Below are 71788 nucleotides of genomic sequence, written 5' to 3'. Positions count from 1 at the left end.
GAACAGCTGTTTTTTCATTTACATTTGTTTCCCCAAATTTTAAAAATTCTTCTTTAATTTCCTGGTTGACCCATTCATTCTTTAATACAATGCTTTTTAGCCTCCCTGTATTTGAGTTCTTTCCAACTTTCCTCTTGTGATTGAGTTCTAGTTTCAAAGCATTGTGGTCCAAAAATATGCAGGGAATGATCCCAATATTTTGGTACCAGTTGAGACCTGATTTGTGGCCCAGGATGTGATCTATTCTGGAGAATGTTTCACGTGTACTAGAGAAGAATGTGTATTCTGTTGCTTTGAGATGCAATGCTCTGAATATATCTGTGATGTCCATCTGGTCCAGTGTGTCATTTAAAGCCTTTATTTCCTTGTTGATCTTTTGTTTAGATGATCTGTCCATTTCAGTGAGGGGAATGTTAAAATTCCCCTCTACTATTATTGTATTAATGTGTTTCTTTGATTTTGTTATTAGTTGGCTTATATAATTGGCTGCTCCCATGTTAGGGGCATAGATACTTAAAATTGGTAGATCTTCTTGTTGGACAGACCCTTTAAGTATGATATAGTGTCCTTCCTCCTCTCTTATTATAGTCTTTGGCTTAAAATCTAATTTATATGATATAAGGATTGCCACCCCAGTTTTCTTTTGATGTCCATTAGGATGGCCAATGGTTTTCCACCCCCTCACTTTAACCTGAAGGTGTCTTTGGGTCTAAAATGAGTCTCTTACAGACAGCGTATTGATGGGTCTTGTTTTTTCAATTCAGTCTTATACCCTGTGGTGCCCATTTGTTGGGGCATTTAGCCCACTTAATTCAGGGTAACTATTGAAAGATATGAATTTAGTGCCATATGTTGCCTTTACAGTGACTGTTATTGTATATTGTCCCTGTTCCTTTCTGGTCTATGTTACTCTAAGGCGCTCTCTTTGCTCAGAGGACCCCTTTCAATATTTCCTATAGGGCTTGCACGGTATTATTGAATTATTTTAGTTTTTGTTTGTCCTGGAAGGTTTTTCTCTCCCCTTCTATTTTCATTGACAGTATAGCTGGATATAGTATTCTTGACTGCATATTTTTCTCATTTAGCACCCTGAATATATCATGCCAGTCCTTTCTGGTCTGCCAGGTCTCCATGGGTCAGTCTGCTGCCCAGCTAATATTTCTATCCTTGTATGTTATAGACCTCTTGTCCTGAGCTGCTTTCAGGATTTTCTCTTTGTTTCTGAGACTTCTAAGTTTTACTGTTAGATGTTGGGGTGTTGATGTATTTTTATTGATTTTGAGGGGGGTTCTCTGTGCCTCCTGGATTTTGATGCCTGTTTCCTTCCCCAGATTAGGGAAGTTCTCTCTTAAAATTTGCTGCAATTCTGCCCTTCTCTCTCTTTCTTCTTCTTCTGGGATCCCAATCATTCTAATATTGTTTCATCTTATGGTATCACTTATCTCTCAAATTCTCCCTTCTGATCCAGTAGTTGTTTTTCCTCTCTTTTTCTCACCTTCTTTATTCTCCATCATTTGGTCTTCTATATCACTAATTCTCTCTTCTGCCTCATTTCTCCTAGCAGTTAGAGACTTCATTTTTTATTGCACCTCATTAATAGCATTTTTTTATTTCAACTTGGTTAGATTTTAGTTCTTTTATTTCTCCAGAAAGGGATTCTCTAGTATAATCTATGCTTTTTTCAAGTGCAGCTAGTATCTTTATAATCATTATTCTGAACTCTAGTTCTGACATCTTTCTAATGTCCCTATTGATTAGGTTCCTGGCATTCGGTACTGCCCCTTGTTCTTCTTTTTGAGGTGAGTTTTTCTGTTTTGTCATTTTGTCTAGGGAAGAACAGATGAATGAGAGAACAAAATGCTAAAAGGGTAACAATGACCCCAGAAAAATGTACCCTAAACAAATAAGAGGAGACTCAAAATGGTTGGTGGGGGGAGTAGAAAGGAATTTTTTAAAAAGGTATATGATCAGGCTGGTGAATAGAACAGAACCATACACTGTATTTGGGGTGTATTTTGGTCTGTTAGAAGAAACCGTGTTCCAAAATTTTAAAGAAGGAAAACACACACACACACACACACACACACACACACACACAAGGGTAAATACAGTGAAGGGATGGAATATGACTGTAAAGGTGAAAATTAAAAAATATTTTAAGAAAGGAATTAATAAGATAAGAAGCTGGTGGAAAAAAGAAAGAAAAAAAAAAATGGAGAGAGAATGTGATCAGGCTGGAGACTAGAACAAAGCCATACACTAGATTTAGGGTATATTTTGGTCTGTTAGAATAAACTGTATCCCAAATTTTTAAAGAAAGAAAAACATATATATAAAATAAGGTTAAATACAATGAATATGTATTTATGTAGAATATGTAATATTCTATGTAATATTTATGTAGAATATGTAGAATATGACTATAAAAATTAAAATTCAAAAAGATTTTTAAAAAGGTATTGATGTAAAAAGGTATTGATGTTTGTTGAAAAAGAAAAGAAGAAAAATTTTTAAAAATAGAAAAAGAAATAAAGAAATGAAATAAAGAAATAAAGAAAATTTTGAAAATGAACTTTGAAAGACTAAAGAATCATGGGTAAAATGCCATGAATTCTATGTGCTGTTTTTCCCTAGCACTGGAGTTTTGTAGTTCTCATTGATCGGTGAGCTTGGTCTTGGCTGTATGTTCTTGCTGATCTTCTGCGGGGAGGATCCTGTTGCAATGATTCTCAAATGTCTTTGCTTGAGGCAGAATTGCACCAGCCTTGCCAGGGGCCGGGCTAAGTAATCCGCTCTGGTTCGCTCTCGTGGGCTTTTTTTCCCTGAACGCTTTCCATAGATTTCCAGAGGACGGGAATGAAAATGGCGGCTTCCCAATCTCCGGCCCAGAGGAGCCAAGAGATCAGGGCCCCACTCTTCAGTGCGCCCTCAGAGAAAAGCTCTCAATCACTCCTGTCTCCCTGGTGTCTCCAGCTGCGATCTGAACTCACCCAGCCTGTGACGGAGCATTTCTGTCTCTGGCACACAACCCCATTTGGAGTCTCCAAACCCAGCAGATTCCTGCCATGTGCTCCCGTGTCACACCCCCCCAGGGAAGGAAGAAGGGGGTCTCTTCGGAAGTGCCACTTGTAAGGTCCCTGCTTGAAGAGCAGTGGCCCAGCTGTGCCTTGGATCATGGTTTAAGGTAACCCCGAGCTGAGAGCCCACTCTTCGGCTCTGTCTCTGCCGTGGTTTCCCTGCTCCAATACCTGGGAGCTCTGCCACACTCAGGGACCCCCAGCCTTTCTGTGACCCTGAGTCCTGAGACCACATTGTCCCTGCGAGGGCTTCACCCCTCGCTTAGCCTCTGGAGCGATGTCCCTCAGTGGAGCAGTCTTCTAAAAGTTCTGACTTTGTGCTCCACTGCTCTACTGCTTACAGGAGCTGGCTGGCAGAGGCTCCCTCCTCACATGGTCTATCTTTCCATTTATTGTCTCGGACTCACTTCCCTGCATGTCCCCCTTCCAGAAAGCGGTTGCTTTTCTGTTCATAGAATTGCTGCTACTCTTCTCCTCCATCTCCTGTTGAGTTTGTAGGTGTTCAGAATGGTTTGGTAACTATCTAGCTGAATTCCTGGAACCAGATGAAATTTAGGCTTCCTACTGCTCTGCCATCTTGCTCCTCCTCCTCTAAGCAAACTTTTCAAAGGTACTCAGTTTCCAGTGGGCTCTGCCCACCAGCCTGAACACCAACTTGGTTATGTTGGCAAAGGAGGGCCCCTGCTGGCCAAAGAGCTCAAGCCAGTCATCTGCAAACTGCAGTAATTGGTGATGTTAGAAAACAATAGGTCAGGCAATTAATTTACTCACATCAAGAAATGAAGCTGGGAAGCTACTCATCAGCCAGTTAGTACAGTTTTAAAATCTCCATGTGGCTTTCTGGGGAAGCTCTGATGTGGCTAGTGGTCTTTAGCAGACGAGGATGCCAGCTGGGCAGGCTGTCTCGAAGAGGGATGCTTTCACCTGCTCCTGGTCAGCAACAACAAAAACCCTGCAGATTGCTTAAAGGTTAGATATCCCCATGGATTTGTCTAACCAAGATTTTTAGGACCTGCCTTCAGTACTTGGAGCATGGAGCCAAGGGGAAGGGAAGGAGAGCAGAGATGAATTCGGGACTTACTGCGTGTCACAAACCAGGGTGTTTACAGATAGGCTATTGCAATCGATGTCTAAAGCAACTCTGCATGGGGTTTTTTAATTAATTAGTTTGTTTGTTCTTATATGCCGATGTAAATGAGGCTTGGAGAGGAAAGTTGTCACTTGCCCATGGTCGCTGGATGAACAGCCGTTTGGGTTGGAGGGATGGAGCCCATCGGATGCCCAGTCCCTTCCACCCGAGGTAGGGCAGTGAGATGCCCACAACAGTGCCCGCTCCTCTCGGCACCGAGTTCTGGAGGCTGCTGTCTGGTATGAATCCTGGGCATCACCACATACTAACGGTGTGAATTTAGAAAAGTTAACCAATCACTGTGTGCCTCAGTTCCCCAAACTGTAAAGCGAGGATAATAATAGTACCTATGATAAGGGATGTTGTGTTGATTACATGTAGAACCCATAGAACATTGCCCAATACCTGGAGGCAATCAATAAATGATAGGTACTATCCGTCTCAGACAACATTGACAATACCACCTCCTGAGCCCTAACACAACAACACAGCTGCCAATAGCTTAAACCCGTGTTTCTCAATTGCAGGCAATTTCGTTACCCAAGGGACACTTGGCAAGGTCAAGACGTGTTTGGTTGTCACAACTAGGGGGCCAGAGAAATCACTAAATACCCTATAGGGAACAAGACAGCTGCTTCCACAATAAAGAAGTATGTAGCTCCAAGTGTCCATAGTACGAAGGCTGAGAAACTCTACCCGAAACTGAACAGCAGTGACGTAAGGATATTTTCCCAGATGTGATGAGGCACTACCTTGAAATGGGAAGCCCCCATCCTAGCAGAGGGAGGCCAGACAATAAACAAATAAAGAAAAAAAGAAAGTATTGGTGACAGTAAATGCTGTGAGAATAAAACAGCAGAACCTGATCGGGTCGGGCTGCTTTAGGCCTGACAAGCAGGAAGTCTTCATGGAAGAGGAGGCATTTAAACTGGAACCTGGATGACAAGAAGTGACCAGCCAGTGAAGATCTGAACAGAGAGCATCTAACTGGCAAGGGGATCGTTCTTCCAAAAATGCCAAAGTAGGGACAACCTGAATGTGCCTGAGGAAGAGAAAGAATGGGAAGCCAGCGACTAGTGGGAAGGGCCAGATAAGGAGGGAAGTAAAATTCCTGTAAGGCCACACAGAGTGGCTTCTTTCAGACAATGCTACTTCTTGGTGTTACTCTTCAGAAAAAATATTACCTAAAAATACTTGATGGTAACTAAAATATGTGATTTGTTGTATGGTAAAAACTTTAAGTTGGTTTTAAAGTTTGTGTTTATTTCTTCGTTAGGGAGCAATAATAGGGAGTCTCTTTCCTAGGAATAAATTAATTAACAAGGCCAGTTATTGGAATTAGCTATTCTTTTTTGAGATAAATCATATTTTGCTCTATTTGCACTTTTTTTTTTTGAAGATTTTATTTATTTATTTGACAGAGAGATCACAAGTAGACTGAGGCAGGCAGAGAGAGAGAGGGAGGCAGGCTCCCTGCTGAGCAGAGAGCCCGATGCAGGGCTTGATCCCAGGACCCTGGGACCATGACCTGAGCTGAAGGCAGAGGCTTTAAGCCACTGAGCCACCCAGGCACCCCTCTGTTGGCACTTTTAGTGCCATATTACAGTGCACATTCTGAGAATCAATAAAGCCAGGATAAGGGGTGGGGAGGAGGGCAGAGAGGTGCTCCGCTAAACCTGTAGAGCTTTGCCCATAGTTCCCCATGCTCACAGTCAGAGGCTGAGGAAGGCTCATCACAGGATCTGATTATCTACGTTTTCCATGGTTCCTGATGGATTTCTTCACATAAAGGCAGAAAGTATCACAGGATACTTTAACTAGCTCTCATACAAAATTGAACCAGAGTTGGAATTCATTAAGCAAGTAAATGAAGTAAAATGTTGATAAAATGTCCCATAGCCCGATTGGTTTATAGAATGGGGGAAGGGAAGGACAGTCAAGAGGTTTCTATTTTTGAAGATGGAATAAACTATCCAGAGTCCTCCAGGCAGGAATGTCTGTGTGGCATAAACAACAGGAAGTGAGGCCTCCATACTATTTGGAGCATTCTTTTTTTTTTTTTTTTTTTTTTTAACAGAGAGAGAGATCACAATTAGACAGAGAGGCAGGCAGAGAGATTGGGGGAAGCAGGCTCCCCCGCGGAGCAGAGAGCCTGATGTGGGGCTCGATCCCAGGACCCTGAGATCATGACCTGAGCCGAAGGCAGAGGCTTTAACCCAGTGAGCCACCCAGGCGCCCCACTATTTGGAGTATTCTTAAGCAGCTGTGGGCTCCGAGTTTTCTCTAGGTGCTGTATTACATTCAGGTTTTAAAAAGTAGCTGGTAATATTTAGGACTATTACAAGACCCCAGCTGGAAAGTATGTGGTGGTCTCAGTCAGTGAAGCAGGCAAAGCAAACCTGTCGGCCATCTAACCAGAGTCCACACCGACACATGACTCAAGTAACCCAATTAGGACAAATTATTAGTTGCCTCCTCCTCTTCCTTTAGTCTTAGGACCCCTAGTTTTATTTGGGCAATAAAATGTACCCAGCAAGAAGAGTGTATTTCCCAGTCCTAGCAAAACCGTGTATGACCCTATGTCTAATTCCCAGCCAATGAAATTAAATGGAAGTGTTTTGTGTGATCTTTGAGAAAACATCTCAAATGACAGCTGATGTATATACCCTTTGCTTATTCTTTCCTTCCCCCCATTCTGACACTAGAATATAGATATAATGGCTGGAGCTCTACCAGCCATTTTGTACTATGAGGGCAAGGGTCATACTCTAAGGAAGACAGTGCTCACTTGAAGGAGCCTAGAAGGAGCCTGACTGGAAGGACTCTGTGCAGTTACATACCAGCCCAAAGTACTCGATCTCTGAATTTCTTTTATGTGTGAGAGAAATCAACTACTTCTTTTAAGGCCACGGTCTTAAAAGTTTTTGTTTCATGCAGTCAGAACTAATCCTAAATGATACCCCAATATTTGCATGATCTACCTAAATTGATATTGAAGGGCCAAGATTAAGTACTCTCATAAAGTCTTATTTTATCTAAGTTTCTTAGAATTATTATTTTGGAACAATGAACAACTTATAATAAGATTGACACTGTGTAAGGTCTTAGTTTGAATCCACATGGTGCCCCCATTAATCCAAGGGGTGTTTTAAAGCACTTGGCAGGTCTCATCACAGAAGAGAATGGAATTCAGGTGTTCTATGGCCTCTGTCACTTAACGCTGGTCTAAGGCATCTGCAATCATTGGTATACATTAATAGAGCCCCTCATCTTCAGGCCCCTATAGCGGAGTAGTCAATAATCGTCAGCTAAAAATAAGTCACTAGAAGATCTGGGAAGTCCCTTTTTTTTTTCTTTTTTACTGAGCTTCCTGATCTTTTTGATGCAATAGTATCCTGGCTCCACAATAGCCAATCTTAGTATTAAAATAAGACAGGTAGTTCCTTGCCGCATGTGGTACCAATTATTACTGCTCACCAAATGCTTCTCAATCTCTGCCTTTCAGCCACATGATTAATTGCATTTGATGGAGCTCTGTAGTTGAGTAGGGTCATGTCCTGGCTAATGAGCTGTATCACTTCCAAGTTTAGTATTTAATTGCTCATGCAGAGTTGTAGTTTTCATTTCGCATCATAGCAGGTAGTGGTGGCCCGTCAGCTGTGTCCACGAGGGCAGGTGACACGCTTTCACTGCTGAGCAGAGTCCCCACCCAGGCATATGTATATATATATATACAGTTTTTGTGTATATATACATGTGTATATATACATGCATATATATACATATATATAAATTTTTTTTTTTGCTTCAATCCACCACTATTTGGAGATTGTTATTGCAATCGGCATTATCCTGATATACTACCCCATCCAGAAAAATACCTTCTGAAGATGGGAGTGATCACAGCAGAACTGAATGATACAATCTATGGTTCCAACAGTAAGAGAAGAGATGTGGGTAAGTTCCCCCTGACTTGACTCATGCACTTAACCCTTTTAACATCCATAAATTCTGTTCATGAAGCTTTTTTGTTAAGTGGTTTCCTGCAACACATCTACCTACAAAAATCTGTCAGTAAGCAAAGCAATTCTCCCATTTCTCCGTGACTTCAGACCCTGTCAAATGTTACTGCCCAGCCTAGCCTTCAGATTCCATACACAATTAGCGCCACCGTGTGGTACTTAAGATAAATGACATTCATTATGGGACTATAAAAGCAAGGTCACTTACCCATTGAGAAAGGGTTTGTACATAATAAAAGAAACCACATCCAGGTTGCTGGGACACCAAAAAAAGCAAGAGGGAAAATATTCCGGCCATGTGAGCTAGGAAACTCAATAGAGGCGAGGCTTGCTCATTTATTTATTCGTTCAAGCAATATTTACTAAGTTCTGCCATATGCCAGATATTGTTCTGGGCCCTGGAAATACAGTAGTGAACAAGATAAAGTCCCTCCTTTAGTTGGAGAGATAGACAATGGAATAAATCAACAAAGTAATATATACTACAATAGCAGATAAATCTGGTTTCAAGCACAGAGAGTGATGGGGAGGAGTTGTTTTAAATAAGGTCGACAGAAATAAAGGCAAGAAATCAACATTAACTCACCCAAAGCTACTTTAGAAAAATGACCCAAATCTCAAATATATATATAAATATGAGCATTCTCTTGCAAATATTAAATGCTAAGATGCTTCAAGATGCCCAAAGCTTGGTTTGTAAACACCCTGTCTTAGTGCATTCAGGTTGCTGTAACAAAAATACCATAGACGGGGTGGCTGAAACAACATTTTTTTCTCACAGTTCTGGAGAGCGAGAGGTTTGAGATCAAGATGACAGCAGATTCAGTGTCTGGTACAAACCCTCTCCCTGGATTGTAGGTGTGTCCTCAAATGGCGAAAGGAACTTCTGGGATCTCTTTTTTTGAAGACATTAATCCTACTCGTGAGGATTCCACCATCAGGACTGAATCCTTCCCGAAGTCCTCATCTCCTAATGACATGATACCGGGGGTTAGGATGACAACATATGAATCTGCGGAGGACACATTCCGTCTATAGCAATCACCCTGAAAAGAAATTACGATTCTTTGGACAAAACACTGATTGTTCAGGTCTGAGGCAGGAAATGAACATGAAGATCCTGGGACATGCTGTTATGCCAAAAAAATACAGAACCATATAAGGATTAACTACTATGGTCATAAGAGTCTTCACCTTTCACAGTGAACACATTACAGGGGCTCTCACTGGCCAAACTGTGGCTATTTAAGCATCAGAATACTAACTGTAATTGATATTACATTGGATGACTAAAGTTTATGAGTGGTGATTTCTTAAAGGGAAGGGGCACTGTTATATAGAATGCCCATAGAAGGTGTGTTACAGAATTACAGAATCATTATTTTGTAAACTAAGGTAGAATTCTTGCAAGGATCATCTGGTATATTAATTCCTGTTGCCAATGTAACAAATTACTACAATCTTAGTGGCTTACAACAACACAGATTTACTATTTTACAGTTCTGGAGGTCAGAAGTCTGGCTGCGCTCCTTCTGCAAACTCTAGGGAAAAATCTGTTTCTTGTCTTTTCTACTTTCTACATGCTGTCTGCATTCCTTGGCTCTCGTGGCCTCACATCACTCCCACCTCTGCTTCCATTACTGCATCTCCTTCTGACCCTGACCTATCTGCTTCCCTTTTATAAGGACCCTTGCAATAACATCGAGCTCACCCAGCTAATCCAGGATATTCTCCCCATCACAAGATCCTTAATATATCTGCAAATTCCCATTTTGCCATGTAAGGTAACATATTCTAGGTTTCAGGCATTAGGATATAAACATTTCTGGAGACTATTATAAGCCTACCACTAGGTACAGTGTATGTATGTGTACGTGTAATGTGTGTGTGTGTGTGTATGTATACATATACATATGTATATACTTACATATATTTGTATATATTTATTCTATAATATCAAGTACACAAATCACTTGTAAGATATTCTTGCCAAAAATGTTTAACTTGAATCTAATCAAGCCTCTAGCCCTAACTTTCAGCCAGTTTAGAGAAATGACACCATAATAAAATAATCAAACACATTCAACATATGGGACATACTATATATTTACTAGGCTATATGTTATACCATCCTAGACTCCTCAAAATTGCAAGGTCATAAAAATAAAAGGATATTCTAAAAATTTTTAAAAGAACTTAAGAAACATAATAACTAAATGCAACATGTGAACCTTGATTGGATCTTGGTTAAAAGATAATTGGTGGGTAAAAAAAAAAAAAGGTAATTGGTGGAATTTTAAACTTGTGCTAAATATTAGATGATATTATGGAATTATTGCCAATACTCATATTTACATAGGATAATGTCCTTATTTTTAGAAATGCATGTTGAAATACTTAGGAGTGAAATATACAATGTATGGAACTTACTTTCAAATATTTTAGATAAAAACTGTGCGTGTGTAGACGGGGAGGCGGGTAGAGGGCACGTGGGCGGCTCAGTCGTTACGCCTCTGCCTTCCACTCAGGTCATGATCCCAGGGTCCTGGGATCGAGTCTCGCATCGGGGTCCCTGCTTGGTGGGAGGCCTGCTTCTCCCTCTCCCTCTCTCCCTTGCTTGTGTTCCCTCTCACTGTGTCTCTGTCAAAAAAATAAATAAAATCTTAAGAAAAAAAAGGGGGGAGGTGGCGAGATGAAACAATATGGCAAAACGTACATGATTTTGTTTCTAAGGGGAGAGTATGTAGTCTATATTGTAGTCGCAACAATTAATTTTATGAGTCAATTGGACTATGTCATGATATTCAAATATTTGACCAAACGTTATTCTAGCTGTTTCTATGAAGGTATTTTTAGATGAGATTAACATCTAAATCAGCAGAGTTGAGTAAAGCAGATTATCCTCCATACTATAGGGTGGGCCTCCTTTAGTCAGTTGAAGGCCTTAAAAGAAGACGAGGACACCTCTCCCCTGGAAGAATGAATGTTGTCAGGAGATCACCTTCCGACTTAAACTGCAGCACTGACTCTTCTCTAGGTCTCCTGCCTGCCCCCACCCCCGCCCATCCTACAGATTTTTAACTTGCCTCCCTCCACATCACATAAACAAATTCCCTAATACCTCTCCCTCTCTAGCACATGTATATGTATAATACAGATCACATATATATTAGCACATAAGGATATATTTTATATATTACACCCTATTCATATATATATATATATATTTTTTTATTCCTGGGCTAATTTATAGTTAGTTTGCTTAATTGCTAGCCCCTGAAAAAGCAAAAAAGTGATTAAAAGTAGCAGGATGGGGAACAGCAGGAGGAGATTTAAATAACCCAATTGTACATAAGAAAATGGCTTTGAAAGGGGAACATATATATCTGAAATGCATGGCTTAGGGACATGTAGTCTCTCCTTTACACGTAATTGAAGGCAGATTCAAAATTGTAAAGGAAGTGATGATATATTAGCAACAGACTTTAAGAATAAACTTCAGGAAACTTTTAAACCGAGGAGACACTATACACCAAACACCTGAAAGGGGCTTTGTTCTCTGACAAAGGGCTCATACCCAAAATAGGGGACTTAATCAGAGAAAGTACAAAGAAATGGAAAATTGCCAGTTTGGAGAGTTCCAATATGTAGCGGAACATTTTCAAAGAGCTTTAAAAAGTAAACTAGCTGGAAGTCAAACCAAATTTATGTCCCTTTAGGTAAAATAACTTGCCTCCAACTTGGTGTCTCGGCTATTGTAAATAATGCTACAACGGACATGTTTCGACTTTTCTAGACTTCCACAGAAATGTAATTGTACAGTTAAGTACTCTTTTGTGTCTGGCTTCCTTCACTCATTTGTCTATCCGTTCATCTACCGAACCGTTTGGAAGTCTTTATAGTTTGGAGTCATTAAGAACAAAGTTATGGTCACTCACAAACAACACCTTGTATAGATGTCGGTTTTCACTTCTCTTAAATACCTAGAAACAGAATTGCCGGATCCTAAAAGCATGTGCTTAACTTTATAAGATACTGCCAAAATATCTTCCAAGTTGTTGGTATCATTTTGCATTGTTACTAACAGTATTTGAGAATTCCAGTTGCTTCAGATCTTCGCCAATATTTGGTACTGGCAGTTTTTGTTATCAAAGCCGTTTTGGTGGGTCTGTAGTGGGTTTTGTCTGCATGTAGTTTCATTTTTCCATTGACTAAGGATATAGAGCATCCTTCTATGTGTTTATTGGCAACTTGAGTATCTTTCATGGAGAATCTATTCAAATCTTTTGCCCAATATTTAGTGGGTTAACTTTTCATTGAGCTTCATAAGCATTACTTTTATTTTCCAAATATAGGTCTTTTGTCAAATATTCCAAGTATTTTTTCCAATCTGTGACCCAGCTTTCACTTTCTTACTGCTTTCAAAGAGTGTAAGTTTTAATTTCGATATATTTTAATTTACTTATTTTCTTTCACAATTGATGCTTTGTGTGTCCTAAGAAATCTTTGTCTATTCCAAGATAGCAAAGTTTCTTTCTACAATTTCTAGAATTTTAGCTTTTAAGTCTATGACCCAATTTGGAATCCAAAGTTTGCACTAAAATCATGTATGGTGTGAGGCAAAAGCTGAGGTGACTTCCCATTTGAATGTATAGTTATTCTATTTGTTAAGAAGACTACCTTTCCGTCACTCAATTGCTTTGGCGCCTTTGCCAAAAACCAATTGTCCAATAGGCACAGATCTATTTCTGGACTCTATTCTGTCCATTGGCCCTTAACAATTTTTTTTTTTTTTTTTAAAGACTGAACAGGGAGCCCGATGTGGGACTCGATCCCAGGGCTGTGGGATCATGACCTCAGCTGAAGGCAGACCTTTAACCAACTGAGCCACCCAGGGGTCCCAGCACTTAACATTTCCTATACAACAGGTCTTCTGGGGGCCCCTGGGTGGCTCAGTGGGTTAAAGCCTCTGCCTTCAGCTCAGGTCGTGATCTTAGGGTCCTGGGATCGAGCCCTGCATCAGGCTCCCTGCTTGGCGGGGAGCCTGCTTCCCCCTCTCTCTCTGCCTACTTGTGATCTCTGTCTGTCAAATAAATAAATAAAATCTTTAAAAAAACAAACAAACAAAAAAAAAACAGGTCTTCTGGCAGCAAATTCACTCATCTTTTCCCTGTCTGAAAAAAGCCTTTCTTCACCTTTTCTGAAGGGTATTTTTGCTGAATATAGAATTCTAGGGTAATATGCTTTTTCTTTAAAGATATTCTAACAAGGTCTCTCACTTGCACTTGGAGAAAAGAAATATAGTCCTTCTCTGTACAGAATGTGTTTTTTTTCTCCTCTAGCTGCTTTACAATTTTCTCTGGTTTTCAACAATTTGATCATGGTATACCTTTAATGAGGTTTTCTTTATGTTACCCTGCTTATTGAATTTCTTGATCTGTGAGTTTATAGTTTTCATCAATTAGGAAAAATTTCAGACATTATTTCTTATATTGTCTTTGCCTCCCTTACCCAAACTTCTAGGAATCCAAATACAAGTATGTTAGAGGATTTGATATTATCCCATAGGTGGCTAAGGCACTACTCTATTTTTTTCTTTTGGTGCTATAGTAAGCTTCAAGTTCACTGATCTTTTTGCTTCTGCTGTGACCAACCTAGTACAATTCCATCTAGTCCTTCTCATCTAGCTAGTGACCAGAAGTAATCAAATAGCAGCAATGATTTTTAAAAATAAATCTTAGACATACTTGAACTACTGGTTTAAACGTATTAATGACAAATATTTAAGGACTATTAATTTAGAAATGTTTTTTCAAGACTTTCTTTATGCCTATAAAATTAGTTTGTGTACAAGTAACATTAGAAATGATATGGAATATGACACCAACAATGGGCTGTTATACATTTTTTACTTTGATCTCTTTTATAGAACGTGGCATCTGTGGAAAATGCTCTATTGTATCATGCCGATATACTACAAGAAATATTTCAAAATAATACAAAAGTGAGCCACAGTCTTGACTAAGTGAAGATCAACTCGTCCAAAATTTCTTTCCTTAATTTTTCATAGTAATTGCCAGAAGTCCAGTAAGCTGGTTTTTCCAAGAAAGATCATTCTAGTAACTTTGAGTGTTCAATCCGTGCAATGGTCCAGTCAGGCTTTACTCCTTGTGTAAACTCCCTCTGAAATCTAGGGGAAAAAATTACAAATAATATTAATCTTAACATTAGTCCAAGTATTTCTTGGGTAACTATATAATTTGCAAGTGTACATTAGAGACAGTTTTTAGCAATAGCTAATGGTTAATCATAAATAAACATCAAAACAAAACAAGTTTAATTTACCAATTCAATCACACACACAAAAAATCCTCACAAAATTACCATATTCTCCACTAAAATGAGTTTTTTCTTTTCTTTTTTTTGGGGGGGGTAGGCTCCACACCCAGTACAGAGCCCAGTGTAGGGTTTGAACTCACGACTCTGAGATCAAGAACTGAGCTGAGATCAAGAATCGACCACAATTAACTGAGCCACCCAGGCGCCCCTAAAATGAGTATCTTAATCAACTAATAGACAGTCCAAGAACTGCCAACTTTAGCAGAAGGATGTAATTATCCTTATATAATTATTATTATATAGTAATAATAATAGCAATTATTATTATTAATATCATTATTCTGCTGTTAAATAATAGCTATCACAAATGCCTAATATGAAGAAAAATAAATTGGACCACCGTAATGCAAAGGGTACTTTAGTGGAATTTGGTTTATATACATTAGATCAGTCTTGGAAATAACAGTGTTTATGAACTGTCTGTGGTCTTAATAGGGAAAATCAGAAGAAGCAGAGGTATTGGTTATATTGTTCTTTAATTATATATGATGTCTTTAAAAGGAGATGATTCAGATTTTGTATAGTAATAAATAAAACAAAATTCAAAAAGAAAAAAAGCAGTCCTTTCAAGAAAAGTGAAAAAGTCAGACTACCTTTTACCTTAGTGAAACAGAATATATTTTCTTTCTTAGGTCATTTTTGGGATTTGTTATTTTAAATCAAGTTTACATAGTTTTGGCAACATGATAGTATCTTCTTTTAAATGAATATTAAATTGTGTTTCCATGGACTTGCTTGACCTGGTTCACTGTTCCAAATTTTATTAGCAGAAAAATACATGATAGTGTCTCTTTTAAGTAAGTTGCTAACCTACTATACAGTACCTCTTTATACGTAGGAACACTTCAATTTTATACGTGAACCCCTACCAGAGTACCTGGTAAACAGGAAATGATTAATAAATGTCTAGAGAGTAGATGGTCCATGTGCCAACTGTGGCAGATTGTATTTTCCAAGGATGGTTATAACCATATGCCCCATCACACATGTTCTTCTGCAATGTGACTCTGCTTTGCCCCATAAAGAGGTGGAGTCTCTCCTGCCCTTTCAAATGTGCAGGTCCTAGGACTGCTTTGACAGGCAGACTAGGGTGAAAATGTTCCCATCCTGGGCACAGTCTTTTACCTGGTCTAGCCAATGACCACATCAAACATGTGAATAGCCTGAGATCGCCACAAACCCAAGCCACGAAGAAAGGCCTTGGAGAATGAGACGTTATGTGGAAAAGTCAAGGAGCACCAAGGGAATCCACGTGTGAGTGACAAAGCCACTATGGAAATGAATCCTCCAGCCCCCGCCACAAAGAAAGACCCAGAGCTGAGCCTTCCCAAAACTCCTAAGCAGGAAAACAGCAGACAAAATATACAGCTGCTTGAAGTGACCGAGTTTGGGAGTGGTTTATAACACAGCAATAGACAGCTCAAACATCCTTTAATTAAATTCAGCAATATTACCTCTTTCTAACTTCTCAACACTTCTGTTTCATGTCCAGTATGTCTTTATGACTTTCTCTCTTCTTAAATAACTTGTCAAATGTCAATCCTTTTCTTCCTAAAGCTCCCTTTAGATTTCATACCTTCATACTTCCTTCATACTACCTTCCATTTTCTAGAGAAAGGAAACAATGAAATGAGATTAGACTTACTCATAGCTTGCACTAAGAAGCTGTTTAGTTTCCACGTTCTGATCCCCCAACTTAACCTGGAACACACTGGCTCCACTTAAAGTTTCACTGGGGATGTTGGCACTGGTTAGATACCAAAAGCACATCAGGATGTTAACAAACTTCCTTCCTTAGAGAAAAAACACACACATACACACATACAAATACAAATCACAAAAATCTATCATCCATATATCCAAAATGAAATTAGAAGTTGGCAATAGCTACACAGTTGTTACAAATCACATTTCATACTTAGTCTAGTCTGATAGTAACATAGTTGACTTTCTATTTTTAAAACATTCTCTTAACGTTGATGATGTATTTGCCTTCTTCTCTGCATCTCAGAAATAACAGTTGGGATTTCCTGAGCATGTACTATGTACCCTAATTCACTTTACTATGTGCCTAATGACTACAATAATGTAGTATGCTAAAATCAGGTTGTGACCATGATGCTGAGATGCAATTTGAAATATTAGGGGAGAAGAAAATATTTATCACTAAACATATCTATAGAAATGTTTTAAATTAACATGTGTATGAAAAATGTTCAACCATTAAAGAGTCCTATATCAGAACTGCCTTGCAAAGTATGTAAGCAAAAGCTAGATTTCCTCTGTGCCTGGCACATAATACATTCATTTATGAGCAAATATTTTAGAAGAAATAAATGAAGTCAATACATTTTTTAGGAATGCTACAGGGAAAATGGATGCATTGGCCAAGGAGAAGAACGAAATAACTACTAAAGTTCCTTTTAACCTTTTCATTGTCTCCAAACAAATCCAATGTGGGAGTTCCACAGCCAGTCTTACTTTCAAAAAAGTCATTAACTGGTATTATCAACTTTTTCTTTTACTCCTTCTATTTAACATATATTCAAAATATATTTAACATATATTTAAAAGGTAATGCTGAATTGTTTCCTTCAAGTTAGGAAATCTGAAACCCCAAGTATTTTCTATTTGAGACATGACAGCAGCCTTAAACAATTTTCATCAACTTAGGTGATGATACCATCTCTCCCGAATGAATAGTAGTAGAGGAAGGTCCTAGATAGAAGGGTTTAAGTTATTACCATATCTTAACTTTCCCAGAGCTGGTCTTGAAAGAATGAATATATTATTTTTCCTGAAGTCTGCTTGAACCAACAAAATCCCCACTATTTCATGATTACCCACGAGATTAGCTTTCCTGGGCCATTATTTATCATAAATTTAAACTGACTACTCTCTAGCATTACCTTTCTCGTCGTAGTAAATGGAGATGTCTCCTGTTGATGTGTATACAATTTCATCTATGTCAGCAGCAAGGGCATTTTTATGGTTGTCAGGTAGTGAACTGACCTTTTCCTTCAATACATGGAGCACCTAAGTATGGAAAAAGCAAATCATAGTTTGCCCGCTGAATTTTCAAAAGCCTTTCAAAAAGCAGATGAGTTCCTTATGGAGTGAATTTTTCTATGCCTATTTTTAAATTTACTACTGTATTTCCTCATATTCAAAAGCAAGGTTGAAAGGCATCAAATTGTTCAATAGGTAATTCCTAACAGAACATTCAGTATAAAGACAACTGAAAAACATCACATTTACTTACTTATTCCTTAAATAGCACATCATTCTATGCGTTTATATGACCCAAAGCACCGAAAAATAAAGATACAGGGATTCTACTTCGGCTGATGGCACACATACTACTTTTAAGCATAAATAAAGGTAACACATGTATTATTCTATTGCAGGAGAATAATACATTTATTTTTAAAGGAAAATTAAAAGTATACTTCACCTCTTTGGCCACAAGTTCTTCCAACAGATCAAATTTACACTGTGACAGTAACTTGGACACATGAGCAAAAGCCTTAAAAAAAAAAAGTGGGGAGAGGTTGATAATCGTTATTTCAAAACACCATGCAAAATACCATACAATGTACAATGCTCATACTTAAATAGCTTAGTATCACAAAGACTGTTTTATGATAAAGGTGACAAACAATGTTAAATATTATGATATCATTATCAGGCGTGAGTCCTTCAAAGTTGGTTGGCTTTTCTCTTCTCATAGGACCTTCCCACATATACAGTAGTGAGCTCACTACCAATTACGTCTCCACTCTTAGGACCAGGGGAAAGACAGTGTGTGCGTACACATGAGATCTCAACACAAATCCTCCCATAGCTTTCCTTTATAAAATAATAATGAAGTAATCACTGTTATTACTGTAATGACTATGACGTGACAACCTCCCCCCCCTTAACTATGAACACAAAGAATTTGAGAAGCAGGGCAATCTAGATTGTACTGGGAGTCTGGAGATTTGGGTTGCAATCTGACCCTCATTAAGATTGGTAAGGCAGGCCACCTGGGTGGCTCAGTGGGTTAAGCCTCTGCTTTAGGCTCAGGTCATGATCTCAGAGTCCTGGGATGAAGGTCTGACTAGGGCTCTCTGCTCGGCGGGGAGCCTGCTTCCGCCTCTCTCTCTGCCTGCCTCTTGGCCTAGTTGCGACCTCTCTAGGTCTAATAAATAAAATCTTAAAAAAAAAAAAAAAAAAAAAGATTGGTAAGGTAGGTTTGGGAAAGTGGGAGGAAAGATAACGAACGAGTTTACAGTCTAAGTGGATGCCAACTCTGAAGTACGAGATGCCACTGTAAAGTAGGGGGAATCAACCGCACTCCTCCATATTCTCAGCAGTGAGACTGAAACGGTTATAAGACTCCACCTGTCTTCAAGGAGCTTTCAGGTTGCTTGAGAAGGGAGACAAGTAAACTGACAAGTTCAAGAACTATGACAGGGGTAGGAACAGAATGACCTGAGCAGAAAAGCCACTTGAGCCAATGTGGAAGGACCAGGGAGGGCCTCTGAAAGGAACATCCAAGATGAAATCTGCAGAACTAGCAGGACAAGCAGGTGTGTGGGATATGTTATGGGATTAACAGTTTTCCCCAAACTCCTATGCAGCAGTCCGAACTCCATCTCAGAAGAGGTCTATATTTGGAGACAGGGTCTTTGAAAAGATGATTAAGATGAGGGTGGGCCTTAATCCAATCTGACTTTATAAGAAGAAATTCTGACACCCACACAGAGGGGGGAAAAAAACCACATGAGGACACAGAAGACAGCCATTTACCTGCAAGGCAGGCAGAGGCCTCAGAAGAAACCAAACCTGCCAATACCTGGGTCTTGGACTTCTTTCCTCCAAAATGGTGAGAAAATAAAGTTCTGTTGTTTAAGTAAGCCAGATTGTGGTATTTTGTTATACCAGCCCTGGCAAACCAGACAATGAGAGAGCTGAATTTTGAGAAAATGCATATATCCAAACAGATTCAAGGACCCCTTGCCCTGAGGGTTCAGAGACACTATACATATATTAATAAGCCTTCATGTGAGGAAGATGGTGGTATTTAGGTAAGAAGAAACGAAGACCAGAGTGATCACGGGGAAACCCAACCATTATATTCTCATTTGTGGCCAAGGTGTGATATTTGTGGGGCCAAAGATCCCACCTGAGCAAATTATCTGATAAGATAATAATGAACCATTAGGAGGCTGCTCTGAGAAGGCTTTGATAATACAGGATTGTCTAACCCAAAGAGGCTTCTAGGAAATAGCCCTCTAAAACAGGCAAGCACCATACAGGAAAATAAACACGGTATGATTAATGTGGTTTGATAACAGGGAAGATCATATGCACACATCAGTAGTACTATACTGTGACAGAAGAAAATAGAAGTTTGTTCTTTGTTCTGAGTTCTGGCACAGAGCTCCTAAAACAAGCCCCTTTCAACCCTAGCTGAGTTTAGGCTAATGAGGTGCCTGCTGTCACGGAAGCTCCACACCCTTCCCACATCCCTCGCCCTATGCAACTCTTCTATTTGGCTGTTCCTGAACTGTATCCTTTTGAAAAAAAACTGGAAATACCAAGTAAGGTGCACTGGCCAGTCCAATGGAGCCCTGACTTGTGATTAGCGCCTGAAATGGAGGCAGCCATCTGGGACTGAGCCCTAACTTGTGGGCATTAATTCCAGGGAGTGAGCCTCAGAACTGCTGTAGAATTATGCCCTGATGAGGCAGGCCTTGATGACACAGGAGTGTCTAACCTGGAGAGACTTCTAGGAAATAGCCCTCTTTTTCATAGAAAAGGCTAAAAACTTAACAAACAAGATATATAAGAAAACATACAGTATATGACTAACATGGTTTAATGGCAGTATTAGGGAAGATATCATATTATATACACATATTTTTTTTTAAGATTTTATTTATTTGACAGAGATCACAAGTAAGCAGAGAGGCAGGCAGAGAGAGAAAGGAGGAAGCAGGCTCCCTGCTGAGCAGAGCGCCCAATGTGGGGCTCGATCCCAGGACGCTAGGATCGTGACCTGAGCCAAAGGCAGAGGCTTTAACCCAGTGAGCCACCCAGTGAGTACACCCCGTTATGTGTACACATTAATGAAAAGCAGGGTCTATGTCGCTAATAAAGCTTAGCATTGGACCACCTATTCCCTTGGCTCATGTAATGAATCAAAACTTGACTAGATTGTACATAACCATCTCAATTTCTAGTGACTGCTTGTAGACTGGGTCACAGCCCAGTGCTTAAAATGCATCCTAGAGCCACTGTTTTATCATTGGCAAAGAAGAGTTAGACTAGAATCATGAACCTTAAAATGCCTTTTTGTTTTCATGTTCTCTGATTAAAAAAAAAAAAAAACCTGAATGAAAATGATCTAATGATCACTTGATTTCATAAACCAAGGTAAGATTTGATTGCTGGGAGGTTAGCTTAAGGAGAAAGGGCAAGTGGAGCCCATGAGAGGAGATGAACTAGCTAATGTTTTTGCACCAAATTATTCCCAAGCCCTAGAATTATGTATGTATGTATGTAACCCATGTTAAAAAAAAAAAAAAAGATACAGTTGCACTAAGAGATCTAGGAGGGAGGGTTTTTTTGCCATGTCGTTTTAAATCTTAGGTGTTGAAGAAGTGATATGCTTGATACAAAAGGAATGTTAAGTAACCAGTGGTTTAAGGGAATTGATTTGCCATGGATGACCCAATATTGCTTTTGAAAATAACAGTGGTTGAATGCATAAAAACTGACTTAGATGAGGCAAAAATTGTTTACAGACTGGCTGATTAGGGGGGTGGAGATACTTCATAGCAAGGAGGGCTAAAATAGCTAACAGGGGAAACAGGATGAGAGAGTGGCTAAAATGTGTTCCATGCATCCTCCCCAGAGTCTGGGGAGAGGATTTCATTCCTTACTGATATCAATGAGCTGGTACCGTTATACAATGTTATGAGGCAGACAAACTCACATATCATCAGTGAGCACTGCAGAGGAGAGTAAAATCATGCCACTTGACCTCTGCATGAACAAAAGATTTTGAGAACTGATATGAGCAGAGGTTTACCTCTTATAATGCTGTAAGTCCAGCATGGCGTTTGCTTTTTAATTTTTTTACAAACACATAAAGCAGGCAAGAGTTGACTCAGGGAAGCAGGAACCAGGAGTTAATATCAACACGGATTATGTAAAGTTGGAAATGATTTATGATTGATGGGTAACACAAATAAATATAAATGGCTATAGTTTACAGAAATAATCTGAAATAAATTAGGAACAAATGTATCAGTATTGGGAAATGATCCCACTAATTGCATAAGTGTAAGGTATATGGCAGTAGGAACTGGGAAACAAGCCATGACTTCTATTTATCACCGGTTCTGAAACGCTTGGGAATGACAAACTCTCAAAGGGATTCAAAAGAAATTTATAGATGCACTTTCATTCTAGAAAAATGCATGTGCACACAAAATCCATGAGCAATCTTAGGGCCCAAAGTGACCATTGTGTGACAAGGGTCAGACAGAATATTACCAGTCACTAGGAAAGAAACAGGACAGGGCTTAAACTCGGTGCGCAGGGCGCTGTGCGCTCATCAGCGACCAGGTTGCCTCAGAAAATTCTTGGAAAGGGTAAAATTGCTTCGCTCTAGGTTACTCTTTAAAGAGGATGATAGGGAGGGGTTGCAGGGTAGGGAGCGGGGCAAGGAAGCTCCACCAAACAGCTAGCCGGAAGTTTCGTTTTTCTACCAAAATTACATTATTGCAATAGGAAATTATCTGGTTTACTCTTCGAGACAATCTTATCTACTCATTCATTCATTCAACAATTTGTGTAGTGTCTACTGTGTGCCAGGCACTGTCTTAATTCTGCAGAGAATCACATTCAGAAAAGACAAAGCCATGAAGCTTTCAAGTGGCAGAAAATGGTTGGAGTCGAATCCATTTCTATCCGATTCAGAACCTGCGGAGCGGAAAAAGAAACTGGGGGGCTTGACCCCGGTGTCTCGTCCGAACCCCTCCCCGTCGGCGACCATGCAAACAGGCTGAAGCTTAATACAAGTCCGGAGGCAGCCAAGGGGCTCGGTGCCTGGGTCACTACCCACGTGGGAAGACCCGGGACCCAGGGAGGAAAACTCTTCGCTCAAGACCTCCTGCGTGGTAACAGCCGAATGCCCGAGAGGCTAACGGGTCAACCCCAAGTCAAGAAACAAACCTGCTTCGCTCCCTCAGAGAATTCTGCGATGCTGAACTCTTGGTCGAAATAGGCCCAGATTAGGAAGGCGTAAATTCGAGTCCGAACCCAGTTGATGGGGTTGGAGAAGCCCAGAATGATCATCTTGGTTTTCTGGCGCGGCTGGGGCTGCTCCTCCGCGCTGTAGCGGCGCCGAGGGTAGGCAGGGAAGACCGAGAGGGCGGCGCGGGGTCCCGGAGGGCTGAGCAGGGGCCGCGGAGGGCCGCGAGCGAGCAGCGCCGACGCCCAAGTGACGCGAGGAAATGGGGCCGCTCCGGAGCCGAGGCGGCGGCGGCAGAAGCAGCAGAGTCCGGCCAACTGCGGCCTCACCTCGGCTACACCGGGAATCAGGGGTCGAGCGGCCCCGCCGGACAGAGGCGGAGAGAGCAGAAAGCGGGGCAAAAGACGCACGGCCAGCGCCATTTTTATGACTTTTCACCCTAGGCCTCGTCTGTGCTGTGTCGAATGAAAGCCGGCGGGAAACCAGCAGCGCAGCATCCGGGGAGAGAGACCGGTGAGTAAAGCTGCCAGAGGTGCTACTGCCACCTCTGGTGAGTCGGCCCCGTGCCGCCCCCGAGCACGCCGCTCACGCAGAGGCCCTTTAGCCCCCAGTCTCGCTCCCCGACCCGCCACGCTCGCGCGTCCGCCGCTGCCGCGGGCCTTTTCTCCCCGGCTCGTGTTTCCGGGCGGACGGTATTCTGAGCGACGCGTCAGGCCCGGGCTTCCTGGACTTGGAAGAGGACTGGCGTGAGCCACCATGGCCTGGCAGAGTGTCCCGGTGCCTCGGCTTGAGGGCGTTTCGCAGGAACAGTTCGTGCAGCACCTCTACCCACAGGTGAGCCCCTTCTCTACCACCTGGGCGGCTCCAGATTGGTTTCTTGAGACCCAGGGTATGGGGAGGAGGCAGCGGGCGGCTGAGGAAGGTTGGTTGGCTCTGTGGCGAGGGGAGAGGACGCATGGGGGTGAGGAATGGCTCATCTGCGGAGTTCTCCAGAGGGAACAGCTCCGCGTTTGTGGGGAGCCGGGTGACAGCGGAGAGCCGAGTGCGAGAAGCGGCTTGCTCACTGCCAAGAGTGGCCTCTCTGGGACTCTGGGACGCTCTTTCCGTTACCGTGGCAACGAAGGGAGCTCCCCACCCCCACCCCATCTCGTTTCGGGTTTCCTGAAGTTTAGGGGAGGTTTCACCGCCCCGCCTGTTAGTCCCTTCGAGTTGTTGGATTCAGAAGAGCAATTTTTCACTGCCCTGAGCCCAAGGGGGAGCCGTGGGAATCCCTCAGGAAGCTTCCGCCGGTCTCGGATTCTCACTAACCTGGGTTCTAGTTCCGGCGCTGGAAGCTCTCGTGTGTGCAGTTCGAACCTTTGTTCTTTTAGAGAAAACTCAAGAGGAAAATATTAACGAGAAGTCTTTTTTTTTTTTTTAAAGATTTTATTTATTTATTTGACAGAGAGAGATCACAGGTAGGTAGAGAGACTGGCAGAGAGAGAGAGAGAGCGGGAAGCAGGCTCCCTGCTGAGCAGAAAGCCCCATGTGGGACTCGATCCCAGGACCCTGAGATCATGACCTGAGCCGAAGGCAGCGGCTTAACCCACTGAGCCACCCAGGCGCCCCAACGAGAAGTCTTTCTACTTGCACTGCTTTGTAAGGGAACCCATACGAGAGAAACTGAGACTAAATATCCCAGCAGGTATTTAAAGAAAAAATAATCCACAAGGATCCAGTTGGTACGCTTACGGTTGAACTCTCCTCTCTCCCTGCCGTTTTACTTGATTTACAAGTAAGAGTACAGTTCTCAGTATTAAGGAAGCAGGGATGACGTTTTTTCTTTTAGGAGTTGGCAACCTACAGAGAGGATCTAAGCCTTCATTTATTTGTGGGTCTAATGCTGGATGGTGTGTTGTTGCATCAGGAAGTTTCACAAACTGGAAAATTGCAGACAGCACTCTTGTCACAATGTAGTAAACTTAGAAATGAATGAAATGGTAAAACAAGATCTTTCTACTTGGAAACACTAAAGAAAATCTGCAAGAGGACATAGTCTTCATATTTTTAACACGTTTTAATAATTAACAGTGTGATAGTACGCGCATGAGTAGATCAGAGAAATAAAAGTCTGGAGATCTACATATATCCAGAAATAAAGTTCCATTTATATGGAGATTGAAGTATGTGATGAACGTGAGATGTTCAGAATCACTGGAGCAGAGGAATTTTTAAATGAATGATACTGGGGCAACTGGATTGTCATTGAAAAAATGATAAAATTAGATTTATATCTGACACCACATGCAAGAGTAATCTCTAAATGGATCAGAGATATAAATATAAAAAAATGAAACTAAACAGTACTAAAAGAAAACACGGGTAAATTCTTCTATATTGTGGGCCTGTGAAAGGGCTTTCTAACTATGAAAATTCAGATGTAGTAAAAGATTAACATTTGAATACATAAAATACAAGCTGGGAAAAAATATTGACAACATGTTTCATAAAAGGGCCATAAAAGCCCGTGTACTTAAGAACTTCTAAAAAATACAGGGTGGGGTGTGAAAGGCCAAAAATCTGATAAAATGTGAGCAGTTGACCAAAAAAAAAAAAAAAAAAAAAAATCAAATGGCCTATAAACATGAAAAGATGTTCAACTTTCCTAATAAGAGAACTTCAGGCCACACTGATGTGCCTTTTCTTATCCATCACTGGCAAAAAAAATCAAAAGGCTGATTTTTAGTAATACTACTCTTGGTGAGGCTGTGAAGGAACTGGCACTCTCACACTTTATGCCAAGTGGTACAACCCTTGTGGAGGGGAATTTGGTATATCTAATGAAATTGTATATATGTTTATGATCCAGCCATCCTTTTAGGAGTTTACTGTGATGATTATTGCAAATAACCTAAAATAAAAACTATGCGTAGGAGAGTGATTGATTAAATTACTCATTTACACATGGTATACAAAGCAGTAAAAAAGAATGAGGGAGATTAGCTGTACTGATAGCAGTGATTTTCAGGATATGTTTTTAAATTAAAAAATAAAATTGCAAAAGAAAATATGTAACATGCCACCTTTTTGTGAAACAAGGGGAAACAATACACTATGTATGTTTTTGGTCCCTTTGAAAAAAAACAAAAAACAAAAAAACAGGAATGATAAGCCAGAAATGAGACTGGTTAACTACAGAGGATGAGTGAATATGGGGTGGAAGAATGTGGCTGTGGTGACCCTTTGGTATAGTTTCAACTTTTGGGATCCCATTAATGTTTTACCTTCTAAAGTAATAGTAATAATAAAATTAGCAAGGGTAAGGATGATTAAAAACCCAAAACTCGGAGGAAGATAAGTAACCCAAGTCACTTTTACATATTAAACAAACACTGAGCTCTAGTTAATAGACTTACTTTTTATAGTGGTATGACTTAGCAATTATAAAAGTACTTACTGTGAATTTATGCAATTTAATTAATTAAAGATGAATCATTGATAGGAATGAGATTTCTCATTGTTAAGAGAAAGGAGCTACAAATATATAAATAAAAATTAAGATGAGTCTTGTGATATAAGATCGGAATTGAGGTATCCATATTAGAGGTATTATGGTTCATTCATACATATATCCATTGTGTGTGTGTGTGTGTTTATAGTATATATGTATGCTTGGAGAGAGATAAATAGATACGGTAGCTATACGATACATATAAATACATAGGTGGGGTGAGGGGCCGTGCTCATGCATACACACGCATATTTGGGAAAAGGGGGAATGAGTATACATTCTTGCACATATTTCCTAGCTCTGTCCACTGAGAAGGCCTGGTAGTAATGACCTTAATAGCAATGAACACCTCTGACATGCAGATCATGGTTTCTAAGTAGCATTCCCTTTAAAAGAAACCAGAGCTGCTTGAAGAAATGACTGTAGGGCTGGGAGTGAGAGTATAAAAGGATTCTGGATTGTGGTGTTTTTTTGCTATAAAATAAGGAAGTGTTAAGGTAAAAAGTCACAAGAGCCAGCTTGATTTGGATCCTCCTGGCCAAACATAAGATAATTCGAGCATCAAAATTAATATCAGTAGATTATAACCAAGTGAATAAAATTAATAGGTGGAGATAAATTAGTTCATTTTGACATTAGCCAATTATGTAGAAGATGATGGAGTTTTTAAAAATCATAATTTTTGCCTTCATCATAACAATATTTAATTCAGGAACAAATTACCAGTTGATCAAAATTAACATCATAAATAATAGGGCAAAATATCTTGTGCTACCTGATGTGTTACACTGAGATGGATACAACATTGCTTCTTTGGTACATTCCTTCTAAAAATGCATCACCCAGAGGCATCTGGGTGGCTCAGTGGTTAAGCATCTGCCTTCAGCTCAGGTCATGATCCCAGGACCCTGGGATCGAGCCCTGCATCACGCTCCCTGCTTGGCAGGAAGCCTCCTTCTCTCTCTCCCACTCCCCCTGCTTGTATTTTCTCTCTCGCTGTCTCTCTCTCTGTCGAATAAATAAATAAAATCTTTGGGGAAAGTAAATAAATAAATAAAAATAAAAATGCATAACCTGAATCCAATCATGAAAAAACATCAGATAAACCGAAATTGAAGGACATCCTACAAAATAACTGGTCTATATTTTTCAAAAACATCAAGATCATGGAAGAAAAAAGCTGAGGAACTGTTCAGATTAAGAGACATGGCAACTAAATGCAATGTGGTATCTCAGAAATAGGGGGGAACACACACTATAAGGGATAATATTAGGATAGTTAGGAAAATTTGGATATGGACTGTGAAGTTGTAGTATTACATCAGTGCTAAATGTAATTTTGACAATTACTCTGGCTATATAAGAAAATGTCTTTTGTTTTTTTTTTTCAGGAAATATACTTAAGTTTTTAGAGATAAAGGAGTATATCTGCAACTTAGAAGTAGTTAAGAAAAAATTTAATTATTTTTAGTACTATGTTCCTCTCTATGCACACATAGTGAGAGTGAGAGCAAATTATAAAGTAAATGGGGCAAATGTTAAATTAACAGTTGGTGAACCAGAGTAAAGGGTATATGGGGGTTCTTTGTTCTTGCAACTTTCCACAGCTTTGAAATAGTATCAAAATAAAAAATTACAAACAGTATTTGACTATAAAATACAAATTTTAATCATCATTCATATTTTATCATAAATAACACTTGTGAAAATGCCTTTTTTTTTTTTTTTAAGGTTGACTGATTTGAGAGAGACAGTGTGAGGCTGGGGAGAGCAGAGGGAGAAAGAGAATCTTGAGCAGACTCCCCCTTGAGCACTTGAGCCCAGACGTTGGCCTCAGTCCCATGATCCATGAGATCATGACCTGAGCTGAAACCACTAGTCGGATGTTCAACCCACTGAGACACACAGCTACCCTGAAAATGCTTTAAATAATGTTCAGATTTCTGGTTCTCAGCTACTGTTGGTACTGCTGTTTCATTTAGTTTGTTTTCCTAATGTTAAAGTTTCATTCCAAGTATATTACATTGCTGTTCTCCTGCTCTATGGCATGCATTGTCAAAAGGTGTGAGTTTGAGCATCTTAGGATCAAGAATAATTTCTTAATTGTTTTTGTCCTATGGCCAAATAATATAATTAATATATAATATAATATAAATAATAATATAAATATAATTTCCGATATATTGTTCATTTTCCCTAATTTTTTGTTGTATGCTGTTCCCCACTTATAGAGAAAACCCCTGGTGTTGGAAGGAATTGACTTGGGGGCATGTACAAGCAAATGGACAGTGGATTACCTGAGCCAGGTTGGAGGGAGAAAAGAAGTAAAGATTCATGTCGCTGCGGTTGCCCAGATGGACTTCATTAGTAAGAACTTTGTGTATAGGTATTTTCTTCTGAGGTTTACTCTGGGACTACAAGTAACTTATTTTGAACCTTGCAGATATTTCTGTGTTATTTTACATAGACTATATGGCATTTCCCCTTTTGGCTACTTGGATATCGTCACAGAATAGCTTTGTAATTTTAAAGAACAGCTTTTAAAAGACACGAATTCTGAGTTCACACAGTTATAGAAAGACATTTTCAAAGACCATGTTTTTCAAATAGGGTATATGGCTTAGAGCTTCTGGAGTTATGGAAGGAACCAGATTTCTATAACTGGAGTTAGAGTGCCTCTAACATTGGGTGTGCTATCCTCACTCATGCTTCATTAAGAGATCCGACCTCATTAGTAATTGTTATAGAGTAATGAACTCTAAAGTTTTCCCTCATAACCTATTCTGATTTTTAATGCTCTTATATTTAGAAGATTTTCTAATTCATAATTGTGACAGATACATAAGCCATGTTTTCTTTTTCTGCCCTCTTCAGAAATAAAGGATAGGTAGTTGCTATGTTTGATATAGTTTTTCATCAACTTCAAAGCTTTGAAAAAAAAAAAAAATCACACTAAATTTTCTCTTTTGACAAAATAACCTTTAATACTTTTGATTTCCCTTGTGGTTGTCATTTTATGCTTTGGGATGGCTTAAAAGTAAAAAAGATAGTTGAACACTGCTGACTGTCCAAACTTGAAAGTTTTAAATGTTGTAATCTTATAAATACGTTATTTATTCCCATGTTTCAATAAAAATGCTAAAAAACAAATTATATTCTGAGCATGTGCAGTTTCCAGCAAATTCAGTCTATTGAAAAACCATGTAGTTCACAAAGAGTGATTTTTAAAGAAAGGTGGTTCTCACTGTTCGTTCCAGAGTTTAGAGATGAGTTAAACAGAGCTTCTAATGTCCAGAGCCATTCCTTTCTCATTAGAGTTTTCCAGGCTCATATAGCAGCTTGCCAAAGTATTTCTTAGTTTTTGATCCTTTGAATATTCACCATTATAGTTTTGGTTTTTAATAGGCCGTGAATTGAATTTAATTGCCTAAGTTTTTCTGAGTGTAAGAACTTTTCATTTTTTATTAAATCAAAAAGGTGGAAGAAAGTGCTGGAATGGTGAACATTTTTAAGCCAGCAGTTAATGATGTTTATTTTCCAGAGAGTCCAAAGCCGTAACAAATGGGTATTGAAACTTCATCTTGAATTGCTTTGCTGTTTTGTCATGTTCCATAAACCTTTCAAAACTTGTTTTTGTATCACATATATTATGTAATAGTTCCTATCCCAGCTTTCTTCAAGCCTTTCACTGGAGCTACTGAAGAGTTGCAAGATTATTTTCTTAGTGCAAGAAGAAAATAAATTTAGTCATTGTTGGCAATTACGAGGGAGTAGCAAAGAAGGGAGGCATCTAGGTCAGAGAGTCTAGAAGGAAGACATCCTACACACATGAATCATTGTTACCACTTCAGTGCCAGGTTGCATTTCTGCTTACTTAAATATTTGAAGAGCAGTACATTTCCAGGTCTTAGCTTTTACTTCTTTCTTCTTGGTGGCTCTCAGAATCAGGGTACTATGCGTGAGAGTATTGTGCGGTAGGAATACTGTTGGTATTCTTATGGTCATAGATCTAAAGAAATAAATCAGTTTGACTCTTACAGCTTTAATTGCTTCTGCCTGTCACATCATCTAATCCCTTTCATCATCCTGCTCTTATTATTTATTATACTTTTATTAATCCTGATCTTGATTTTGCAAAGCAGCCTTTGCAGATGAGAAACAGGACAGTGCGAGATTTTTTTTTTCTTAATGTTGGTAACTACTTTTGTCCTGCTGAAGGGTACATTACCATTGTTATTAACCCCACCACCTGTCCTTTACTGAGCGCTTACTGTATATCAAGTACTGTGCCATGCATCCTACATCATATATTAGTCATTTAATTTAGAAAGTCTGTGAGGTAGTTTTTTGTTTGTTTGTTTTGTTTTCAGTAATTATACAATCGAGAAAATGGAGGCTTAAAAACATTAAGTAACTTACCCAAGACCATACAGCTTAAAATAATGGAACCAAATTTGTACGCAAATTAGCCTGACTCCACAGAACCCATGATCCTAACCCCTCTTTGATACTACCTCCCTTACTGGTCTGTTTACCAGTCCAGACAGATGGAACTTAAATGGCAAATGTCCTTCTTTTTGAAACATGCATGGGATAGATTAAATCCTTGAGTCTAAGGAATTCCTAATTCCTACCTCATTTCCTCTTCTCTTAGCTTTGCTTCTACAGCTCTGACAACCGCCATTACCCAAGGGAAAAAACTGCTGAGAGCACCCAAGTTCTGCTCCTCTGGGTTGAGTTACTCTGTCTGCCCTGTTCTTAGAAAGGTCTTGAAACACTTCAGAGTTTTCAAGTAGCATCTAGTACAAAGATAAGCCGAGGCAACTGCACCAAATAAGGGATAGCTCGGGACCCGAGAGGCTTCCGTATTTCCCCAGACTCTCCAGAGTTGCTTTCGTAGGAATGAAGGGTTTGTGATGAGGTAAGAAGTGGAAAACATTGCACAGGAGGGTGCCAAATAAATTTGTTGATATAATTAACTAGAAACTGTAGCAGCAAATTGGTCTTTAGGTGGCAGACTCCTTTCTTCTCTCCTGCAGTGCTCACTCTTACACATAATCAGCAGTGTCCTCAAGTTCACATTGACATTCATGCCCACAGGACCCACTAGTCCATAATCTGGCATCAGATTCTCTTAGCTTTACACAGGAGTCCCCATTCTAGCAGTGTAGTATCAGTGGGAGTTCTCACACCAGTCCAGGAGCCATTTTTTTGGTTCACCAAGTGACAGCTTAATTACAAGGGAACATGACTATAAAGATAGGTATAGAAACACCTTGGCTAAATTAAGCCACCTAGTCCATAGAAACCAATGACATGAAATGGCCCATGAAATTTAGCTTCTAGGTTCCTCCAAGGGAGAAACTCAATGATAAGAGTTACACCACACAGGGAAGCCGTATCTTTCCCTTCTTAACAAATATTTATAATCCACACATCGACCTTTCAGTCTAGACATAGTTCATCAATCAGGGGTCATTTTTTACAACAAACAATGTTAACTGATATCACAGGTGACACTACATTTATCTTAACCCAGCAGGTTTCTACAAAAGCATTGCTAGGAAAAGGTAAGCCCAAGGTCATCTTACAGAGGAGAAAGGGTTTTTGCTAACACTTTCTCCCCACTTCCTCAGTACAGAGTTCTAGTGGAAAGATATTTGGTGGTAAGAGTGAAAAGACTAACAGAAAAAAAGAGAAAAGACTTCTACTCTTAATCGGAGGTTTGGAGGCCGGAGTGCAGTGAGCATTAGGGGGAGAGGCTTTTGACCCAGATGCTTTTTAGGAGGTCATTGTCTTGATGTTACTGTTACCAACTTCATGTCAGGGTCAGTACTTTTGCTTCTGGGATGGTAAAGGGACAGGATGGGAACCAGAAAAACGGTAGCCCTCCAGGCTCAAGAGTGACATAAAAGGAAACGAACTGCTTATGTGATGTTCAGCCCTGTTTGCCACAAGGGAAAGAGGTAGCCATTTGAACAGAAATAATGAAGAAGAATAAAACTTGGTCACTTCCCTGACTTCTCCTTGAGGTGTTCCTAAGACTTCAAATGACAGATGGTGAAGGAGAGTGAGAGCAGTGCTGTGAGCTTCTGTTTCCACCGGTCGTGCCAAAAGGCGGGAAGATAAGTGAGTGAGGACTTGATTTCTCTGGACCATTTGCCTGGGGTCTCTTCCAAAGGGGCACTTGGTAGTTTGTCCCATTCCACAGTCCCAAGACTTGTTTTGCCATGACACTTGAAGTAGCACATTTGAAAGTTTGTGTATATCCAGAGGTAACCGGATACCACAGAAATATTTTTCTAACAGTAACTTGGAATAGGAGAGTATTGACCTAAGAAGGATTCATCTGTGGCATAGATTTAAAAGTTCTTAATTTTTGAAATTGTAATTTTAGACAATCTAGGTCAAATAGAAAGGACCTAAATGAATTTTGAAAATTTAGAATTCCACATAATAGGTTATGATAAAATTGAAATTTCAGACAATGTAGGTCAAATAAAAAGGACCTAAATGAATTTGAAAATTTAGAATTCCACATAATAGGTTATGATAAAATTACAGCTGTTATAAAACAGCAAAGCATATACAACTGCAACAAGCCTGTATGTATAGTGATAAGGGTATTTATTAGTTGATTTATTGAGTCCAAGGCTTCTTTGTCTTTATTTCAGAACTTTACCTTTTGATAAGTTGGTTCAGAGGGCAGCTGAAGAAAAGCATGAAGAATTCTTTATTTCAGAGGTAACTGATTTGAACCTATTTTCTTTAGAAAACATTAATATGTATATATTAGGTGGATTTTCTTATACAAGAATATTAGATATAAAAGAGCTGTAGCCTTCTCTGAGAGCTATTTTTAAGGTTTGGTTTTGTATGCCAGTAGATCTAGGCTTGCTATTTATTAGATCTCAAACCTTGGCCAAATTATTTTTCTGTGCCTCAGTATACTCACCTATAAAATGGGAACAGTTAAAGTACCTATTTAATAAGGTTTCTGTGACAGTTAACTAAATAAAATCTGTAGAGTACTTAGCACAATGCCTGACATGTAGGAGCTACTCCCTAAATGTTAGCGATTAATCATACTTTCTTTGAATATGCTTTGTTCTGGGGCGCCTGGGTTGCGCAGTCAGTTAAGCGGCTGCCTTCGGCTCAGGTCACGATCCTGGGGTCCTGGGATTGAGACTTGCATTGAACTCCCTATTCAGCAAGGAGCCTGCTTCTTCCTCTACCTCTGCCTGTTTCTCCCGCTGCTTGTGCACTCTCGCCATAAAAAAAAAAAAAAAAAAAGGAAAAAAATGCTTTGGTCTGATGTGCAAAGTTCAAATGCCAGAGGAGAACTTTATTTTCATATCTTACTGACCATTAGACTACTTTTATATTTTATTATTGTTAGTATCAATGTGACTTCTGTTGTATTTGCTATAATATTTGTTCAGGATTAAATGCAGAAAAATTCTGTTTATTTACATTATAATCCAGTTTTAAATAATTCAGTTTTAAATAATTCAGTTTAAATAGCTTGAGATAAAACATTGAGGCCTATATATATATACATTTTAAAAACTCACTGTTACCTCGAAATAAAAATGAACTGCTCTTCAAGCTTTGAATAAAGCTGTTTGCACTTGAGCCCGCTGGGCTGGTGGCCAGTTGGGTAGTGACAGGTACCACCCGCTCACAGTCGTCTCAGCAGGTCGTGGTTACACTAGATGACCACGAAGGTGTGATTCTGCGCTATGATTAGATTGTCTCCTGAAACGGATTCCAGTAACTCTGTGAGTTTCTATTTGACTCACAGAGTTACTGGAATCAGTTAATCAGATACCTGAACAGTGTATATTCTTTTATATACTTTCCATAATCTTTAGACATAAATCCTTTATCTTGTCTCTTGTTTCTTTTACTTCACGTGACATCTCATGGCTCTTTAAATCTGTGCTGCTCGTTACATTACCCTTGGACAGGAAAGTTCCAAAGGGCAGCTGACTATATGTGTATATTTACATCTTAAATGGTGGAAGTATGTCAATAAGATGAACACAGACGGTCAGTTCAGTCTTCCAGGAAGCAGGTGTTAGGATGGAATTAGGAGTGCTGGTAGGTTTGTTGGAGAATAATACCTCTGAAAGGAAGGGGGGATTGGGTAGGGGGAGGCCGTCAGACGGTGACAGATCTCTATCTGATGGACTCTGCCAGCTCACGCTGGAACTCCTAAGCAAAGGCTGCCTGGTAGAGGAGTCTCGTGTGGGTGGCGGTGTCTAAGCCTTTCACGTCTTGCTCAGTCATCGGTTGGGGCTGCCCCAAGAAGCACCTTGAAAAGCTCTTGAAAGACTGAGGTGGACCTGGAAGAATTAATAGCGTGGCCAGAAGATAATCACCCTCTTTGCAGCTAGTGATGAATTCTTTCTTGGAGGGGTTCTGAGCAGTGCACCTCATGAGTCTTTTCTGGTTTTTTTGTGATTTTTTTCCCCCAATCCTGAAACGTTAGAACTGGTAGAAAACTTTTAGAATTTTGAAGAACATACTTTGAAACCTATTTAGCCAATGAATTTATAGAAATTATCTGGTACTGCTTAAAAATAGAAAAGCACTGGATCTGAGAATAGAGTTAAATTTTTGGTCATAGATTTATAATATGTTGTTAAGGTAAATAACACGGATTTTTGAATGTTGTGTTACAGTGGTCAGTGAAGGTATAAAAGAGGCAGAATTCTTGAGTTGGATTGCCCTTGTGCTTGACCCAGCAGCGCAGTTCTCCTGTTTCTTCGAGGAAATGCAAACAACAGTAGTGCTTTACAATTCTAACAGTTCCCTCTTAGAGCTACTCAGTGAAGGTCAATGGGCAGTTTTTTCAAGTATCAACATAAATGTACTACTCTGAAATGACTTTTTTTTTTTTGAAATGACATATTTCTAATTCATACATGAGCAGACTGTAAAGGATTTGGCTTGAGATTTTATATGTCTGTGGTGGGCTTAACTTGGTAAAATGCAGTGTTCCAGACTTTTAAAAAAATGTATTACTGAAAGTATAATCATCTTATTTATCGTCTATTCTACATTTGCCTTATATTAACAAGTTTGTTATTGACCTCAACAATACCTTGAGATCATGTATGTTTTACAAATGAGAATTCTTTTAAGACTTGCTGTTAAGAGTCTAAATAATTTAAAGTACAAATGAAGCTTGTGTTTTAGATATAGTAGGTGTGTGTTGCCTTTCATATTTATGTAATATTTTAGGGATCCAGTCATTATTACATGTAGCCTATGAAGGCATTTCTTCATATGGCCACCAGAGAGCATTAGTAGAAAGGGTAAGAAGACGGAACTGTTTCAGAAACAACTGGGTTAGATTTTAAAACTCATTTCCTTCTGTCTTTACTTTCTGTTATTTTGACATGAATACTTATGTTACTTTTCTTTCGGGTGTTTAAGGATGAGAAGTATTACCTACGGTCGCTTGGGGAAGACCCTAGAAAGGTAAGAATTCTGAATGTAAAACAAAGGCTTAAAACCTAATGGATGTGTATATTTAAACTGGCACTGTGGTTTTTATACTTATTGCCTGACATATGACCTGTTTCTTCTTTTTCCCATTCTTTTCTCAATGATTTCTGCCCATGAATAAGAAGTAAAATTATTAGCAGGTGTCTGAGTAGCTCAGTCAGCTGAGTGGCCAACTCTTTGATTTTGACTCAGGGTATGATCTCAGGGTCCTGGGATCAAGCCCTGAGTCAGGCTCTGCACTCTGCAGTGAGTCTGCTTGAGATTTTCACTCTCTCTGCCCTTCCTCTGCCCCTCCCCTGCTTGTATGCGTGTGTGCTCGCTCTCTCTCTAAAATAAGTAAATGAATCTTTAAAAGAAGAAAAGAAGTAAAATTATTAAAAGTTGATTAGTTTTTAAGTAGGACCATAGTATTTTAGTGTTTAAAGTCATCTCCTCTAGTCTCAATACAATTAAAAAATTCTTTCTACTGTATTTTACAGATAGCCGTTCAGCGAATAAAATATAATCTAAACTAATTATTAAATTACTGAATAATTAATTTACTAATACAAGCTTTGACATGTATTCAGAGTCAAATTAATATGGTGCAGTGTTAGGGCATGGTCCCTAAAATGATTAAGTAAGATTCTGTTCTTTCCTTTTTCTGTCTCCATTCTGTCTCTTTAACTTCTTTTAGCCTCTTCCCTTGGTAAAACCCACAGGTTTAACATACTTGATAACATTCAGATTGTTGACTGCTAAGTTTTAAATCCTTGTTATTGGAGTAGATGGCAAGTGTATGATTGTTGTCTAAATAGGAAGAACCGATTAATGAAGCATGTTAAGCTTACCCGTCTTGATGGCGTTGAGTCTGCAGTCTGCTACATAGTCTGTTATTCCTTCATTTGAAAGCTCATGTGTTGACTGTGGTCCCTTACTAGTATTTTACAGCAGTGAACAGAGTTTTACCCCATTCCTCCTTAATACCATGGGATCTGATGGCAGTCTGAGATAAAACAAGCATTACATAAATACTGCATCTATTATTAACATTAAAATTGCAATTATTGTTAAAATTCTTACCATGTTTCTCTCAATGCAGGATGTTGCAGATATCAGAAAGCAGTTTCCTTTGCTGGAAGGAGATATTAAGTTTCCAAAATTTTTCAAGGAGGAGCAGTTCTTCTCCAGTGTTTTTCGAATTAGCTCACCAGGATTACAACTTTGGACCCACTATGATGTATGCTACATAAATGAGAAATCTGAAGCTACAGTAGATATTTAGTCTTTAGAGACATAGCATTTACAGTTTCAACTTTCTGTAGATTACCCTAAAGATCTTGGAGACATAATTTGCTGAAACATGAGATTTGAAAACGGGGGCTCTGCAAGTTGGTGATATGGGAATAAATTATTTAATGTCGTAGCCTAGTTAGTGTCTCACACTTGCATTGATCTGTGATAGTGTTCTTGATTTGTTATATTTTGTGCGTGTGTGTGTCTGTTAAGTTTTATGAAGCAGATTTTGAGTATCTGAAAAATGGCCATCAGATGAGGGGGAAAGTTGTACAAGTGGAAAAAGCAGTAAGGTTGTGACAATGAGGATGTGGAAATGATATACTTAACTAGATGGAACTATTATTCAAGAGAAAGCAGAAGTTTGTGGAGAGCCATTTCCAGGTATAAGAATTTGGGGATTTCTGATGGCCTTAGATTATACATCCCTTGAGAATGTGAAATGTACACTGTATCTGTTGAGCAGGAAGATGTATAGAATATTGCCCCTGATCATTTACTCTGTGGTATTATAATTTTACTTGCTTAAATATATGCATATAAATATTTTAAACACATTAAAAGTATAATATTGTGTATGGTTTGGTATTGGGTAGAGAAATATAGGAAGCTAAAGCAATACCTAATAGGTTTCTAAAGATAATTTTTTAAAAAAACTCTAAATCAAGCTATATTAAGTTTTATGTTATAATTCAGCAGAGGACCCCTTGGGAGGATTTTAACATCATAACTAATTAAATGAGATAAACATAAATTCTTAGCTTATTTTTTAAAGGTTTTACATAAATGATATAGATAAAAAATGATGTGGTAACTTAAATAAATTTTTAATTGTATTGTGTGACTTAAATTTTAACTAGTATCACTTTTATCTAGATTTATAATAGAATTCTATACAGCTTTTCATACATTAAAAATAAGTCAAAGGAATGCTTGTTATGTAGTTAAGGTTTACATAAGAAAAGGGTTAGTAATGAAAAAATGCTTAGGTAGAAATGATATGTAAATAATTATGAATATATCTTGCTTAGTATGTATTTTAATTCCTTGGCTGAGAATTACATATCTCTGCCTTTTAACATTTTCTACAAAGTGCAGAAATAGTTAAGATTACTCCATTAATAAGTACATCAAGAAAATAATCCTGTAGAAATAATTTAGAAATGAAGATGCCTGCAAATAAATTATGGTTGCCCATATATACTTAAAGAGTTTTAACTTAATTAGTGGTTGGTTACAGCAGTTACCTTGTGTTGTTTTCTCAAGGTCTAACTACCTTGGGAAAAGGTAGTTATTCCCCAGGTGCTTTCAGTCTGTTGCCTGATATTGGCTATATAGCATTCCTTGACAGATAAGTATGAACTAACCAAGGAGAGCCTCCCTGTCAGAGTGGTGGCGCAGGGGCAAATAGTGCTCAGATTTCCTCATGGCTTGCCAGGCTTTTCCATTTTAAGGCAGTGCTGCAGGAAACATCTTTAATAAAGGTACAGCTGTATTTACAGTACAAATGTTTGCATTGTTAGAATATTAGTGTAACTGTTTTAGATAATGTGAGTCAAGTCTTTAGGATTTATATTTAACTGTTTGGAATATACCATTGGTTTTGTTTATTTAAATTTTAGATATTGCTTCTCCGTAAGTTCTTATTATCCTTCAGGTCATGGATAACTTCTTAATACAAGTGACAGGAAAAAAGCGTGTTGTGCTCTTCAGTCCTCGAGATGCCCAGTATTTATATTTATCAGGTACTTTTCTTTTAAGTTTGTATTTCTAAAGTCTAGTCTGTTCAGTTACACTTTTTGGGAAACCTTTATTTTCATAGAAAAACATCTAAGGGCTTCTTTCTAAATGAAGTATTTGTGTCCTCCATGTGTACATATGTAATGATAGGCTATATGAACAATGAAATTTTCAGGTTTTCTTAATTATAGTACATGAATGTCAATAGTCATAAAGGATGGATCATTGAAAATCATCTTAGGTTTCAGGAGAATAGTAACCGTTCTTACATTGTGGATACAATAAATAATTGTACAGAAAAGAATACATTTTCAAGTCTATATTTGTGGTTACCTTTTAAGAAATGCTAACTTTGCTTACTCTGTATTAATCTCTTTTGGAACTTTAAGGTACTAAATCAGAAGTGCTGGATATAGATAACCCAGACTTAACTAAATATCCACTGTTTTCCAAGGCTAGAAGGTATGAATGTACCCTGAAAGCTGGAGATGTATTATTCATTCCTGGTAAGATTCTAGACCTCATTCATTTCCTTTTTATAAAATCTGTGTTCTGTCACTCATCCATTACATGATTTTTTTGAGTACAGAAGTGTATGTTACATGTATTCTATCCTATACAAGTTGATTTTTATATACAGCTGTGTATGTGTGTTTAAAGTATACTTGAGCAAATTCAATTCTTTTTTTTTTTTTTTTAAGATTTTATTTATTTATTTGACAGAGTTCACAAGCAGGCAGAGAGGCAGGGGGGTGCTGGGGAAAGTGGGCTCCCCACTGAACAGAGAGCCCGATGCTGGGCTCGATCCCAGGACCTGAGATCATGAACTGAGCCGAAGGCAGAGGCTTAACCCACTGAGCCACCCAGGTGCCCTGTTTAAGCAAATTCTTATAAAATTAACAATCTTGCTTTTCAAAAGCAATCTATAATATAACATTGTACTCTTAAATTATGTTGTTAAGTGACATCAAACAAGGTATTTTATAACTGGGAAAAGATTATACCTTGTTGTTCTTTTTAATCATTTCTAAAATATTTGCATATTGGGATGCCTGGGTTGTACAGTGGGCTAAGCGTCCAATTCTAGTTTGGCTCAGGTCCTGATCTCAGGGTTGTGAGATTAAAGCCTCACATTGGGCTCTGCACTCAGCACAGAGTCTGCTTAAGACTTTCCCCTCCCCTCTCTCTGTCTCTCTAAAATAAATAAGTAAATCTTTAAAAAAAAAAAAAATTGCATGTTTTAGAACTAAGTCACTTAAGTATTTGCCAAGAAATGGTAAGTGTATTTCAAAGCCAAAACAGATTAGAGATTTTATTAAATATCTAAATTGTTATAATCCCAACACTTATGATGTCTTATGTGTGCATTATTTTCTAGGGTCTGAATTAGTATCACTTAATTTCTTTGTATAATAACTAGGTATTCGTTTTTAGTAATTAGTGATGTAGTGAACATCTATAATTACCTTAAGATTATAAAGTGATTACCTTAAGATTATAAAAACCATAATTAAGATTAAAGGAATGTGTTAACAAATTCTGTTTGTATAGTCACATTTCTCATATTTAAGTTAATATAGTTTTAATCATTAATACCTCACTTGGGTGGCTCAGATGGTATAAGCGTCTGCCTTCAGCTCAGGTCATGATCTTAAGAGTCCTGGGATCGAGCCCCCTGCCTGGCTTCTAGCTCAGCGGGGAGTCTGCCTCTCCTCCCCTCTGCCTCTCCCCCTTGTTTGTGCTCTCTCTTTCAAATAAATAAATAAAATTTAGGGAAAAAAATACACCTCTTTTTCAGTGACAGAATTAAGAAAAAAAAAGTATTAATAAAAATATGATGATCCCATTTGGGGCTATATTATAAATTGCTTGAGGATAAGGAACTATATTTTAGCAATCTTTGTATTCTCCAAGGGGCCTGTTACAGTGTCTTTAACATAATTGATTGTCTATAAAAATTTGATACAGTAGTTTCTTATTCTGATGTTTTTTGTAAACAGTCAACACACTAGTCTTTAAATCCATTAGTATTGCTTAAATTTTTTGGTTTCATATCTTCAGAGAATGGTTAAGAGCTATGCAGTTTCTCTTATTCTGTATAAAACTTAAAAAAAAAAGCCAGAAATACTTAACATTTGCATATATTTTGAAATAAAAGCAAAACCCCCATCTTTGCATTTAAATTTAACAGAATGGTTAGCTTTTTTCATGTTATATTGAATGAGGAAAAAGATTCTGAAAGAAAGAATAGTTAAGATTAAATCCATGTTTGAAACTAGTTTTGCAAATCAAAATATTTTAAGCTTTTGTTTTTCCTAGAGCACTCTTAGAATGAGTTTGTTTCTAAAATTTAGCATCTTGTAAATCTTACTTTTTCCCATTCATAAGATTAAACAGTTTTTGACGTGACTAGTATTTTTTTTTTAAGATTTTATTTATTTATTTGAGAGAGAGTACTGAGGCTTGAGGGCAGAGGGAGAGGGAGAAGCAGACTCCCCACTGAGCAGGGAGTCCCAGTTAGGGCTTCATCCCAGGACCCTGAGATTATGACTTGAGCAGAAGGCAGACCAGATGCTTAACTGACTGAGCCACCTAGGAGCCCCATTTACATTCCTAGTATTTCGTCTTGGTTATATTGTGATGTTGCTTTCATATTCCTATAGCACCTATTGTCTGAAAACATTTAGACTCCATTGAAAACAAAGAAATAAACGTTCTAGAGGAAGTGAAATATTAGTTAGCTATATCATATGGTAGTTTATTCATCTTCTCCACCACCAAAATATTTGCTTTAGTTTTATATACTTACTATACAGGAGCTGAAAGAAATATGATATTTATAATTGCATTCCAAATAGAAGTATAAAACTAAGGAGGCTACAATGAGTGCAAAATTAAGCAAGTTAGAAAACCAGTGCAGCTTGAATGGGACATCTGAGAACAAAAGTATTGTGCTGAGACAGAAAAGGTCAAAGATACTCCTCAAATAATTGAAATGTTCTGTGTACAAAAAGTAAACATTTTTAATGTGGTTGTATGACTCAGGAAGTGTAAACAAGTAACACAAAACATAGCCACAAATTACAGAACTCCAAAACAAATATAACTTTATTATGTCTTTCAGTTAAAAGGAAAAATTGCTGTTTCCAAAGGTTTTAAAAGTAGGGTTGTGTTATTGACACTTTAAATTGGTTGGCAATTCATAAAAGTTAAAATGATTCTGTTAAAAGCTGGGAGTGTGCTAACGAAGGGATCTAGTTACAAGAATTTTGCATTGGCTATATGCAATTTGTGATATTTCGCTGACATTTTGGTTTTTTTTTTTTTTTTTTTACTCTAGGTTTTATTTTTAACTTTTTTTTTTTCTTTAAACTTTCTCCAGCTTTATGGTTCCATAACGTGATTTCTGAAGAGTTTGGAGTGGGAGTGAATATCTTTTGGAAGCACCTTCCATCTGAATGCTATGACAAAACAGATACCTATGGAAACAAAGATCCTACAGCAGCATCAAGAGCTGCACAAATTTTGGACAGAGCTTTAAAAACACTGGCTGAATTACCAGAGGAATACAGGGACTTCTATGCACGGCGAATGGTCTTACACATTCAAGAAAAAGCCTATAGCCGAAACTTTGAGTAAATAATGAAGTGGATGCAATGAATATAAACTTTTAAATACAGTTCAGCTCAAATACTGGAAAAATATCACCATATAAATTGTTTTTTAGAAGATTCATTCCTTGTTAAAATAGGAAGGAAAAGCCTGAGATTTGTAGATTAAATATGAATTGGTGTTTATATGGTTTCTTTTTAATACAGATTGTTATGGTTCAAAGCCTGCTATCCTTGGTGGGACCACTCGAGCTTTCAGATGCAAATAACTGAAAATTCAACTGAAAATGACTTAATAAAATGTATTGAATCATTATACAGATGTCTGCTAATAGAATGGGGCTTTAGTATTTTTGATCCAGTGATTCAGAGGTATCACCAAGAGCCCCTAGTTTTTTTTCTCCCATTTTCAACTGCAGCACTGGCATCATCCTAAGGCTGGCTACCCTTGTGGTCATGGGATGATCGCCAGTAGCAGTTTGAGCCACGTGCATCTTCATTTACATGCAGTAGAGGAGTCAGGCTGGATTCCAAGGGCCTTCTTTTAATATGCAAAAGCTTTCCCAGGATTTGCCACCAAATCCTTGGGTCTCATTTAAAGATTTAAAGTAGCTTAGACATCTCCATCCCTCAGCCAGTCACTGGGAAAGGGTATGGAATAACCCTTAGTTCAGCTGGCTCTCTAGGAGCTTAGAATGCTCTTCCTCTGAGGCACATGGGGTGTGTGTGTATATATATATATATATATATATATATATATGGGGACAGCATGGATAATTTTTTAAATTTTTTAAATCAGGATTCAGTTAGGGAAAAAGGTGAGCAACCATTACCTACTACGTTTGTCTTTTAAATTTTTTATTTTTTTAAAGATTTTATTTGATGGAGAGAGAGAAAGTACAAGCAGGGGGAACAGCAGGGAGAGGGAGAAGCAGGCTCCCTGCTGAGCAGAGAGCCTGGCATGTGTCTCCATCCCAGGACCCTGGAATCATGACCTGAACTGAAGCAGACGTCTGTATAACTGACTGAGCCACCCAGGCACCCCCTTTTGAGCTTTTTAAAACACAGATGTCTAGGCCCCAACTCTGTAGATTTTGATTTAGTATGTTTGGGGTTTGGTAGAGTATCTGTATTTGGTAAACCTCATAGGTTTTGATGTATAATCAGGATTAGAACGATTGGATCAGATGATAGTGATTTGGATTATTAGTTTTGTGATTCTTCCAAAACATGTTTAATCTGATCCTGGTTTTTCTTGGCACTCAATGTCAGGCCTGCCTCTTTTTTCAGTTTTTCAATGTCAGAAATATTCAAATCTGTCTTAATTTTAATTTATACCTATAGCTAAACTTCAACCCAGTTCGTTTTCCCCACTAGATGCTTTTCCACCTATCCCTTTTTTAGAAAAATTATTTTTTTAAGAAGAAATACAGGAGAGATCCCAGTAATGTTGTCATTATTGAAGACAATGAGCCATTGTATGTGTTTCTGTGCCATTCTTTGTTTTGCACCTAGTAATTCTATTACAATGTCATTGAAGAAAGACTAGAAATATTTACTGAATGCAAATGTGCTCATCTAAAGTTTTCAGTGCATCAAGTTGGTGCATTTTAATTATGAAGAAAATAATTTGTTAAAATAATTCATCCATTCATATCCTATGTTTGGAGTTGGATTAATTTCAAGTATTAAAAACAATATAATAAATAAGAAAGGAAAAATACATTAAAAAGTTATTCTGAACTTCCTAGGTGTCTTTAGGAAGAGAGATTAAAGTTAGGTCAAAAAATGAAAAGATAGTTTAGAAAAGGAATTGTTACATTCGATTTAATTATTAGTTTAGTTTAGTTTTTTTTTTTTTCATTTTTGGTTACTTCTTAGTTAAGTAAAGAAAATTCTTTAATGATTCTTTTTCCTTTGGGAAGAAAAAAAAGATAAAACCTCTGTTAGCTTGAACAGTACTTACAGTCAGCTTTTAAATAAACCCTCCTTGGTTTTCTTTTTTTAAAAACCAGTAAAAGAATCAGTACAAAGTACATATCCAGAGTCATGTAGAAACTTGGAAGTAAAACTGAGATAATCTTCCATGCATATTCATTTTAATTCAGTTTATTTGGGAAGCAAACTGGAAGACCTTAGGTGAGTTAAATAACTTAATCTTTATGAAGCTTATTTTCCTCATCTTTAAACTTGTACTTTTTGGGGTTGCTGCAAAAATACAAAGAGATCATTCAGGGCAAGGACAGTTGATGGCTGATGCTAGCTTTCAGATGAGATGGCTCTTGTTGCAATATTAAATTATATCTAGAACACTAATAGCGAAGACTTTGGGAAGCCTTAAAATTATTTCCTTGATCATAATCTTTAGAGAGTTTAAATGCAAAATACTTTTATCTTTTTTGCTGACCTTATTGAGACAAAATGAGATGTTTTTAATGTATAAAATATTAAACAGTATATGTCAGCTGCAACTTCTTAGGAATTCCAAATCTTAGAACTTCATTGCTGAAAGGGATCTTAGAAATCATTTTCTCAATCTAGACTGCTTAAGTGATTGTGCAGGTTTACACAGCTGGGTAACAGAACTGGAATTAACAGTTGTGACCAGATCATTCTCCACACTTTCTCCCTTAGGTGCAGTTCATCTCTCTGTTGTTCTTTGGCTACAGTTTGGGGGCTTGACCTGATTTACAAAGGAATCCTTTTCCTCTACCAGCAAAGCAACTCACTGGGATACAAAAGGGATACAAAATAAGATTAATGAGCTAGTAGACAGCAAAGGGTAATATAAAAATGGAATACTATGCAAAGAATGAGACAGGTATTGTAGTACTAGCAAGAAATTTTTCCAAGGTAATTAAATGAGAAAAAGGTTGGAAACTGGGTATAGCATCCTGCCATTTGTGTAAAACAAAGGCATTCTGTAAGTAAACATTTGTATATGTATACGTTTACCTATGCTGGGATACACGAGAAACCAATGAGAGTGATCGCCTATGAGAAGTTAGTAGACAAGTTAGGTGGGCAGACTAGAATCTGCAGCTGTTATTATTTGACCTTTTTTGGGGGTCCCTCTATTCATTCTTTCAAGGTAACTTTAAAATACATGTGTAGACTATAAAAGTTTTTCATGAACATTAAGTGTTCGTCTTGGCACCTAATTACACTGAAATTCTATTTATTCTGTAATTAGTTTAAAATTTGTCACTCAAAGTATTTTTTAAAAGGGAAATAAAGTCAACAAGGCTTATTTTGTATCTTTCCATCCTCTTGAACAGCAGCTATGTGAACATTTGGAAAGAACCTTAGTAGGGAGGCTTTTCTCTCACCTATCTAAAGTTGCCAACAGACATCTAAGAAGTTGACAAAAAAAAAAAAAGGAACCCGCAGAAAGCTGGAATGCAGGTCTGGATGGAGTTGGAACTATGCTGCTGTGACTCCTTCCTCCAGTGCTAAAATGCAGTGAGGAGGAACTAACGTAGATTGGCAGTCACCCACATATCCCTCAGACCACCTTAAAGTCTTACTTCAAGCATGTAGTCCATGACTATTTGGGTGTTTTAAATACACCTAAGTTGTATTCTTTTTTTTTTAATTCCATTAAATGGGATACTAAAATGACCATCCTTAAGTGACCGCACATCTCTCCCACTAAGAGCTGCTGGGTCTCTGCCTTTGAAAAGACCAACCTGAATTTACAGATAAGGTCTATTCATCTATATATATCTTATCCTCTAAAACATGTTTCTCTTAAAAGCCTTTAATGAAGTCTAACAGAATAGTTCTTTTAAGAATACTATCTTTTGTTTCATATTTTCACTTTTAAGCCTAAGTCTATTATACATTTCTATACTCAAATGCTTGGGACTGTTTTGTCTGTGTCTAGATCTTTCTTACCTTTGGTAGGTGCTTAGATATTAGATGAATGAAATGAAAAACAGACCACACCATATTCTAACTAAGTCTCTTAATGACAGCAAAAGGAATACAGATACCTGAAATGTTAGCACATAAAAGGAAAAACCTTATTTTTGAGCAATTTTTTTTTCTCCCAAGAAATTTAAAAGAAGAAATGGAAATAAAGTGAATTTTTGTGGGACAATTTAAAGGTGAGAAGAAATGTATTTTTACAAGGAAAGGTTCAAAGTTGCTCATATGAAAAAACATGGAGGGTTAATGAAAACACACAAACCTAAACTGGCAAAGTGGAAAGAAATAGCTTCCTTCCAAGTAACAATCTGAAGTTTTAACAAATCTGGTAACATAAAGCACATCCAAACAGACTTCTTGGATTAAATTTAATACAATTGTACATTCATGCTGTGGCGGTAACAACTTTCACATTATCTGTAGGACTTCTCAGTTGACTCTCTTGACACAAACACAAAGGCACAGTCCAAAAGGATACACTAACATTTACAATAGTTTTAAACAAATGTAGAGAAGACAAATTTGAAGTCTTAAACTATTTGAAGATGGATCAACTGGAATATATTTTCATTCAAGAAAAGACTTATACTTTCAACACTCTCACTTTGCCGCAGTGGCGGTTCCAGGTGTCCAGTGAGTTATTCTTCATATCCATTGAACAGACAAATGTAAGTAAGCAGTCACATGACAAGATAGCTAAAGAACACAGATTTTTAAATACCTCAGATTTTTTCAGTGAACTCTTCTGCAAAAAGAAGAGTTCTACTTCTTCCATTTTAGTTAATCCTATAAAAATAAGTGCCTTTCCTGCCCTCCCCCCATTAGTGCATTTGCTACCTTAGCTATTTAACATTAGATTCACGTGAATTTAACCAAGGATTATTAAACACTGAAAGAAGCCAACCAGGCATGGTACTTTAGGTTTAGGTAATAAAATGCTAGCATCAGGATTTGTCTCCTTGTTGGGAATTTTTGGTCTCAAAAGAAACAGGTATTTAAAGAAAATGAAGCAATATAAACTAACTTGTCCTTAAAAAATTTGAGAGATACTATTCTGTACTTTATAGAATTAAGGGTTGTTATTTTTAAGCATTTGGTGAGTAAGAATTCTTATAAGTCTGAATATTTGGAATGTATTATAGAGTCATTAAAATATAATTCTGGGAAGAAACCAAGAGATTAACATTTTAATTCTATATTTTATAAATTTAGGTCCTCTGGGTTATTAAGATATTAAGCTTCAGTGTCTTTTTTTTTTTTTTTTTCAGTCTGAAAGCAGCAATGTTACTTCCCTGCTTAATTATTTCATGACCTGCAAAAGCTAATTATTATTAATAAAGGGTTCACCTTTTATTGTAATCACACAGCTATCAATGTTGGTTGACATTCATTAGATCTTGGTTTCTCAAAATATATTTATCTAGGTCAAGAAAAACAAGCAGAAGGAAACCTCACCCAAATTATGTAGCAGTGTTAAGCAAATTCAGTTTTTGAGCCAAAATTAAATCATTTGTGTCTTCAAACTTTCCCTGTAACTTTTCTTATAGCAATATAATTTTGCATTTTGGCCAAAGAGAGCTGCTTTCTTTTGGCAGATAAAATCATGCTTCTGGAGAAACACTGACTTAGATCTATAGAATCTGTCTCCTTTTCAATAGAGCAGTAACAAATAAAGTGTTACACATTTATTTCACCTAAGCTGATCTCTTTCAAAAGTCCAGTATGATAAAAATCTGTAGGGTATTTTTACCCAATATACCTAATTACATTCAGTTTAAAACAATTTTTCAAAAGAACTGGTTTTTGGCCAAGAGTCAAAAACCAAAAAGTTGTCAAAAATTAAGCCATAGTCCTCAAGTGTAATGATTTTAAAAACCAACTATACACTACTGCATGTTCTTGGAAATTTGGAAACAAATATATTTTGACTCCTAAGAAAAAAACTTGGTGGCACATTAAAGAATGACTAGGAGTTTATAAAACATAAGAGGCAGGGGTACAGTTAATTCTACAATTATGGAAAACATCAGTGTGCCTTTGCTTTATTTGACGAGAAATGGAGTTTTGAGTGCCAAATAACTAATTACTGTTAGTGTCACCAAAATTAGTTCCAAACAGTACTCAGAAAATAAACTACTTCCAACAATAACAATTTTCATTACCTTTTCTAAGGACTATATCGTAATTTTCATTCTTTAGGATGATCCTCCTTGACCATCTTTTACTTTGCAAATGAACTAATTCTAACCCATTCTGAAGTAAAAACTGTTCACATTCACAAGCAAGGAATACTATTGCACATTACACTCATTTTAGGAATGTGTGCTTCCTCCCCCCACCCCCACCCCCAAAAACTGACAGTGCATCTATGAATTATATCTCATTATCTGAATTTAATAGCCCTCAAAGTGCTTTTGCTCTTCCACTGAACACGTACATTAATATTCTTGCAGTCTCAAAATACTTCGTGAACCCTGAAGTGATTCTCTATGGAAGGAGCTTCCTTTGCAAAATGAATTTGGCTAGTCACCTGCATACCAAAATCTCCAAGAATCTGAACAAATTTCTTGTGCTCCTTTCCAATCCAAGATCTCATTGGATCACATACTTGGTAAGGTGTTACATGGGTATGAACAATAATCCCTGTTTGTGCAAATTCTTTCAAGACTTCTGGATAAGTAACCCAAGTATTGCTTCCTCCAGAATGACCGCCATCCAGCCAGTACATTGTTCTTATGCTTTTGATAAAAGCATCTATGTTCTTGTCTTTCTTGGCTTCTTTTAATTCAAAAAGCAATTGATTCAAAACAACACAACCTTTACTGAATCCAATCAAAGTAAAAGAAGCACCATTTAGTGATGGTGGGTAAAAACTCACGGTGGACTCATCAGATTTCTCACAGGTCCTCTCTTTTTCTCCCTGGCAACCATTAGTAGTGTGAGAAGAACTGGATCTGCAGTTAGATGCTCTGGAGTCCTTATTCAAATCTTTCACATTCTTCCTTGATAACAAACTGTTCTGACTTAAATTAAAAGCATTAACTAATAACATATAAAGGTGCTTAAAAGCTCCAAAGTCAGTATTGTGTTCTGGAGCACCAAACATATTACTTTTCACAAAATTGTCATAGCAGCTGAATTTGTGCAAATGCATTCGGGAACACTTTATCACCCAAATATAACTATTAGGGAACCGGTGGGCTAAAATGGTGGCAACATTTTCTAGACTCCAGTTTTCCCACTGATAATTCTCAGGATGACGGGTCATAATTTCATGGTAATTCTGAAAGGTAAGAAAGATGAAACAAGCATTAAATACACATTTATATAAAATTATTTCCACAGTATAGTTTCCTATTTTTATTGCAGAGGAGATTGGGATGTTATATGACTAATGGTTAATGTACTAGAAATGGAAACTATAAATCCATCATTACTTTCTGATAATAAGACTCTAAACAAATAATCTCTTAGTTTAAACCTAAAATCCTTATAACCTCTCAAAAGACAGGTTATAAGATACAGCCAAACAGTAGAAATTTAAAAATAAAACTTACTTTAAAAGGATTACATTTTAAAATAAATTTTATTTAGTATACATAAAATCTCCTATTCTTAACACATTAACTGAAAATAAAAATTGGGTTTTTTTTGTTTTTTTTTTTTTTTTTTTTGAGAAGGAGCGAGAGAGAATGTAAGAGCAGAGGGGGAGAGAAGCAGGCTCCCCAATGAGCAGGAAGCCTGACGTGGGGCTTGATCCCAGAACCCTGGTTTATTAAACAGAGTTTCGACCAATCCAGAACTTTAAAATGCCATGAAGAACATGGCTTTGAACTGTGCAAATCACTTACAAGTGAGTTTTTTCCTATAAGTAATCATACTGTAAATGTATTTTCTCTTATGATTTTCTTAATAACATTTTTTTAAGATTTTATTTTTAAACAATCTTTGCACCTGGGGTGGGGTTTGAATCCACAACCCTGAGATCAAGAGTCCCATGCTCCACCAAACTAAGCCAGCCAGGTGCCTGTATAATAATATTTTAAGAAAAATGTTACTTTAAGAATAAAGCATATGATGCACAGAACATACAAAAGATATGTTAATTGACTGTTTACATTATCAGAAAGGCTTCCAGTAAACAACAGGCCATCAGGTAGTTAAGATTTGGGGGAATCAAAGTTACATGTAGATTTTCATCTGTGTGGGAGTTAGTGTCCCCAAACCCTAAATTGTTCAAGGGTCAAAAGTGTGCAAAACTGCAATGAACATTCTAGAAAAATCTTTTTATACATCTATGATTACATCAATAAAAATAAATTATTGGATATGGGGCGCCTGGGTGGCTCAGTCAGTTAAGTTGGGTGCCAGTAATCATCTCAGGGTCATGAGATCAAGCCGTGCATGGGCTCTGTGGTGGGCGGGCAGCCTGCCTGAGATTCTCTCCCTCTGGCCCTTCCCCAGCTATCTCTCTGTAAATAAATGACATCTTTTAAAAATAAATAAATAAAAATAAATTCCTGGAAATGGAAAAACTGGGTCAAAGAATACTCATAATTTAAGATTAGTTCTACAGACTACAATGCTGTCTTCTAGAGAGGTTACGTATAATTCTTAGATCTTCATTCAATTTCTTATGCAAAGGATAGCTTATTCTAATTTGGACTTACTGAAGATTTGAATGACATTGTAATTTGTTTATATATTTATTAGCCATCTGGGTTTCTATTTGTGTCTGTTCATAACTTTGGACCTTTTTTATTTGGATCTTGTTTATTTAGGAGCATTCTATATATATTAATAACTTTTTGTATAGGTTCTAGGAAATGCATATAAATTTTTTTCCTTTCTATTTATATTCACAGCAGCTATTTTTAAAAGGGGGAAAATCTTTCAAATTTATTCTATGAGATTTACTGGATACCTACTGATTGGGTATGGATTAGAACAGACTACATCCCTGCCCCCGCAGAGCTTACATTCTAGTACAGAGATACAAAGTAAACATTCTAGCTTACATTCTAGTACAGAGATACAAAGTAAACATTCTAGCTTACATTCTAGTACAGAGATACAAAGTAAACATTCTAGCTTACATTCTAGTACAGAGATACAAAGTAAACATTCTAGCTTACATTCTAGTACAGAGATACAAAGTAAACATTCTAGCTTACATTCTAGTACAGAGATACAAAGTAAACAGAGCAACTCTGTCCAACAGAAATATAACATGGTCCACATAAAATTTTCTAGTAGCTACATTTTACAAAGTAAGAAGTTAACAGGTGAAACTACTTTGAATAATGTTATTGAGCCCAATATATCAAAATATTATAATTTAAACGTAACCAATGTAAAGAAACCAATGAGAGATTATCATATTTCTTTTTCTAAGTCTTTGAAATCCTGTGTGTGTTTACACTTAAAGGACATCTCAATTTGAATGGTAAATTTTCATTGGAACTACTGGATCTGAATTTAGATTTCATAAAATTTACAGCTGAAAAAGTAGATTCACACATTCAAGTTGTTCAAATATACTTAAAAGTTTTTTAGGAACTGAACTATCAGTTTTTAGACTTAAATTTAAAGTTAAATATAATTAAAAACTGAACTCCTTGATTAGACTAACATTTCAAGTGATCGATAGCCACAAGTCGCTAACAGGCAGCATAAAATATTAAGATGGTGGCTAATGCAATGGAGACATTTTAACAATGCTTATTCTTCCAATCCATGAGCATGGAATGCTTTTCCATCTTTTTGTGTCTTCTTCAATTTCTTTCACGAATGTTCTGTAGTTCCTTGAGTACAGATCTTTTACCTCTTTGGTTAGGTTTATTACCGGGTATCTTATGGTTCTTGGTGCTATAGTAAATGGAATCGATTCTCTAATTTCCCTTTCTATATTTTCACAGTTAGTGTAAAAGAAAGCAACTGATTTCTATACACTGATTTTATATTCTGCCACATTACTGAATTGCTATATGAGTTCCAGTAGTTTGGGGGTGGAGTCTTTTGGGTTTTCCATATAAAATATCATGTCATCTGCCAAGAGAGAGTTTGTTAAAATGTCTATATTGCCTAGAGCAATCTATACTTTCAATGCCACCCCTGTCAAAATTCCACCGGCATTTTTCTAAGAGCTGGAACAAACAATCCTAAAATTTGTATAGAACCAGATGAGACCCCGAATTGCTAAGGAAATGTTGAAAAAGAAAAACAAAACTGGGGTCATCACATTGCCTGATTTCAAGCTTTACTACAAAGCTGTGATCACCAAGACAGCCAGTAGAACAGAGTAGAGAGCCCAGATATGGACCCTCAACTCTATGGTCAATTAATCTTCAACAAAGCAGGAAAAAATATACAGTGGAAAAAAAGACAGTCTCTTCAATAAGTGGTGCTGGGAAAACTGGACAACTAGGAGAATGAAACTCGACCCATTCTCTTACACCATACACAAAGATAAACTTGAAATGGATAAAAGACCTCAACATGAGGCATGAATCAATCAAAGTCCTAGAGGAGAACATAGGCAGTAACCTCTTCCACATCAGCCACAGCAACTTCTTTCAAGACATGTCTCCAGGGCGCCTGGGTGGCTCAGAGGGTTAAGCCTCTGCCTTCGGCTCAGGTCATGATCTCAGGGTCCTGGGATCGAGTCCCGCATCGGGCTCTCTGCTCAGTAGGGAGTCTGCTTCCTCCTCTCTCTCTCTCTCTGCCTGCCTCTCTGCCTACTTGTGCTCTCTGTCTGTCAAATAAATAAATAAAATCTTTAAAAAAAAAAAAAAAAAGACATGTCTCCAAAAGCAAAGGAAACAAAAGAGAAAATGAACTTTTGGGACTTCATCAAGACCAAAAGCTTCTGCATAGCAAAGGAAACAGTCAACGAGGAAGCAACCCACGGAATGGGAGCAGATATTGGCAAATAACGCTACAGACAAAGGGCTGATATCCAAGATCTATAAAGAACTCCTCAGACTCAATACACACAAGATATAATCACGTCAAAAAATGGGCAGAAGACAATGAACAGACACTTCTCCAAAAAAGACATACAAATGGCTAACCGACACGTGAAAAAATGTTCATCATCATTAGCAATCAGGGAGATTCAAATCAAAACCACATCGAGGGCACCTGGGTGGCTCAGTGGGTTAAGCCTCTGCCTTCAGCTCAGGTCATGGTCTTAGGGTTCTGGGATCGAGGCCTGCATCCGGCTCTCTGCTCAGCCGGGAGCCTGCTTACCCACCCCCCACCCCTCAACCTGCCTCTCTGCTTACTTGTGATCTCTCTGTCAAATAAATAAAATCTTAAAAAAAAAAAAACTGAGATACCACCTCACACCAGTTAGAAGAGCCAAAATTAACAAGACAGTAAACAACACGTGTTAGAGAAGATGTAGAGAAAGGGGAACCTTCTTACACTGTTGGTGGGAATGCAAGTTGGTGCAGCCACTCTGGAAAACAGTGTGGAGATTCCTTAAGAAATTAAAAATAGAGCTACCCTATGACCCTGCAATTGCACTACTGGGTATTTACCCCAAAGATACAGATGTAGTGAAAGGAAGGGCCATCTGTACCCCAATTTTCATTAGCAGCAATGGCCACAGTCACCAAACTGTGGAAAGAGCCAAGATGCTCTTCAATAGACAAATAGATAAGGAAGATGTGGTCCATATATACAATGGAGTATTATGCTTCCATCAGAAAGGATGAATACCCAACTTTTGTATCAACATGGATGGGACTGGAGGAGATTATGCTGAGTGAAATAAGTCAATTAGAGAGTCAATTATCATATGGTTTCACTTACTTGTGGAGCATAAGGAATAACCTGGAATAACCTCGAGAGGAGATGGAGAGGAGAAGTGAGTTAGGGGAAATCAGAGGGGGAGAAAAACCATGAGAGACTGTGGACTCTGAGAAACAAACAGGGTTTTGTGGTAGGGGAAGCGTGAGCCTGGTGGTGGGTATTAAGGAGGGCCCGTATTGCATAGAGCAACAGATGTGGTGCATAAACAATGAATCTTGGAACACTGAAAAAAAATAAAATAAAAGTAAATAAATGAATGCAATGGAGTATAATTTTTTTTTTAAGCAGGGCAAAAGAGATACAAGGTTTTAGAAAGGACAGAAGATTATATGAAACCCAGGGTGGTCTCCAATAATACCATAGTTGAGAAGTACCTGAAGGAACCAAGCAAGTCAGTCATGCTATTTCAGGCATAAGGAACCGCAAGGCCCTGAAGCAGAAGCATGTCTGGGACAGCCAAGATACAGCAGTGAGACTGGAGTAGCTCCTGTAGTAGGAACAAAAAGAAAGTGGGGGCACCCGGGTGGCTCAGTCTGTTAGGCATCCCTGCAGCTCAGGTCATGGAGCCTGGGCATCAGGCTCTCTGTTCAGCGGGGAGCTTGTTTTTCCCTCTCCCTCTGCCTGCCCCCATTGCTTGGCCTGTGCACTCTTTCTCTCTCTGTATGTCAAATAAAGAAAATCTTAAAAAAAAATAAATAAATAATCGCCAAGGCCAGAGAGATTGTTGGGGAGAGGGGGAGGTGTGAGGACTTTGGCCTTTGCTCAGAGCACAGGGCTGATGTAATTTGTTTTGAAAGATTACTCTTGCTCCTATGTTGAAGGGTCAGGAGCTGAAACAGAAGACCAGTAGAAGGTTCCTGAAGTATAATCCTGACGAGAAAAGGCGGCTTGAACAAGAGTGGTAGTAGAAATTCAAGTGGTAAGAAGTGGTAAGACTCTGATTATATTTTGAAAGTAGAGTCAACAGCATTTGCTGATTGACTGGATATAGGGTATGAGAGAAAGAGAAACAGAGTTGTGATTTTCCTTTATTTCTAACAGCCATATACTATCTCTGTTGAACAATTTTACATGTACTTCTCTTTTGACCTAGTGATTCCACTTCTAGGAATTTATCTCAGTGATATACTTGCATATATGCATAAATAAATAAGCGTGTATAAGGTTATTTCTGTTTCAGAAGAATGAATCAAGACTATGAGTACTCATATGCATTATAAAAATAAGGGCTAAAAAAAACCTTGTATGCTATGTGTTTTTTAAGAAAAAAGAAAAAAAAAAGTTTGCAGGGCACCGAGGTGGATCAATCAGTTGAGGGTCCGTGTCTTGATTCCACTCAGGTCATGATTTCAGGTCCTGAGATCAGCTCCAAGTCAGACTCCACCTTTTCTGTACTACGTCCCCTGAGTGCGCATGCGTGTACATGCAAGCTTGCGCGTGCACTCTCACTCTCTCAAATAAAGAAATAAATCTTAAAAAAAAAAAAAGTGTGCATCAGCACAGAATGTCTGTGGAAGAACACATAAATCAGCAACAGCGGTAGCGTTGGGAAAGAGAAATGGGAACCGGAGAGACCGGAATGAAAAGGTTATACTTTTCAACGTATAACCTTAAATAAACTTGATTTTTAATAATACACATATTTTTCTATTAAAAATCTTAAAACTAATGAAAGTAATACTAACTACAGAAATTTAGTTTATATACAAAGGTATAAGGAAGACAGAAAAGTCATCCATAAAACCACCAATTAGAAATAATCATTATTAAAATGAGTCTAGCATTCCAGTTTTCTTCAGTATACATACACACATTTGTAAATATGTATTTAAGACAGCATTCTTACTTCTCCCTAGTAATATATTACAGGCTTGGTTCCAAATCAATAAATACAGATATGCATAATTTTTAGACTTCCCATCAAAAAGATTAATTTCAATTTCCATTCTCACTGGAAGTATAAAAGAATTTATACTTTTATAAAAAGTATTACCCACATTACCCACACTAGCTATTAGCATTAATTTTTTAAAAACCTTCACTACTGTGATAAAATACTTTACTTTTGATTTAATTTGCATGTTTTGATTCCTAAGCTGGTTGTTTATTGACAATTTTCTTTTTTTTTCTTTTGTTAATCCTCTGTTCATGTCCTTTAAAATTCTCCCAGTTGGATGTTCAAGTCCTTCTTAACAGTTCATAATCTCATTAATATTAACAGTTTGTCATATATATTTAAAAAATACTTACTCCCAGAAGGCTATCATTTAACTTTTTATGGATTCTGCTACTGCCCTTTGCACATTTATATTTGTGATATAAAATTAAAACAGGAACTTAGATCTCAAAGCACTCATCTAAATCCTTCGTATAGCTAAGGAAACTGAGGTGCTAGAAACTAAATAGTTATTTCTATTATAGTTATTTATATTTCTATTATAGTTATTTAGTTAATGAGCCAAAATGAACTCAAGAGTCTACAATTCTCAGCTTAGCCTCTACCACATAGGAGGTAATCTAAAAACTTGATCTTTTCTTTGATTAGTTCCAGGTTACATGATCAGAAGGGAAAAATGTTTAATTTATACTAAGGAACTGTGTGCACTGAAATATAAAAATAGTCACTGATCCCAGATCCCAAAACAGTGGATAAATACTCCCATATTCTAAAAAGAAACACAGGACACCCCCTAGGACTCGCTAACAGCTGGCCAAAACTGTTTCTGGAACTCTGGCTATTACCCAGGGCCACTCTAGAGAAGAGGGTAAGGCGATAGAAAGAGAGTATTTCCGTTTGAGAATTTTCATCCCAGTTGGGAATGTAATGTAGTGCGGAATGCTTGGGGGGGGGGGGGTATGATGCTTCTCATCACCAGTGAAGCAAGTGGCAAAAGAATCTCTTGGAGAGCTTAAGGTGCTCATTTCACAGGAAGATGCTTACTGACCTGCAAAAACTTACAGGCCCACCCCATACTGCTTCTAAAGTAAGGGTATAAAAGATTCTTAGCAAAACTTGATGTGCATGTGTCTCCAACGGTTTGGAAACATTTGTGATTAAGTTTCAAGCTAGGCGTTATAGTCTTATAGCAGAGCAAGGATAACTATATTGGATATGAGCTGTACTTCCATCGAAAAAAGGAGGGAGGGGGAGCCTCTGCTGAGCATAAAGTAGACATCCCAAGTAGGCAAGCTAGAAGGACTAAAACAGGATCCAGCCTAAGAAGGCTGCCTGATATGAGCACAGAAAGCCCCAGGGCACAAGATCAAGTGTGAAATAATAGAATACATATATTTTTATCTGCTCCTGTTCCTGGCAGAGAGCTCCTAAAACCCTTGGAATTTCCTGGGTGACAGGAACAACTTTCTTCTAATGAAATAACTCTTGGTGGGCTCCTGGATGGGAACTGGTCAACCAGAGAGACCAAGACATGATTAGAAGTTTGAAACTTTCTGTCCCACTCTCCATTCCCCAAAGAGGGGCTGGAAATGGATGTTAATGATTGGCAGTGACTATGCAATGAGGCCTCCATTAAAAATCCCCAAAGTATGGGTTCTACTAACTTCTAGGTTGGCGAACACACAGAGGTGCTAGGAGAGTGGTGTTCGGAGAGCAAGCTTTGGAAGGTCCACACCCATTCCCACATACCGTATGTATCTCTTCCATCTAGGTGTTCATCTGTATTCGTTATCACATCCTTTCATAGTGAGTAAAACAGTAAGCACACCGTTCCCTAAGTTCTATGAGTCACTCTTGCAGATTAACTGAACCCAAGGAGGGTATCATGGCCATCCCAATTTATAACCAGTCAGCAGCAGCACAGGTGACAACCTGGGACTTGCAAATGGCATCTGAAATGGGGGACAGTCTTATGGGACTGAGCCCTTAACTTATGAACTGTGACAATAACCGCGGGTAGATACTGTCAGATTAAGTACTAGGATACCCAGCTGGAGTCACAGAGCATCACCTGGTATGGTGGGAAAACCCACCTTAATATGTGGGAAAACCCACATATTAAGTTTCAGGAGTGTTTGAGTGTGGCAGTAGTGTGAGTAGTAAAGGCATGACACAGGAGAAAAAAGAGTCCAGGACATACACTTAGGGCACAATCATCTATATATCCTAGCCTTTAGGAAAACAAAAATTTTTTAAAGGTAAAATTGGAAAATGACTCAAATGTTCACCAAGTGCTAAATGAGTAAACAAATTGTATATCCATACATAGAAAACTACTTAGCAATAAAAAGGAACATACCATTGATACAGGCAAGAGTAAGAATGAATTTCAAAGCATTATATTCTAGGGAAAGAAGCCGGACACAAGACCACATACTATGATTCCAAATTCATGAAAATCTGGAAAAGGTAAAACAATAGTGAAAAAAAGGTCACTGGTTGCCTGGGGCTGAGAAAAGAGACAAAAGTGGGGCATGAGGGTCCCTTTTAGGGTGATGGAGATGTTTTAAGACTGTGGCATTGGTTACATAATTATAACATCTGTCAAAATTCATCAAAGTGTAAGCTTATACTTTAAAAAAGAGAGAGAAGTCTAATTTTATATCCTGAGGCTTTTAAAAGCAAGATAACTCAAGAAAATTGGAAGGCGCCTATTTAAAAAAATCCTGACTCCCCCCTCCAAAATCATTACTGATGGATTAAAAAAATCAAAGTACCTTAAGAAATATGAATTACTATGTTCTCAGCTTGCCTATTAACTCAAATGAAAAAACCTAACAAGTACAGAATAAAAAAGGGCACATAACAAGAAAAAAATGATTGCAAAAGGAACATCAAGAAAGCAATGGTAAGGGGCGCCTGGGTGGCTCAGTGGGTTAAAGCCTCGGCCTTTGGCTCAGGTCGTGATCCCAGAGTCCTGGGATGGAGCCCCACATCGGGCTCTCTCTGCTCAGCGGGAAGCCTGCTTCCCCACTCTCTCTCTGCCTGTCTCTCTGCCTACTTGTCATCTCTGTCTGCCAAATAAATAAATAAAATCTTAAAAAAAAAAAAAAAAGAAAGCAATGGTAATTAAAATTTAAAAGTACAGACAACTAGATCTGATACCAAATAATAAATTGGTGTTAACATGAGGTAAATTTTCTAATGGTACCTTACAAAGTTCTATTGGCCCACTTCTGTTCAGTATTTCTCCAAATAAGAATAAAGATACACAAAGTATGCTTATTTACTCTATATATGATATAACCAGAACAATGGTTCTATAAAAGATTCGATACACTGATAAGACGAGCTGTATTTAACAGTAAATTCCACAAGGATGAACATGAAGATGATAAGAATCAAGTACGAAGATACAGATGAGGAAATCTGAGCCCAAAGCATTTCATATAATAGCCAAGATTGATCAAGCACTTTGAGCACTGCTCAAAGCAACTTACATATATTCATTCATTCATTCAACAAGTTACATACTGAACACCTACTACATGCCATTCAGTGGCATGTATCTATTCACATAGATATATTAGTGAAAAAAACAGACATAAAGCTTATACTGTAGTGCTGGAAGACAGACAAAAACCAAAATGAATAATACAGTAAATGAAATGGGTAAAAATAAAAGAGAAAAGCTAATAGGGATCTTGTGGATACATCTGATTACTAAATAGGGTGGTCAGAAAAGGCCTCACTGTGAAGGCAACTTTTGAACAGACTCAAACAGATGAGGTAATGAATCCTATAGATATCTGCAGGAAGATTTTCGGAGCAGTATGTGCAAAGCTTCTGAGGTAAAGTGTATCTACCATGAAAAGTATGAATACTGCTGCTAGGGCAGAGTAGAACAGAAAATGGAGACAGTCAGAAAAGCAACAGAGTGGGAAAAGGTGAAGACAGTGAAGAGCCCTTCAAAACATCAAGATTCTCTGGATTTTACTCTGAGTGATTTGGGAAGCTACTGCAGAGTTTTGAGCAGCGGTGTAGCATGATTGGACTTACTTTTAAACGGACTCATCTGATCACTTCCAGAAAGATCTAGAAGGGGAAGCAACTTTGTTGATGGAGGTATGAGTGTGAAAGAGAGGTTGCTAACAGATAATTCAAGATTTCTAACTTCAGCAACTAAAAAAGAATTTCCATTAACTGAGATGAGGAAGACAGAAGGAAGAACAGATTTAAAAGCAAGGATCCAGAGATTTTAGTTTTGAGATATCTATTAATTACCCAAAAGGAAATACTGTGCATGCCTTAGGGTAAGCCTAAGGTTCCAGAAATCTACATAGGCTAGATACACAAATGCTGAAGGTCATCAGAGTACAGGAAGAATGTAAAACTACAAGACTCAAAGAGATCACTAAGGGAGTAAAGGCAGAAGAGAAAAGTCCACAAACTGAGCACTAGGGCCACCCAATAAAAAAGGTGATCAGAAAGACGAGAAGGAACTGTCACTTATCAGGTGTTCACATATTTAGTCCTCATTGATATTCTATAAATTATTATTCCTATTTTATAGTTGAGGTAGCCGCAATTGGCTGGAGAATTCATAGCTAAAAAGTGCAGAATCAGGGTTCAATCCTAGGCAATCTGGCCAAAGCCTTCTGATGCATTATCTTTAAAGGACCTGGGTTTTTAAAGCACTTCATACTCTGCATAAAACACTATATCACTGTCCAAAAAGCTAATGGAATCTCAGGCTACATAAGGAAATGGATGATGTCAAAACAAAAGGAGATATGACTCTAAGTATATTTAGACTTTTTAGACCTGCATTGTATTCGGGTTGTCACACTTTATAAACATTTAGTAGGTGCTCAATAAAGGTTAGTTACCATTACTATCATCACCATCATCATCATTACAGATGCACACCCGAGCTGTACCTCAGATCTCTGCAAGTGGCCATGAGTAATATCATCCTGTTTTCCCACACTGAGCAACCCAGCATTAACTGAGTAAGTATCTTCTCTTAAATCCAAATACTAGTTTTTACATAGTTGTTATCAGCCATCAACCCAGTTAGTTATTCTAAGAACAAGAGAAAAAAACTACATATATCTTAATCATCTTTGGACACATGGCACAAAGTTTGTAACTGTATCATTTTCAAGCAACAATTTCAAAAACAATAAACTAATACTGTTTCACAGTAGAAGAAACACATCTAGCCACATTTGAGCTTTCCTTGTCCACACTAGCACTACTCAACAACTTTCCGTGATGATGGAAATGTTCTGTGAAAATGCTCTGTATCTGCGCTGTCCATTAGGGCACACACAGACCTCAGGTGCTCCTAAGCACTTGAAATGCTGCTAGTACAACTGAGGAATTGGATTTATTAATTTAATTTAAATAGCCACATATAACTAATGGCTACCATATAAGGCAACAGGGTTCTGAATTAAGATCTACATTAAGACCCAGCTTTGCAGGGCAATACATCCACGAATATTTGAAGATATAAAATTAATAATAAAGATAAAACCACGTACAAAAGTACAGAGTTTAGGTGAGCACAAAACACTGACACGCTTAGCAATTAATGACCCTTTTCTTCCACCCACCCCCTTTGCCTTTTCTAGGGTTACTGAAAGTGTCATATCCTTGTAAAAAAAAAACAAAAAAAAAATTTTTTTTTTTTTAAGTCACTGCCAGCGTTTTCGGAACACTGCGCGCTAATCTGAGAGCCATCCCGTCTCCTAATACACATGCACGCGCGCGCACCTCGGAGAAACCAAGTTAGAGCACGAACACACGGATGTGCCTGCCTCATTTGTTCGGTCTCAAAATCACCCCCACCCCCGCCCAAGCCCGGACGAACAGCTGGCTCTTCCGAGGTCGGTCGTAACCCTCCAAGGACACCTGCCCTCCGGGGCTCCAAAAGCAGGGGGTCAGGGGCGTGGCAGGGGCGGGTTTGGATTTCGTGGAGTTAACTCAAGAGCCACGCTGGGAGCGCATGTGTGGGTGTGTTCAGGGGAGGCGAGGAACCCGGCACTAGTGCACGGGAGACACTGAGGGAATTCGCATATGCACACGGGGAGGGAACAGGTGTCCAGGCAGGCCCCAGGTTACCTGCACATCCCCGGGGAAGTAGAGAACGTGATGCTGGCGCGCTGGCTGCGGCTCCTCCTTCGCCCGCTCCCCAGACAGGGCGCGCCGTTCCGGTCCCTCCCCCGCCGTCTCCGCCGCCAGCAGGAGCAGCTCGTTGCTGCGCTGCGGGTCAGCCCCCGGCACCGCGGCCAGCTGCAGGCACTGCGGCCGGCGCCCCTCCGCCGAGGAGGAGCACCGCGCGCCGCCGCCGCCGCCGCCGCCGCCGCCCAGGTTCATGGTGTCGGCCTGCGAGCGGGACGCGGCGATTCCGAGGCTGAGCTGCGGCAGGAGGAGCAGCAGCGGCGGCGGCGACCGCAGGAGCCTGAACTCCCACATGGGTCGCTGCCGCGAGAGCGGTTCGGGGGTGAGGGGAGGTCCCGAAGGAGGGACTTGGGCAGGCCGCCCAACGGTCCGCGGGAGCGGCCAGGGCGGGACGCGGCGCCGGGGCGACGACGGCGTCAGAGGCCGGCGTCCGCGCGCAGCGTGCGTAAGGGCGGGCGGGGGTGTACGAGAAATTGGACTCGGCTCCCCGGGCCGGGGGCGGGGGGGGGCGTGGCCCCAGGAAGGACGTTTGTGATTGGTGGGTTCCGTGCGCGGGAAGTTCGAGCGGAAGTCGGGCGCGGAGCTGGAGGAGAGCCGAGAAAGAGGGAACGCACTAGGGACTCCGGACGGAGGGCGGCAGTGGTGGCGTGAGCACCGCAGCAGGAGCGGCCCGGAGGCCGTCGTCCAAGGACTGGGCAGAGTTTTGAGTCCACTGTGCTCCCGTTTCTGTAGGCTCACCTTTCTGGTGAGACTTTTTATAGTTCTTTGAGCCCTAAATGAAGGGAAGCTTCCTTGTCTCACAAGCTCGAGTTTTCTTTGTGGATACAGAGGATTTCTAGGTTCATGGGGATTTGTTGTTAGAAACGAAATCCAATGCACCTTTGATTGGTAGTGGGGAACAGGGCCCATGACCTGGGACAGGAAAAATGGGGCAGGTCACCACCTGTTACACATTTGTTGTCCCTGGTGTTTGCAACCCATGGGATCGGCTGCTTTAGAGTTTTCAGACTCCGGTGTGGTGGCCCCTTGTGGAGCAGTAAGTTTTGGCCAAATGTATGCTCAAGACGGGGCTGGGGGGTGGGAAATGGTTCAGTATTCTAAATCTCAAACTGTTGGTGAGGCAAGGCACTATAAGGTGCTTTATAGGACACAGTATTAGTGATTTTCAACTTTCAGTATTTCTGGGCCCGCGCATGGGTTCTCAGGGAAAGCATACATTAACAACTACCAGAGTCTGCAAAAATCTCAAAGCATGGGGTCTACTTCTGCCCTGAGCACATATTGTCCATCTGCTTTGTTTATAAATAACCTAAAAAGGAGGTTATACGTAAAGAAAAGAGTTAACAAACAAACAAAAACCAAAACACCTTCCCTGGTTCCTGTAAGATTAAGGTCATGAAGCCCTCCATCTACTAAACTTAAGATAAAGTCTGTTTCTTTCTGGAATGTCTTTTATCTAATGATTTGTAATTTTTTATGCAAACAATGCAAACACTAAATGTTCCTTCCCTGGAGCACTGTCTTCTTTATGAAGATTGTGCATCTGGGCAACTGTCCTAAATTGAGAAGGAATAAAACTCTTTCTTTGAGAAATTATAAAAGATTACTCATTTTGTGTTGACAAGCTGAGCACTTCGTATTATTAACTGTTGTGAGTCTACATATGTATATGTTTAAGCACACACATTGTTTACTTCATTTCACATATCAAATAGTCACAAATAAGCTTGGACATTAGGTGGCTTAGTTGGTTGAGCATCTGACTGGCTCAGGTCATGATCTGGGGTCCTAGAATCTAGCCCCATGTCGAGTCCTGTGTTCATCCAGAAGTCTGCTTGTCCTTCTCCCTCTTCCAGTGCCACCTGTGCTTCTCTCTCTCTCTCTCTCTCTCAAAAATAGATAATCTTAAAGAAAAAAACAAATAGTCTGGAAATATGAACACAAATGATAAAATATAATTTTCTTATTTATTTTTAATGAATTCATAGAGGTCTAATATACTAACCTGTGGTCCAAATTATTGGGTTCCATCTGACATCATAATAGTGTAATGAATCAGAAACTAATTATTATTATTAAGTAGATCTGCTTTTTAACAATTACTGGCTAAAAAGAAACTGAGGCCAATTATATAACCATATTTAGGAAATAAGCCTTCACTCTGTTTTGTGAATCATATACATATTGTTACATTCTCTTGTTAGGTAGAGGATTACTGAAATGTAATCCAAAAACCCAGCCATATATACATGTATTTCAAATGCAGCTTTTGATTGTTGTAGTCTTATTTTTGGGTTGACCTGTTAATGGAATCTGTCACTATTGAAGAGGATGGGAGTTCTTGTGCTTTAGAAAGAAGATTAATTGTAGTAAATGTTAAATACTGCAAAGTTGTCCCAGTCATTCTAAGATAATTAAGGTCTTTAAGAAATACAAATAAAGATTTAAAGGTCAGAGAAGAAACAGACTGAAATAAGTGCAAGTTGGGTTTTTTTTCCCCTATAGTCAAGTAGCCACTTCCAGAGAAAGTAACAGCTCTTAATTCATCAGTTGAGGTATGTATATCATTTATATTAAGTCATTGACATTGTAATTGCTTTTCATAGGTCCCATTGATGTGTCTGTAACATCTGTTTCCTTTCTCCATCCCCTCTTCCTTTTTCCAGAAAGACCAATATTGTAAATCACTACTTTTATAACAACAATAGGCACAGATTGCCCAGGGCTTTTCCCTTTTATTCTCTCTCTGAGATGGGCTTTTCTTCCCTGAAAGGTCTTCCATATACAAAGTTAGTATAACCCCTGGTTTGAGTTTCCCCCTCCTTTTCATCAGATAGAGATCTCCACAGGAATTTTAACAAACAAATAAACAGCTTATCTCTGGACCAAAAGGCCACAGCTTATCTCTGGACTCTAGACAATTGTCAAAGGATCCTTTCAGAACTTTTGTTTTACTGCTCAGTATAGTAAATAGAAAAAGTTGCAAAACTGGAAGGAATCTGAGAGAGTGTGATTAATATACATTGGAAAGGATGGCATTAAAAGGTCATGAATCCCAGTATCTACAGAAGCTAAGCCTGTATCATAAATAGTAAAATTGGCCGTGTGTAATACTGTTGGGAGTGGTAAAGACTGCAGCAAATTCGAGGACATGTCATATTTGAAGGAGATACCCACTATTCACTACCATTTAGTGGTAAAGTGCAGGCCACATTTTGCCAAACTCAATTTTTTTTTTCACAAACTCAAAATTTTAAAGGGAAATCAGATACGTAAATTTTAAAAAATTTTTAATGGTTTTATTTATTTATTTGACAGAGATCACAAGTAGGCAGAGAGGCAGACAGACAGAGAAAGAGGAGGAAGCAGGCTCCCTGCTGAGCAGAGAGCCCCCCCCCCCCATGTGGGGCTTGATCCCAGGACCCTGGGATCATGACCCAAGCCAAAGGCAGAGGCTTAACCCTTTGAGCCACCCAGGCACCCCAGATATGTAGATTTTTATGTGTCATTTCCTAATTTATAAATCTTAACAACTAATTAAATTTGTGTTTAAGATGTTTTATCAAATTAAATGCAGGCATAGACTGGCCTATGTGTTACACATGGGCAATTTGTGATATAATGAATGGATACAGAAAGGCAGAGAATGGGGAAAAAAGAATGGGGTTCCTGTGGGAGACTGAATGGGATAGGAATGAAGAAAGAAATATTTTTAAAGTTTTTTCTTGGAATTTGAATCAGATCCCATTTGATATTCTTTGAGAGACTCCAAAAATGTTTGAATTCTTTTCAATTTTTCTTGGCTTTGGACAGGTATATTGTGTGTTTTCATAAACCTCTCTACCAAAATTGGATACTGAAAGGACCAGGCTTCAGATGAGGTATGCAATTATCATATAATTTTGCCCCAAAAATGCCTAATAAAACAAGATTAGAAGAAAAAATCATGTGGATTTGAAAGCTTATTTTTTGGCTAGTTTCACTAGCCACGTGACACTCTACACTGCTCTGGTAGCATATGATTTAAATACATGTTTCAGCAAAATCCATAATCCAAATCAATCTAATAAAGGACATCTATGAAGAGCCCACAGCTAACATTAGTAGTGGTAAAAGACTGAATCTTTGCTCCCTAAAAACAGGAACAAGATAAAGATGTCTGTTCCTACCACTACCAATCAACACTGCACTAGTGGTTCCAGCCAGGGCAGTTAGGCAAGAAAAAAAAATTCCAGATTGGGAAGGAAGGAGTAAAACCATGCAGATGACATGATCTTGTATATAGAAAATCCTAAGGAATCCACTAAAAACTATTAGAAATAATAAACAAGTTCAAAGGTTGTAGGATACAAGATCAATATACAACAATCAGTTGTACTTCTACACTAGCAATGACCAATCTAAAAGTGACAGTAAGAAAATTCCATTTATAATAGCATCAAAAAGAATAAATACTTAGGAATAAATTTAATGAAAAAGATGAAGAACTTGTATACTGAGAGCTACAAAACTTTGTTGAAAGAAATTAAAGAAGACCTAAATAAATGGAAAGATATCTCATGTTTGTGGATGAGGGAATATTGTCCAGTTTGACAGTTTTTCAAAATCTTAAACATAGATTTGCCGTGTGGCCCAGAAATTTCACGCCTAGGTATATACCCAAGAGAAATGAAAATATATCCACATAGCAACTTGTTTACACATGTTTGTAGTAGCAGAACTACATAGCGTAACTATGTAGCAGCAAAACAGCCAAAAAGTGGAAACACCAAAATTTCCATTAACGTTTTATATCCGTTTATCCATACAATGTAGTATAGCCATACAATGAAATAAAAAGGAATAAAGTGATACATGCAACAACATCAATGAACCTTCAAAGTATTATGCTGAGTGGCAAATGTTAGTTACAAAAGACCAAATACTATATAAACCCACTTATATGAGGTGTCTGGAAATAGCACATCTATAGCACAGAAGTAGATTAGTGGTTGCATAGAACTGGGGAGGAGGGAGACTAGTTAAAACCTATTTACCAGGGGCACCTGGGTGACTCAGGCATCGTCTGCCTGACAGCTCAGGTCCCTGCTCTGCAGGAAGCCTGCTTCTCTCTCTCCCACTCCCCCTGCTTATGTCCCCTCTCTCACTGTTTCTGTCTCTGTCAAATAAATAAATAAAATCTTAAATAAATAAAAAATAAATAACATCTTAAAAAAAAAACTATTCACTAAATCTAGCCCACAATTAGGGGAAAGAGCATTAGTCTTCTTTTTTTTTTTTTTTTAAAGATTTTATTTGTTTATTTGACAGAGAGAGAGCACAAGTAGGCTGAGAGGCAGGCAGAGACAGAGGGGGAAGCAGGCTCCCTGCCTAGCAGACAGCCCGATGCTGGGCTCAATCCCAGGACCCTGGGATCATGACCTGAGCCGAAGGCAGATGCTTAATCCATTGAGCCACCCAGGTGCCCCATGTCTCTACTTCTTGAAGAGAGGAACATCGAAATTCCTGTGGATTTATTTATTTGTTTGTTTGTTTATTTATTATTTATTTAAATTCAATTTAGTTAATTTATACAGTGTTATTAGTTTCAGGGGTACAACCCAGGGATCTATCAGTTGCACGTAACACCCATTGCTCATTACATCACATGCCCTTCTTAATGCCCATCAATAAGTTACCCCATCCCCTCACAAATCTTCCCCCCACAGCAACCCTCAGCTTGTTTTCTTGGGGTGAAGGGTCTCTTATGGTTTGCCTCCCTCTCTGTTTTCATCTCGTTTTATTTTCCCTTCCCTTCCCCTATGTTCTTCTATTTTGTTTCTTCAGTCCCATATCTGAGTGAAAGCATATGGTATTTGTCTTTCTCTGGCTTATTTCACTTAGCATAATACCCTCTAGTCCTATCCATGTCATTGCAAACAGAAAGATTTCATTCTTTATGGTGGCCGTGTAGTATTCCATTGTACATACACCACATCTTTATCCATGCATCTGTCCATCGATGTCTCCGCTCTTTCCATAGTTTGACTAGTGGGAACATTGCTGCTATAAACATTGGAGTGCAGGTGCCCCTTCAAATCACTGTTTGTGTCCTTTGGATAAATACTTAGTAGTGCAACTGATGGGTCATAGGGTAGCTCTATTTTTACCTTTTTCAGGAACCTCCATACTGTTTTCCAGAGTGGCTGCACCAGCTTGCATTCCCACCAACAGTATAGGAGGGTTCCCCTTTCTCCACATCCTTGCCAACATCTGTTGTTTCTTGACTTATTAATATTAGTCATTCTGACTGGTGTGAGGTGGTATCCTATTGTGGTTTTGACTTGTATTTCTCTGATGCCGAGTGATGTTGAGCATTTCTTCAAGTGTTGGCCATTTCTTTGGAGAAATGTCCGTTCATGTCTTCTGCCCATTTCTTGACTGGATTTTTTGCTTTTTGGGTGTTTGCTGCTTTCCAACAGCCACTTGCTGATTTCCAACAGTGCACAGGAGAAGAATGAGGCACAAACACGTCAGCTTCAAGAGAACGGGAGCAGGGGTTGGCAGTTGAGAAGACTTCCTGCCACCTCGAACAACTCCTCGGTCCCATATTTATTAGATACAAGACAACAATCAACAAAGGAGTCAAGGAAATTATAGATAAACAAGATGTGTCTGATCAAGCAGTATAGGATTTGTGGTTGAGGAAACACACTTAAAGGAATCATCTAATTAACTCTGGGTGATCTCTTGGAGAAGGGGAGATAAAAGAAAAAAGAAGCAGGCAGGTTTCCACCCTGAGCTGAGTGGGCTGGGCGTTCCCTGCTGCTTGGCTTCGAGGATGTATATCATCCTCTCCCCCAGAGGCCTGTTGCTGGTACATGTTCAAGCATGTTTGGTTAGTACATTGTTCTGAGGGACAGTTACAGATGTTGAGGGTTTTTGTTTTTGTTTTTGTTTTTTTGGTCTTGGAGGTTTGTTTGCTTTTAATTTTCTATTTGAGAAAGTATGAGCAGCAGGGAGGGAGAGAGGGAGAAGCAGACTCCCTGCTGAGCAGGGAGCCAGCCCTGGGGCTCAATCCCAGGACCCTGGGATCATAATGCAAGCTGAAGGCAGATATCTAACCAACTGAACCACCCAGGCACAGCAGATATTGAGTTTGATAAGTTCTTTATGAATTTTGGATATTAGCCCTTTATTTGATAAGACATTTGCAACTAGCTTCTCCCATTCTGTAGGTTGCCTTTAGTTTTGTTGACTGTTTCCTTTGATCTGCAAAAGCTTTTTAACTTGATCAAGTCCCAATAGTTCACTTTTGCTTCTGATTCTCTTGCCTTTGGAGACATGTCTAACAAGAAGAAAGGGGGGTTGGTGGGGAGACAGGGTAACTGGGTGATGGGCATTAAGAAGAGCATGTGATATAATGAGCAGTGGGTGTTATAAGAATCACTGGATTGTATCCCCAAAACTAATACTATTGTATAAATTAACTAAATTGAATTAAAATAAATAAATAAATATGTCCACAAGAATTTTGACACTCCTCCCTTCAAGAAGTAGAAACTAATTCTTTCTCCCTTTTTTGTGGGCTAGATTTAGTGAGTAGTTTTGTTTTTAAAGGTTTTATTTATTTATTTGACAGAGAGACAGTGAGAGAGGGAACACAAGAGAGACCTGCAGCCAAGGTCATAGAGTTTGCTGCCTGTGTTTTCCTCTAGGATTCTGATGGATCCCTGTCTCACATTGAGGTCTGTCATCCATTTTGAGTTTATTTTTGCGTATGGTGTAAGAAAATGGTCCAGTTTCATTTTTCTGCATGTGGCTGTCCCATGCAGCACCATTTGTCAAAGACACTATCTTTTTTCCATTGGATAGTCTTTCCCGCTCTGTCAAAGAATAGTTGACCACAGAGTTGAGTGTCCATTTTGGGGTCCTCTATTCTGTTCCACTGATCTGCATGTCTGTTTTTGTGCCAGTACCGTACTGTGTTGATGATGAGAGCTTTGGATTTTTCTTTTGCCTCATATATTACAGAATTAAAGTTAAAGAATCTAACAATTCAGAAACTTGATAGGCACAAACAACAAAAGTTTCAAGAAAAGTCTGCTGTCACTAGGCAAAACAGGAAGGAAGGGAAAGCCTGGGAAGATCGAAAACTCTGAGAAAATGACTGCTCTACTCCAGCAAAATATCTCAGAAAAAACTGTGGGCTACCCAAGAAGCGAAGGCTGAGTAGGGTACCTAGACTTCTACCCTCAAGTTAAATGAGATGCCTTGATACCCCTGCTTGGGTGGTATCAGAGAAGCCCATGTAAAGAGCCTGGACTATCATCTCCATCACCAGTAACAAGCCTTCTCCTTCCCTCATATTGTCAGTGGTTACCATATGGGGAGTCAGGACCTTCACCACTACCCAGGAATAATGAGGCCAAACCTACCACAGTGTCATTTACAGACCATGTGGAGAGCTGGAACATCTGTCCATACCCAGTAGTAATAAGGAGCTCTTCTTTCCCATCCACTGTCAGATCAGGCCAAGCAGGGAATCTAGATTTCTACCACTATGTGGCAGTAACAGGGTAACAACCCTTCTCCCCTGCTGGAGTGGTATCAGACAACGTTTAAAACCAAAGGTTTAAATAAGATACAGAATCATATAATATGAAAAATTCCAGGTTTTGTTTAAAAACCACTTGTCATACCAAGAATGAGGTAGATCTCAAACTGAATGAAAAAAAGACAAATAATAGATGCCAACAGTGAAACGTCAGAGGTGTTAGAATTTTCTGAAGATTTTAAAGCAGCACTAATAAAAATGCTGCACCAAGCAATTACAAACACACTTGAAAAAATATTTAAAATTAGAGTGCCTCAAGAAAAATGAAGTCTCAACAATCCAATAGAAGATTAAAAAAAGAAGGCAGCGGTGTGGGGGGTTGGAGAAGGAGGAGGAAAAGGAGGACTTACATAAAAACCATACTGGATGGGCTCAAAAGCAGTGTAGGAAATAGAGGAAAGAGTCAGTGAACCTGAAGATAGAGTAATAGAAATTACCCAATCTGAACAACAAAAAGAAAATAGACTAAAAAAAAAAATTAAAAATAAACAGAACCATACGGGATTGTGAGACTTTCACAAAATATCTAACATTCATGTTATTAGAGTTTTGGAGGAGAGGAGAAAGAGAGTAGTGTGGAAAAATTACTTAAAGAAATAATGGCTAAAAAATTACCAAATTTAACAACATAACCTATAGACTCAAGAATCTGAATGAACCCCAAACGGGATATAACAAAAGGAATCTATGCCAATATACATCATAGTTAAACTTGTGGAAACTGAAGGCGAAGGAAAAATCATGACAGCACCTAGAAAGAACTGACACCTGATAAAGGAAATTTTCAACTTCCAGTGTTCGTGGACCCTGCTTCTGGGCTCCCAGGGAAGCTATTCTTTAACATTAACCAA

General features: G+C 38.5%; 3 protein-coding genes across 4 annotated transcripts; 1 reads left to right on the top strand and 2 right to left on the bottom strand.

The window, feature by feature from the left end:
* Positions 1-14118: 14118 nt before the first annotated feature.
* Positions 14119-23505, bottom strand: MAIP1 (matrix AAA peptidase interacting protein 1). 2 transcript variants are annotated; one of them, XR_006606339.1, is made up of 5 exons: positions 22857-23505; positions 18082-18153; positions 17537-17663; positions 16082-16235; positions 14119-14418 (listed from the first exon to the last, which is right to left on the bottom strand). XR_006606339.1 is itself a non-coding variant. In XM_004772184.3 (5 exons), the coding sequence occupies exons 1-5, from the start codon at positions 23295-23297 to the stop codon at positions 14340-14342; spliced, it is 867 nt and encodes a 288-aa protein (XP_004772241.1). In that variant the 5' UTR covers positions 23298-23499; the 3' UTR covers positions 14119-14339. The 2 variants fall into 2 exon arrangements, 1 of the variants encoding a protein (XP_004772241.1); XM_004772184.3 differs by lacking the exon at positions 16082-16235 and adding an exon at positions 16273-16420 and having other exon boundaries at positions 22857-23499.
* A 50-nt stretch (positions 23506-23555) lies between these two features.
* Positions 23556-42823, top strand: TYW5 (tRNA-yW synthesizing protein 5). Its single transcript, XM_004772185.3, has 8 exons — positions 23556-23709; positions 28597-28751; positions 33040-33109; positions 35810-35854; positions 36963-37100; positions 38814-38901; positions 39286-39402; positions 42279-42823. The coding sequence occupies exons 1-8, from the start codon at positions 23632-23634 to the stop codon at positions 42533-42535; spliced, it is 948 nt and encodes a 315-aa protein (XP_004772242.1). The 5' UTR covers positions 23556-23631; the 3' UTR covers positions 42536-42823.
* Positions 42824-46791: 3968 nt separating this feature from the next.
* CUNH2orf69 (chromosome unknown C2orf69 homolog) lies at positions 46792-62780 on the bottom strand. The gene is made up of 2 exons (XM_004772183.3): positions 62282-62780; positions 46792-49720 (listed from the first exon to the last, which is right to left on the bottom strand). The coding sequence occupies exons 1-2, from the start codon at positions 62633-62635 to the stop codon at positions 48893-48895; spliced, it is 1182 nt and encodes a 393-aa protein (XP_004772240.1). The 5' UTR covers positions 62636-62780; the 3' UTR covers positions 46792-48892.
* Between the last annotated feature and the right edge of the window lie 9008 nt (positions 62781-71788).

Source organism: Mustela putorius, unplaced genomic scaffold, assembly GCF_011764305.1.
Source record: "Mustela putorius furo isolate JIRA1106 unplaced genomic scaffold, ASM1176430v1.1 tig00000275_pilon_pilon_pilon, whole genome shotgun sequence".
NCBI classification, from domain to species: domain Eukaryota; kingdom Metazoa; phylum Chordata; class Mammalia; order Carnivora; family Mustelidae; genus Mustela; species Mustela putorius.
The sequence above is the reverse complement of the archived record's forward strand: the minus strand, read 5'-3'. Positions and strand labels throughout refer to the sequence as shown.

What these genes read in the sequence shown, in the direction of transcription:
- CUNH2orf69 (XM_004772183.3), bottom strand. Translation starts at nt 62,635, where the DNA reads ATGTGGGAGTTCAGGCTCCTGCGGTCGCCGCCGCCGCTGCTGCTCCTC. An exon ending in ACTTCCCCGGGGATGTGCAG is followed by an intron (nt 49,721 to 62,281) that starts GTAACCTGGGGC and finishes CTTACCTTTCAG; the next exon opens with AATTACCATGAAATTATGAC.
- TYW5 (XM_004772185.3), top strand. Translation starts at nt 23,632, where the DNA reads ATGGCCTGGCAGAGTGTCCCGGTGCCTCGGCTTGAGGGCGTTTCGCAG. An exon ending in TGCAGCACCTCTACCCACAG is followed by an intron (nt 23,710 to 28,596) that starts GTGAGCCCCTTC and finishes CCCCACTTATAG; the next exon opens with AGAAAACCCCTGGTGTTGGA. An exon ending in AGATGTATTATTCATTCCTG is followed by an intron (nt 39,403 to 42,278) that starts GTAAGATTCTAG and finishes AACTTTCTCCAG; the next exon opens with CTTTATGGTTCCATAACGTG.
- MAIP1 (XM_004772184.3), bottom strand. Translation starts at nt 23,297, where the DNA reads ATGGCGCTGGCCGTGCGTCTTTTGCCCCGCTTTCTGCTCTCTCCGCCT. An exon ending in TCTCTGAGGGAGCGAAGCAG is followed by an intron (nt 18,154 to 22,856) that starts GTTTGTTTCTTG and finishes TTTTTTTTTAAG; the next exon opens with GCTTTTGCTCATGTGTCCAA. An exon ending in CTTCTTAGTGCAAGCTATGA is followed by an intron (nt 14,419 to 16,272) that starts GTAAGTCTAATC and finishes TTTTTCCCCTAG; the next exon opens with ATTTCAGAGGGAGTTTACAC.